General features: G+C 43.0%; 2 protein-coding genes across 14 annotated transcripts in view; one reads left to right on the plus strand and one right to left on the minus strand.

Moving 5' to 3' along the window:
* Nucleotides 1-16758: 16758 nt before the first annotated feature.
* EMSY (EMSY transcriptional repressor, BRCA2 interacting) lies at nucleotides 16759-55673 on the minus strand. 13 transcript variants are annotated; one of them, XM_080612197.1, is made up of 22 exons: nucleotides 55535-55673; nucleotides 54409-54517; nucleotides 50801-50900; nucleotides 50131-50205; nucleotides 48053-48228; nucleotides 46720-46872; nucleotides 42870-43129; nucleotides 42481-42621; nucleotides 38110-38398; nucleotides 35807-36097; nucleotides 33549-33698; nucleotides 31900-32073; nucleotides 29565-29701; nucleotides 27929-28102; nucleotides 26857-27055; nucleotides 25435-25599; nucleotides 25028-25183; nucleotides 23027-23086; nucleotides 21577-21731; nucleotides 20292-20855; nucleotides 18880-19392; nucleotides 16759-17403 (listed from the first exon to the last, which is right to left on the minus strand). In XM_080612197.1, the coding sequence occupies exons 2-22, from the start codon at nucleotides 54476-54478 to the stop codon at nucleotides 17209-17211; spliced, it is 4197 nt and encodes a 1398-aa protein (XP_080468323.1). In that variant the 5' UTR covers nucleotides 54479-54517; nucleotides 55535-55673; the 3' UTR covers nucleotides 16759-17208. The 13 variants fall into 13 exon arrangements, with proteins under 13 accessions (XP_080468323.1, XP_080468327.1, XP_080468318.1 ...); XM_080612201.1 differs by having other exon boundaries at nucleotides 18880-19248; nucleotides 25028-25186; XM_080612192.1 differs by having other exon boundaries at nucleotides 25028-25186.
* Nucleotides 55674-66931: 11258 nt separating this feature from the next.
* Nucleotides 66932-72089, plus strand: part of THAP12 (THAP domain containing 12) — a 12807-nt gene continuing 7649 nt past the window's right edge. Inside the window, exon 1 of the mRNA XM_080613208.1 lies at nucleotides 66932-67131. Within this exon, the coding sequence (XP_080469334.1) occupies nucleotides 67043-67131 (89 nt within the window). The 5' untranslated portion in view covers nucleotides 66932-67042. The remainder of the gene's footprint in view (nucleotides 67132-72089) is intronic.

The following is a 72089-nucleotide window of genomic DNA, read 5'->3' on the forward strand; positions in this document are numbered from 1 at the left end:
GAGAGATTAACGCAGATGGGGAGCATGAAGAAGCACTGACAGCAACCAGTGATGGTCATGTCCTGCGAAAGTCATCAATGTTTCTGCAGGCATTGATGATGTAGGTCTATCTGCAGGGGAACATTATAAAGTAGAGAATGGAAAAGCACAGACTTGTGGCTTTGGAAGTTTAATAAATAGGAAATGATAGATGCATCCTGGCAGATTCACTTGGGTAGAATACAGGGATGTTAGACACGCATTGCAACTTAAATCTACAGGGAAAAGCAATCCAGGTTCTGACTCTTTATGGAAGATACAGCAGCTGCTGAGTACTTTCTGCTAATCCATTTGCTGAGGGTGGCTGGGAATGTTTGCAGTGATGTAGTTTTTAGAGCTGGAGCATGCTTCAATGGGGGTCTAATACTATAAAATGCTTTTCCCTCTATTCCCAAATGACCTTCCTACTATGTAGAAGGTCAGGAGGCATCACTTCAGTAACTGTGGCAGAACTGAAGGCCATCCTGGATTCTTCTTACATTTCAAATCTGCTTTTATCTTTTCTCATTCCTTATTGCCAGACTTAAGGAAGTGCACATGTTCCCATTAGCCTGACTTCATGGGCTACAACACTCCCAATAAGCCAAACAGGCTCTGAGCATGGTCCTGTAGTTGTTAAGATCCTACCTGTTAGCACAGTGATTGCTATTAGTGCAAAGCAATGTGAGATGCTTATTCACAAATCTATTCAGAGCAAAGTCCTCCTGGGTAGAAGCAATGAAGCAAACCCAGCTGTTTTCTCAGATGTAGCTGCAAATAACGATTTCATTGTAGTACAAAGCAAAACCTCACTTCAAAATCAATCTCCTCCTATCACATCTGGGTTATTTGAATGGTTAACTTTGGTGCTCTTCATCCTTTTATGGCTGATCATAAACACACTGCAGTGAATTCCATTTATTAGATAACATTCGCAGAGTAGCATACATGTGAAGAGTATTTCACAGATTACAGATAAGACATACTCCCTGTCTGGGAGACTTTGAAATCTGAAGCAGTCAACTTCAACACATGGCAGCACATGAGATAATATTTCATTGCAAGGATTATCTGGGGTTTCCAGTGATTAGGAAAGAGGAGTGCTGCTTGGAGGGCTGAATTTCAAGCAGTGCTTTGAAGAAAAGAGGATGTTTGACAGATGAACACAAGGAAGAGGCAAAGGCACAAGGCCAAGAATGTAAAGAGATAAAAAAGGGAATTAGATGAGAAGATAGAAATAAACCAATGGAAATAATGGTCGAGGTCTGGGTCGTGGCAGGAAAAACTCAAGTTATGAAGGTTGAGGAGCAGTGCAGGTAGAAAAGGAGAGGTCTTAGGATAGCTGTGTTTATAACTTCAAGTGTGTGATTGCGTTGTGTGAGGTCTTGGTCTCCAAGAGGGAAGTGTGGACTTGGGATGAAAGAATAGAGTAAGTGAAAGGACAAAGAGTCAATGACAAGAGCCAGTGACAAACGTGTCCAGAGGAGGCCATGGAGATGCTGCGAGGGCTGAAGCAGCTCTGCTCTGGAGCCAGGCTGAGAGAGCTGGGCTGGGGCAGCCTGGAGAAGAGAAGGCTCCTGAAGGGGAGACCTTAGAGCAGCTCCAGTGCCTAAAGGGGCTGCAGGAAACCTGGAGAGGGGCTTTGGACAAGGGCCTGTAGGGACAGGCCAAGGGGAATGGCTTTAACCTGCCCGAGGGGAGACTGAGATGAGCTCTTAGGCAGAAGCTCTTCCCTGTGAGGGTGCTGAGGCGCTGGCCCAGGGTGCCCAGAGAAGCTGTGGCTGCCCCATCCCTGGCAGTGTTCAAGGCCAGGTTGGACACAGGGGCTTGGAGCAAGCTGCTCCAGTGGAAGGTGTCCCTGCCTGTGGCAGGGGTTGGAACTGCTTAAGGCCCCTCCCAAACCACACCAGTCTGTGATTCTATGATTCCAGCTAATGGCATTGAAAAGTCTTTCCTATAGTGTACACATGTGTACAATAAAAGTAATTTTCTTCTCATTTGAAAAAGAAATCTCAGCATACAACTGATTGGAATCAAGGTGCACAAGCAGGTTTTAACTAGCATAACTCTACTACCATCAGCATGGGCTGATCTATGTACACCCTCTTTGAACCCTGCCAAATCCTCTTAACCAAGCCCTGCAAAGCTCTTTATGTCATATCAGAACTGCAGACACCTTGGACATCACTACATGGTAATAGTTGTAGAGTTGCAGCTATGACTTCCAAGGATTTTTCCAACTAACTCATAATCTTTGCCTGGCAACAAAGATTAGGCAATAAAGATTAGGTAGGTAGACAGGTAGGTAGATAGATGATAGATAGGTAGATAGATAGATGATAGATAGATAGATAGATAGATGATAAATGATAGATAGATAGATAGATAGATAGATGATAAATGATAGATAGATAGATGATAGGTACATGATAGATAGATAGATAGATAGATGATAGATACATGACAGATAGATGATAGATAGATGATAGATAGATAGATAGATAGATAGATGATAAATGATAGATAGATAGATAGATGATAGGTACATGATAGATAGATAGATGATAGATACATGACAGATAGATGATAGATAGATGATAGATAGATAGATAGATAGATAATCTTGAGATACATATAGGTACCATATAACCTAGTAGCAAAATAAGGCTAAAAATAAGTACTGCCCATTATCAACTGTACCGGCTTCCTCTGAGGAGCAGATGGTGAGGGGAAAGCCCTGGAAGAGGACATCAGTCATGGTTTTATTGTTCAGGCATCACCCGGGGATGGCGCAGTGAATGGAGGAATCGTGCTGGAGGAAGAGGATGATTTGCCAATTAAAAGCTTCCAATTAGGGAGAGAAATTGCAGGGCTCCCTGTGGGGAGCTGCTGAGTGAGGACACCAGACAAGCAGCAGCTCAGGATGGCAAATGGGCCTGAGGGAAGACACAGCAGTTGGTTAATTACATGAGGAGGGGCTGGAGAGCGGAGGGATGACTCTAGAAGATGCATTTGTCTATTTATCTATTTTCTGGTTAGCCCTAAGCACACACAGTATCCAAGCAACTCACAATCACAAGTGGATTTTATCCTCGCGCTACCCTGTGGAGCAGGGAGATGGCCAAAAGCTCCGGGAGCCAAAGCGAAGAGCAGAGCAAGTGATTTATTTGCCTGGGGTCACAGGGACTGTCTAACCCAGATGATGTGAGCCCTAGCTTGGCGGCTTCACCACAAAGGCATGCTTTTCCCAAAGGAGGGAAGCTGGTCAGCAACCTGATGGTATTTATTTGAGGAGAAAGGCCTGAGGATAAGAAAAATGGTAACAGAGGAGAGAAATTTCATACATATCACAGGAAAAAGCCCCCAAATCACCTTCTTAGTATAAAAGTCTTCCAGTGGACAAAAATACATTATTATATAATAGAATAGGAGCACTGTTGGGTTAGCTCATGGAAAGGGCAGTGGGATGGGTCCTAATGAGAGGCAAGACATTGGTTCACTATGGCTACCCATGGTTTTTCCCACAGGCTGCATGAAGAGGAGGTCTGCATCCTTCCTGACCTGGAAGCCACAGGTTTCCCAGACGTGGTTCCCACCATCTGAATGGATTAGTGAGGGTAATGCATTGTCATCAATACAGAAGCAGTCCCTTGTGGGTTTTAGACTGGCTGCTTAGCACCAATACAAAGTCAACAAAGTCAATCCTAATGGATGGATGATGTCCTGCTCACTTGGATCCAGTCTGGTCTTCCTTGCTTCAGCAAAAGGCTTTCATGCTTACAAGCTCTCTTATGAAAGTCCAGCTGAAAAGGCAGAGTACGGGAGATGCTGCAGCGATAGGACAAGGGGTAACGGGTTAAACTTAAACAGGGGAAGTTTAGGTTGGATATAAGGAAGAAGTTCTTTACTGTGAGCATGCTGAGGCACTGGAATGGGTTGCCCAGGGAGGTTGTGAATGCTCCATCCCTGGCAGTGTTCAAGGCCAGGTTGGACAGAGCCTTGGGTGCCATGGTTTAGTGTGAGGTGTCCCTGCCCATGGCAGGGGGTTGGAACTGGATGATCTTAAGGTCCTTTCCAACCCAAACCATTCTATGATTCTATGCAACATCTATGCAAGAGCCAAAATTCATCTGCTATGGGTGCTCATTGCCACTTCTCCTGAAAGACAAGCTTTTCATCCTCTTTTACATCACCTTCTGAAATGTAAGCTGGATGGCAACCTTAGACACATTATAGACACCAGGGCACTAACAGTGGCATCTGCATAACTCACAGCAAGTTTGTGCTTGGTTCCTTACAGGACACCCCATGGTTTTGCTCTGCCCAGGAGTCTTCCTTATGCTTTCCACCACCTGCCCTTAGAGACAATTAGAATATAACAGAAAGTGCATTGGGCTAAGTAACAAGAAACATTATCTTTGCTCAGTTCCATCTCTCACAAAATCCCTATGATGCTCATCAGGGGAGATGCTATCCAAAACAAAGGTAACTGCATGCATACAGGCAAGAAATAAATCATGATTTCCCTGCTCACATTCCCTCCAATACTGATTTCTTTCATCCCCACTCTCTTCAGTGGTTAACGTAAGTGCTTTATTCCGTAACAGGAAACTACCATCCTTCCTCCTTCTCATATGGAGAAATAACAGGATTTTCCACAAATATTTTAAGCAGGGAACTCAATTCCATTGACTTTGGAAAACCGTCTATTCAAGATGCTTCTGAAAAGAGTAAGAACAGGTTTTCTATCCCTATGCATATCACTTACAAAATGTCACGCTTTCAGAGCTGCAAAACAAAACCCAAATGTATGAAGAACTGAACTGGACTTTCACTAGAAGCTGGCTTTGTTCACTCTTGGTCATCACTTCAACTGGCAAAGCATGAACAGAATAAGAAACTAAATGCAGATTGGCAAGGAGCATCATTTTCTCTCCTCAAGTTGAGTCTGGCAAATCACAGAATGGTTTGGGCTGGAAGGGACCTCAAAGCTCCTCCAGTTCCAACCCCTGCCACAGGCAGGGACCCCTTCCACTGGAGCAGCTTGCTCCAAGCCCCTGTGTCCAACCTGGCCTTGAACACTGCCAGGGATGGGGCAGCCACAGCTTCTCTGGGCACCCTGGGCCAGCGCCTCAGCACCCTCACAGGGAAGAAGAAAGTGAAGAACCCAGGTTGACAACGTCATGGTTCATGGCGTGACCAGATTAAAGAATTTGGGTTTTTTTCTGGTAGCAATATGATGTTTTCCAGCTATTTCCTTTGTCACGGAGGAGACCAACCCGCCACCAACCTCAAACCACGACATAAAAGAGTGATTAAGTATTACTGTTCTTCACAGGAAGCTGTGTTTCCAGTGGGATGCAGTTTGTGCTTTTCCGATTTGGGATTGCTCTGAAACATCTGCATAGGGCTGTTTATGCTCCTCCAAATCCAGAGCAAGCCTTCAGCACGGCTGCAGCAGCCTGGCTTCATTCCTAGAGAGCTTCTTGCAGGTGGCATCCGATAAAGACACCTGACCCTTTGCTTTGCCCTTTATGTCAATAAGTACAGGGCTTTGAGGAAGGAAAGGGGAAACCATGGGTTTAAATCAAAGCTCATGTTTGTTTTCTGCAGCTCAGTCCTTCGTCAGCCATAAAGGAAAAGCACAAACATACAACATCATGGGCTCGTGTTGCAGAAATGAAGCATTAAACAGCCTTTCCTGAATATTACAATCATTTATATTATATACATAATTATATTCTAATCAAGTTCTATTATTTTGACAAAATATATATATTTTCTTAATGAAACAATAAATCCTCAGTAACTGAACCTAAAAGCAAACAGAACTTGAAGCTGTGACAGAAATCAATTCAAATCCAAAGTAACGGTGGCCTTTAGTTTCTTGGTTTAACCCATTCATGCTGCATGTGGCCATGAGCTCTTCATTGTCTTTAGTGCATTAGAAATCTCAGGGCTTTTCCATCGCCACAAAAAAGCAGCAACGCACATAGTTCAGAAGAGACTGGGACCACCTAAATAGGAATGGAAAACTCAAACTGTGCGCTAGTACAAGACTGTAGGGAAGAGGAGCAGCAGGAGTGAGTCCAGGGGTTTTTTCCCCAAGCAGCCTCCACGGTGACTTCTCTCCGGTCAAAAGCGGATGGATTAGCACAAGGCATTAGCATTAAAAGGAAGCATCTCAAACCCAGATGGTTTATGGAAGAACAGGATGAATCTGAGCACACCACAACAGCAAAATGGGAACGTCACTGTCACAGGCTCGGAGGAACAAGACCGTAGCCAAGACACTGCTCAGCACGGAGCGTGTTGTGTCAACACACAGCGAGGCTGGGCCCCTGCCAAGCCAACCAGAAGGTATCTACATTAAGCTCTCTTGGGTTGGATTATTTATGTTTTGGTATTGAAATCTGACAAATAAACTTCACAATATTTATGGCGAGACTCCAAGAGCGGCAATAGCGAGCGTTACATTAACGTCAGTTGCTGTTTACTACACTGCAGCACGCAACACATCAGGGCAAGGGAAGCAGAAGACAAGGCTGCTGGACAAGTGACACCAGGCAGCATGAGTTGCAGAGAAGCGAGACTGCTCTGTTTCGTTGAGGTTCTCTTAGTGGTTTGGTGGCAACGAGAGATGGATATGCTACATAAAGAGTGTGGGGAACACAGACAAGGAATATGGGTGGAATACAATAAACAGAGGGCTCAAATCAAAAGCATTGGAATTTTGATAAATCAGGAAAACATTAGGAACAGAACATAGGAATTTTAAGTCTGGAGGAAAAACGATCACCATTTTCTACGGGAACAAAAGGAGGATGGAGCCAGGAGGGGCTGGGCTCTGCTCCCAAGGAACAAGGGATGGGACAAGAGGAACCGGCCTCAAGCTGCACCAGGGCAGGTTTAGATGGAGCTGAGGAACAATTCCTGCCCCAAAGGGTGCTCAGGCATTGGAACAGGCTGCCCAGGGCAGGGCTGCAGGCACCGTCCCTGCAAGTGTTCACACAGCGTGGAGACGAGGCCTCAGTGCCACGGGTTAGTGGTGGCCTTGGCAGTGCTGGGAATGGTTGGACTGGATGAGCTTAAAGGGCTTTTCCAACCTGGCTGATTCCATGATTCTATGAAATCCAAGCTATCCAGGTGCATCCTGGCATTCCCACTGCCTGTTATCTTCCAGGAATAACAAGTGAGCTCAGAAACCTGTGCAGGAGTTGTCATTACTTTAAGGGACATTGCCATAGGGTGCTGTAGCAAATGGGGTGTCCAGGAAGAGGAAATATTTTGCAGTGCGGACTCACTTAGTTGCAGAGAACAGAATAGTATCACCAAAGAGCACACAGACAGAACACAAGGAGAAGGATGAAGGCACACCAGATTCCTTTCAGGAAACTCTATGGCTTTGGGAGGTTATCACCATTTCACTCATCACTATCATAACGCAAAACTTCATCATATCCAGGACTCTTTGCACACCCCATGGGACAACGGTAGTGATCGCATGGTTAATGTCATCACACCTCTTGTTGGTATGATTGACAACCTGAAGTTTCCTGTGCCAATTGACCTGTAGAGCCCACCAGTCCTAGGCTATAGAAGAGGTCCTCTTCCTTCCTTCCTGCTTCTCAATGGCCCTATGGGCTTCATCTGCCTGTGAGGTAGCTCACGTGTCTCCAAAGACAACAGACATATGCAATACAACATCATCATCTTGCTTCATGCCATGTAGACAGCACACCACAAACACTCCCAAACATCCCTTTCCCACCTCTCTTCTTTGCGGTGGTCTTCAAGACATGGGAATCCAGATCTTGTAGATCCATGGTGAGGGAATGGCCTGATGCTTTTCCAAGGCTGCCCTAACAAACCAAGGAATTTCATGGTGATTTCCAAGGGGAACTTAGATTTGACCTGAAAACCTCCATTCATCACATTACAGCCATCCCACTGATCTCTATGCTGTGGAGATCATTGCAGCATGACCACAAAGCCCAGGAGGACAAGGATAGAGAAAGGAAAGGAAAACCATGAAGTCCTTTGGCATCCACACAAAGGACACCCCTTCTGCCAGAAGCAAGAGCAAGGGTGTGATTTGTGATGAAAACAAAGCTCACTCCCATAAGAAAGTTGTCAGACAGGAAAAGTGGGTTTCAGTAACTAAGAATGAAGTTGGGGAATTCACCTTCTAGGGATGGAAGGTGAGGAGGGAGGAGGTAATGGGGTGCTGGCTCCACCTCAGCAACTTATTAACTCTGGTTTACCCAGAGAGCCTTTGTAAGCTTTGCAAACAAGTGTGACACCACCAGATCAAACACCTGGGTGCAAAGCAGGGCTAACCCTGTCTCACAGGAACAGGAGCTGCAGCTCTCAGTAGGGGAGTCCTGTAGCTCCCCCCTCCAGTTGATCTGCTGGATCTGAAATGATGAATGCCCCATCCCTGGCAGTGTTCAAGGCCAGGTTGGACACAGGGGCTTGGAGCAAGCTGCTCCAGTGGAAGGGGTCCCTGCCCGTGGCAGGGGTTGGAACTGGATGAGCTTTAAGGTCCCTTCCAACCCAAACCATTCTGTGATTCTATGGCTTTCCACGTCTCACTCACCATCCATAGATACCATGCACATCCAAGTCAAGCAACTTCTCAGATCAATACCTCTCTCAACTCTTGCAAGGGCACTAAAGCTCCAGGGCCAGAGTTGTCCTTGTGTCTTCCTGCACCTCAATTGAGAGAATTCAATTGATCCTGGTTACATTTACATAGAATCATAGGATAGTTTGGGTTGGAAAGGACCTTCAGACCAACCAGTTCCAACCCCCCTGCCATGGGCAGGGACACCTCACACTAAACCATGGCACCCAAGGCTCTGTCCAACCTGGCCTTGAACACTGCCAGGGATGGAACATTCACAACTTCCCTGGGCAACCCATTCCAGTGCCTCAGCACCCTCACAGTAAAGAATTTCTTCCTTAGATCCAATCTAAACTTCCCCTGTTTCAGTTTGAACCCGTTACCCCTTGTCCTATCACTACAGTCTCTGATGAATAGTCCCTCCCCAGCATCCTTGTAGGCCCCTTCAGACACTGGAAGCTGCTCTGAGGTCTCCACACAGCTTCTCTTCTCCAGGCTCAACAGCCCCAACTTTCTCAGCCTGGCTCCATACAGGAGCTGCTCCAGCCCCTGATCATCCTCGTGGCCTCCTCTGGACTTGTTCCAACAGCTCCATGTCCTTTTTATGTTGAGGACACCAGAACTGCACACAATGCTCCAAGTGAGGTCTCCCGAGAGCAGAGCAGAGGGGCAGGATCACCTCCTTCGACCTGCTGGTCACGCTCCTCTTGATGCAGCCCAGGATATGGTTGGATTTGTGGGCTGCGAGCGCACACTGCAGCCGGCTCATGTTCAGTTTGTCATCGAACCCTCAAATTCTAAGTTTTCAACCCCTCCTTCCCAACCCATTTCTTTCAACTTGAGATTCCTATTTTATTTCCAAACACAGCCACAACAGTCTTTCATGAAGTACCTATGCTGATCAGCACAGTAACTAACCCAACAGTAACTCCAAGCCCCATGGTACTCTCACAGTGGCTGACCAGACCAGGCAATCACTCACCGAGTCCATGTACTAATATCAGCCTAACTTCATAACAACTATTTGCAATACAGCCCTATCCTATGCCCTCTGTACTCAGCCAGCTCTGGGTTGCAGCATCTTCCTGGGTCCTTTACCTTCAGATGCTTTAACAGATCTTCACTATTACTTTGGCCTCCTCAATCCCATCTATTGCACAACTCATCCATCCCTCAGGACAAATTCAGAGGGAGGCACTGAAGCAGTATCAGCAGCCAAATGAGTTTGTGTGTCCTCAAGGCAAAGTGAGCTGGGCTCCATCCTGGCTGAAATCACTGCTTGACAGGGAAGGCAGCCCTCCAGTCCTCAAGTTAGCCCTTCTGGGCTGGCATATTGCACATTTACACCATAGGTGTGAGCAGAAGCCATAAATCAGAGCTAAAGCCACGCTGTGGTCATCTACGGATCAATATTCCATGTTTTCATGCATAAAAAGGAGTTTGCACAGCGGTCACTGACAGCTTTTGCATCCAACCATAGATTGGTGCAGCAGAAAACAGATTTCTGAGCACCCACATCCTTCTCCAGACGCTTCCAGCATTGAGAAACACTAGAAAGTGGGAGGTCACTGCAGTGCTTTGTTCGTGCCTTGCGTCATCCCAGTCCAAATGTGGCTGCAGGGAGAACGTAAGAAAGAAAATCCGGAGAGGAAAACAAATATTCCTATTTCTGGGAACACCGCAGCTACAAGACCTTTGTTCCCACTTGTGCTGCTTCCTACTTCTTGTGGTTTGTTCTCATGCTGTTTTTAACCTCTTCTCAGACCGATATAGTATTTGTGTGTCACATCCAAAACAAACCAAGGAAGAAACAGAAAACACAGCATCAACTAGAAGAAAAGAACATGCAGGTGGTCAAGCACTGGAGCAGGTTGTTAAGTTTCCATCATAGACTTCCAAAACCCAGCTGGGCACGGTCCTGAGCAGCCTGCCCCAAGTTGACCCTGCTTTGAGCAAGAGGATGAGATGATCTCCAGAGGTTCCTGCCAACCTCATTGACCACATCAGTGCATGAAGAACCCTTTGCTCTATTCAGGTCTTGGGCACTAAGAAGGTTCTTGCAAGGAAGGGATGCAAGCATTCCCATCCTCTCCATGGAAATCATGGAAGTTAGCTTTATCTTCTTGCAAGAAGAATGAGAGAAAGATTACAAGTTGGAACCAGATTTAGGGGGAGAGCATCTTCCTAGGAACAGAGAATTAGGAAAGCAAAGACCTGAAGCAGACGCCAAACAAAAGGTACCCTACACATTGACTTGCTTTGCTTTTAAATGAAAGGCTGAAATATCAAAGATTAACTTGGTAGTTAAGCCTGAAGGAAAAGCCTGGATTGACCAGACATCCAGCTCTAAGGGTTTACACCTATGGAGAGTCAATGGTGAGGGTGATGGCAACAGTGACAGGCTCACTATCATAGAATCATAGAATGGTTTGGGTTGGAAAGGACCTTAAGATCATCCAGTTCCAACTCCCTGCCATGGGCAGGGACACCCCACACTAAACCATGGCACCCAAGGCCTCATCCAACCTGGCCTTGAACACTGCCAGGGATGGAGCATTCACAACCTCCCTGGGCAACCCATTCCAGTGCCTCAGCACCCTCACAGTAAAGAATTTCTTCCTTAGATCCAATCTAAACTTCCCCTGTTTCAGTTTGAACCCGTTACCCCTTGTCCTGTCACTACAGTCCCTGATGAAGAGTCCCTCCCCAGCATCCTTGTAGGCCCCTTCAGACACTGGAAGCTGCTCTGAGGTCTCCACGCAGCTTCTCTTCTCCAGGCTCAACAGCCCCAACTTTCTCAGCCTGGCTCCATACAGGAGCTGCTCCAGCCCCTGATCATCCTCGTGGCCTCCTCTGGACTTGTTCCAACAGTTCCATGTCTTTTTTATGTTGAGGACACCATCATCTCTAGAGACAACCAGCCTGTTACATGCTCCTTATATATATGCACACATATATATATGTATATATATATAAATGCAGCATCTTTAACAGCAATAGAAGCATGTGCGAAGTGACTTCCAGAGTGGTTAGTGGGCCTCTAGTAAAGACTGATGTGAAGAAAGTGCAAAAGTCCTGGAGTCCTACAAGCCTACAACCTGTGAAAAGATGGATTTGTTACCATAAACCCCATCAATTCCTGAACAGCATTTGCTCTAATAAATTAGACATGCTCTCACACTAACAGCTTTCAACATTTCAGCTATAGCTCCATCATGCTTCATGCTGGGTAGTGTAGGCATTCAAACAACCTAATTAGATGATCTTTAAAGGTCTCTTCCAACCCAAACCATTCTATGGAGTCTAAATCCCATACATAGCCCATGAAAGACCAGCTGATGTGCCCACCACCCTATGAAGGGTTAAGGGATAAACCAATGGCCCTAAATACCCATTCCATTAGGTGATACAAGGATCTTTATGGTAAAATCCAGTTAATAAAGGCAGCTCCAGAAAACAGGATCCCAGAAAATCATAGAACTTACTGAGAGATGGAAAGCTGAGAAAAACATCAAGATATCAGCACAAAACATTCTGGTTTTCAAAAGCAGCCAAAAACTGTGCAAAACCACCATCATATGACGTTTTGAATAGGGCCTGAGCTGGAGTAGGATCTCTTGGACAGTTCTAACAGCCCTGGACTCCAAAAATGATTCAGGGCCAGGGCCATGCTGTAACACTTCAGTCCTCAATGCTTAAGAACCTCTTAATATCTTTCCTGCCCAAAGAATTCAAAGACCCTTTTCTCTAGAAATGAAGTTCCCAGGTACTCTTTATCCTATTTACACCACTTCAACTTTTCACCTAAATACAGTGAAAAACGAACAACCGCAACCCCAAAATCATCAATCACCTCCACTTGCCAGTCACAGCTCTACCTGCCTCAAGGTACCAGCATTTACTCTATTTTCCTATCTTTCTACAGCTTAAAGCCTTAGCTTAACAATGCAATCTTTTAAGTGCAACTATATGAGATACGAGGTCACTCAATGAGCTTTTGTGCCCACTGGAGAGAAAAGACTCCAAATGACAGAAAACACAAAATTCCTTGATAATCCTATTTAATTATCCTCAATCTTTCTATGTGAATTTGTTAAGTTTCCACTTCAATGCCTCTATACCAGACTAAAATGCCCCTAAAGATGATTTCTTCTTGCATCGGCACCCACAAATAACATCTTAAGGTACTTTTCCCCCTAACTTCCTCTTTGATAAGCTATGTGAAGCTCTGAATTTATCATTGGGTATGTGTTGTGTTTCCACTGGAAGAAACCAGTTTCACAGATTTTCAGGACAGGTTTTGGGTAGAGAAGAAACTCAAAGCCCCATCAGCAGGGAAGGAAACTCTGCACCAGCTGATGTAGGTACAGGATTGATGTAAATGTGAAGCAAAATCTGCACATTTACATCAAACCCAGGGAAAGGAGCAAATCCTGACCCAACAGAGACACACAGGCACTAAACACACTACTTTCCAATACAGGTTACCCTTGAATCAGTACGATTTTTCGAGTTCATTATCTTAAATCATGATCAGACTTCTCTGATTGCCAAGATGAAATCATCTGCCTTTGCAGTATACCTATGGGGTAAAACCCTTAGACTTGAGGAACAATTTATATGCTAGAGACAAAAGCATTTAAGCTAAAGTTTCCCTGGCTTTTGATGTTTTTAAAGGTCTTAGGTGGCTTGTTTCTTTTTAAATCCCATCTATTTAGTCATGCACTCTATTCAAATGGCCTTCCGTATGCAAGATGACACAACTGGAAGTAGTTTCTGCTTATCTATTTAACCCTGAAATCTCAACAACTCATTTAGTCAGTGGAAGACTGAGACTGAGACTACCTTTATCCCTTGTTTCAGTCATTCCTCTAACTTCAGTTCACTACTTCAGCATCCCAATTTGAAAACCCATGGATGTACTATCGCAATACCAGAGCACATCTGTTACAACACTGAATTCGAGCTGACTCTTTAATGGTGTTTTACTTACTCTGCAATTCATCCACAGCTTACTGCTAAGTTACAAGCCTAGTACCTATTAATTCCCAGTACCAAAGATCATTATCGTCACCATGGTTCACCTTTCTTCTATTCCAAGGAGGGTCTTCAAATTAACTTCAGGAAGGAAGATGCAGCTCATTAGGGAGAAGGAATATGCAAATCTCATCTTACACACTAATGTTTTATTTTTAGCAGCTCAGTGATATTTATAAGGCTGTGAGGAGTGGATACACGGCTGCAGTGAGATAAAGTAAGCATCCCAGGGGTAGCACAGGGAACAGGCAGTGCTGCCTGGAAAAGGGGGGAGAGGGGCAAATGCTCCGAGTGTGTTCTTACAGTTGTTCTCAAAAATCAAGCAATTAGGGGTAAAAATAACGTCTTCACCCTAAGTTTGAGCTTATCATGTGTATTTCTTACTGCTAAAGGTACTTATATGGTGAAGTGCTGGAACAGACAAATTAAATCAAGAGAATCTGCAAAAAAACAGCACCATTTGGGATAGCAACAAGAAGAGTTTCACGAATGCATTGATTATAGAAGTCCTTTCTCCAAATTCCTTATATGACCCCTAAATATCCCCACCATGTGCTACAGTTTTGCCAATCTGAAAACAATTACATCTCACAGCAACAGAGAAAGCTTTCACCTTTTTAAAGGAGATTTGTTGCCTTCAAGGAACTGTCAAACAGTTCACCGTAGATTTTCACACCTTTGCTGTACTGTCATCACTAAAGATGCAAACAAGTGTCTTATGTCATCCCTGGCGGTGACATGGTTTAGGGTGAGGTGTCCCTATTCATGGCAGGGGGGCTGGAACTGGATGATCTTAAGGTCCTTTCTAACCCAAACCATTCTATGATTCTATATAAAGCATCAGAATAAACTGGAACAGAATTCAACAATGTACATCATGCATCAGGAGTGTCAAATTCACCTTATGCCATTTTTTAGTATCCCCTTTTGGCTGGAGAATGTATACATTCACCTAATCCTGAACCTGTAACTTAAGGCAAAGTTCTTGGGCAAAAGAGCTTAAGGAAGATCTTGCTCTACCTTATATCCTCATGGCTTTCCAGACATGTCAGACACACTCAAAACCATAGAATCATAGAATTGTTTGTGTTGGAAGGGACCTCAAAGCTCATCCAGCTCCAACCCCTGCCATGGGCAGGGACACCTTCCACTAGAGCAGCTTGCTCCAAGCCCCTGTGTCCAACCTGGCCTTGAACACTGCCAGGGATGGGGCAGCCACAGCTTCTCTGGGCACCCTGGGCCAGCGCCTCAGCACCCTCACAGGGAAGAGCTTCTGCCTAAGACCTCATCTCAATCACGTTGCACATTTGCAAAGCAGGATTCTCTTCTCCAGGCTGAACAACCCCATATAGTTGTTCATACACAGCAGGACCCCAGATGACAATGAAAGTTTGATATAAGCCAGAAGAACTGTGTGTCATCTGTTCTGGGCTTCTCACAACTGTGTATGGAAAACTACAGCTGATGCCGTACACTGGCATCTGCGAAGCACAACACTACCCAACCCTCCTGGCAGTAACATCTGAATTCAACTGCTTTTTGACATTCTGCAGCAGTGTGGAACTTTCAGGACTTTGATCAGAATTTGATCACCATTACTGGATTTAAACAAGAGTAAGAGCTTCAAAACAACTACCAAAACCTAAACTGGCACACTGATAGGGTTATTCCTTTTTTACTAAAGAGATATGCTAAGCTTCATTTCATATATTCTCTTCTACCCACAGCACTAAGTACAGCAGAAACCAAACCAATACCTATTCCACCATAAAGGTAACACAAAAGTAATTAGGACTGTAACCCACTATTCTGGCATTTGCACGTTACCAGGATGCTTCTCCATTATAATAAACCATATTAATGAGGAACTAATGCTGATGGAAAAGAAAACAGAAGGGGGGGAAAAAAGTGTATGAAAGTCATAGGGACTTCATTTAGAAACGACTGAAGTTAGATGAAAAAACAGCACCATCTAGGGGGTACTGCATGTTCTTACACAGCGGATACTCAGGACAAGTAAGATAAGTTGGTTTTGAGGTGTTGTATTTCTTAGTTTTGAGTTATTCTAGTTGGAATTTAATCTTAGCTACAATATCAACAGTAAAATCACAGCTTAAAAAAACGACTGACGCAAAAAGCTGTATTAGACTTTGGATGAAATCTACTTACAGTAGTACTTCAGCACCAAAAAGTGGGCAGTTAGGCTTATAGATGTATATACAATTAAATGATATGTTAAAAGTCTTAAAATGCTTAGTTATTTATAATGAAATCTATACAAAACAGGTAAAAACGTGGTTTTTATATACATTTGGAGGAAAAAAAAAGTATTGTCTTCATTAGCAGAATGTATTAAAACTGGTTCTCTCCTCCCACCTGAACCCAAACCTTTCTCTGTGGCTTGTAACTATCACAAAAACCCAATGTATTGCTTCGACAAGCCGAGTCATAAGGCTAAATTCTGAAACCTAACACTGTATATCGCTTTAAGCTTTTCAACTGCCAAAAAATGGTCACTTTAAAAACAGCATGTAAGAGTAAAATACAGATTTTTTACAAGCCTTGAAGCACATTTCACAGGTTCAACTTGGAAAGATGCTGAACCACATATCCCCGATTTTGAAAAACTGATTTGTAGCAAAATACATCCCCCCTCAACACACACACACCATGGTTTGTATTAGAATTAACAGACCTGCCTGTTTCACAGGGACTTCTTAAACACCTTGGCCTCACTTTAGATTTCACATTTCAATAAATAATCCAAAGATTAACTAGAGCAGATGGAACATTTCGTGTGCTTACGGCACGAAGAAACGCCCCGCACACCGTCGTCACTCTCCTTGTTGTAAAGCACTAGCAAATCCGCTTTGCTACCTGTTAGTGATTTTGCTTGCTTCCAAACATTCAGCAATGAGAATTTAAATCAATATAAAACTCTATTTTTCAGCTAATGAAAAGAAAAAACCAACCCAAAATCTTAAACTCTAAGTGAGCACAAGTGCAAGAAAGCGAACCAATTCCAAAATTCTTGGGGCTTTTCCAGCACTGTCAGAGACACTTTTTCTCTCACATGCTACTTAAAAATACAAATATTTATTAAACATTCTTTTTTCCTCTTCTGATGGTGCTTTGCTCAACAGCTAACCAAAAAAAAAAAAGCCACAGCAAAGTAACAAATCCCTTTTTACTGAAGGCTGTTTCAGTATCTGGGGCTTCAATAGCACGAGCTGTAGAATTCGCTGCAGATCTGCTTTTTAACAGCAGTACATTCCACTGTCACAGGTTTACTGAATCTCAGTGACTACATCATGGTTTTTCTTCCTTCTTTTTTGTTCTTTTCCTTTTTGGAAACCATTTGTAAGATGCAGCTTTTGCAATACCGTCTTGTTAAAACACACTGATGCTTCAAGGGTCCAATGAACAACTCTAATAGGCAAAGTGCTCTAAGACATCACAATACAAGGGCATCTTGGGCACTCAAAAATCCCAAGATATTATAAAGTGCACTCCAGTGTCCCAATTCCTTAGGATTGTTCAGCAGAACTTCGAGAGGGGCTGGGCTCAGTGCCGTCCTCAGTGCTACTGTCCACATCTTGCTCCATCGCTGTCTCCTCATCATCGAGGCGCTGACTGGTGAAGTTGTTGAGCTCCAGGAGCCCGCTGGGTTCCACTACCACATTGGAGCTGGAGTGACAAGGGATGGAATAGTGAGGAATGGCCTGAAAGAAAGAGAAGATTTCAGCTTTAACACGTGGTTTTTGGCAGGTAAAGACAGCTATGCAAGCGCTGGTGCTCATGGAAAAGGGATATTTGGTTTCCAGGAGCAGTTTTCTCTAGCTAAGGCCCACTACACGTTACATTACCTAACGCTTCAAAGCACCCTTTCACCAGATTAGGTTGTAAAAGATAAGATTTGAATAATCTTACTCTTAGGGCATTGATCCTGGCTTTAGAGCTTCACTAAAGCTCTGCAACAGCATAACCAACAGCTAAACCAATGCCCACCATCCATCATTCCTCAAATGCTAAGCACAGATAATACTTTCCTCGGCCTTATCTTGTTCAGACAAGACATTCAAATATAAGTACTAGCTATGTTTTTTGTATACAACACAAGCTCTGGCCCTGCTGACAGCTGCAGCAACACAGATGCTGAGGAAGCACAACACATCTAAGCTATTTATTTCTACTTTGACTTTCATGGGGTGGAAAAACTAAATCTACAACTCTGTACAACTAAAAATCCTGAGCAGCATTTCACTGTAGAAACAGCTCGTAGCATGCCACAATGCTAAATAATACAGATTCTCAAAATACACAGATTTGAAGTAAGACAGAAATCTACCTTTGTCTAGTTAGGGAAATGAGGACTAAAAATGAGTATGAAAGTGATGATTTCTACAAAAGCGAAGTTCACTGCAATGAAGATTTTACAAAGTAGCATGAAAACTTTGAAAGCTCTGCACACAAATTTCCCACATTAGAAACATTTCCACTGTAACACAAATATGAGACAGAATAAAACCATTTCAATCCACGCTGTCATCTGCGTAAACATCCAACTTGTCTATGACGATTCACGTTATACCTCTACGAGCCCTCGGATGACTTAAATACTTGCTTGGTTGACATTCAGACCACATATTCCATCATAAAACATCATATTTAAGACAGCAGAATCAATGAAAATACCAATCATTAGTTAGGCAATGACTCAAAGCATTTAGGCTGAAGATCAATACTCATTTTATCTCAGAAGTGGCAAGAATGGCTCTACGTTAACAAGCTTGCTTCTGAAGCCAGATCTTATTTGCTGAACCTTCCAGGTAAGTAGAACCTCACTATATTTTTAGTGCTAACATTAATAGACGCTATAAAAACCTCTAGATCCATAACAAGTATTGAAGGTCACATTTTTAAGCATTTCAAATGAAAGTACTTTGTAAAATGAGATGAGCTTGGGTTGTTTTCCTAATAGAAAGACACTGAAGACACAGTGAACACCACAGTGATTGAGAAACCTGAGCTCTATTTCAGAATTACACACTGAAGTAGTAACTATTACAAGAATTAAGAATAGAAAAAGAACCCAAAACCGCAGAAGGAGAACAAAAATACACCAGCATCTTTCAGTTGTTATCATCACATTAGATACGAGTTTGCTCTGCTCAACCTTTGCTCTGGTCCTCTCTTACCTGGATAACGATTTCTGATGAACTCTCTTCAGCTTTCTTTTGTGATATATTCTGAATGTGTATAAACTCGTTTGTTGGAGGCATTCCTTGTGCATCGAGTTTCCTCTCTGTTACAGTAGGACCAACAGCAGGAGGACTTGAACTGGATTCTGTACGTGTCTGTTGCTCGGGGATGGAAGTTGCCGTCATCCCCACTGCAGTCACCCTCGGCCCCTGGGTACAAGGTGACGACTCTCCTTCGCTAGCGAGTTTACTAGTGGACATGGCCTTGTTTGGGGGATCCACTACCGTCTGTTCTATGTCTGTATCAATCTGAGCTTCCACCATAGACACTCTCACAATATCTGTTACTGCTGTCTTCTCGGATGCCTGCATGGGAAATAGGTTGGTAACCGGCAACGCCAGTTTGGGCACAGAACTGCCACCTGCTACCTTTGAAACAGAAGGAGGCTGATGCCCCTCAAAAGTTATCTTTGGAACAGTGGATCCTTGCGTTATAATTGGATGCTGCACCTGAAAATCAAATTTTGGTTGTGCATGTTACAGCTAATTTAGATTTTTAAGTATTATCATCGAAAATAATCTAATCAATATTTCCAAGGACAGTATGGCACAAACAACATTCTTGCTATTAGGAAGACAGTTGAAACTCAGTGTTTTAACAAAGGAATTAGCAATGATATGGTAACAGTTAATTGAAGCCTGGGGGGAAAAAAGCAGCTTTTTAGGCTGCTAGGTAAGGACTGTAGCAGTATAATACCACAGCAGCTTTGTTTTCCTTTGGGATTTACATCCCCATGTGTTTGTTAACCCTCACAATGTATTCCTGAAAGGGCCAAGAAAAAAAAAAAGTAACTACTTTTCTGGAGTTAAAATATATAATTTTTTCCTCTCCTTTTCTCAGTCTTTACATTTTCCCTTCCCAAAGAAAAACCAAATTACTCCTGTAAATGAAAGCCACTTCACGTCACTTCAGGAAGATGTAAACTACAAAGGAAGACGTACAATGGAGAGCCTTTGGAGACTGCAGTGTGTCCACCTTTATTTCCAGAGAAATAAAAAGTGCTATGGGAATGGAAATTTAACGTGTCAAGATCTTAAAAATTCAAAGGAAATAACTTAGGGACAAATTCCATGCACCAAGGGTGGCAGAAATCCATCAAAACTGTCCAACAAAACACGTTTTTTTTGTGAGCTCTATGGATTTTTTTTGGTTTCCCCTAGAACATGTGCTTCTCTTTCCTAGTGTCAACCTTCTGATGGGGTCATTCACACCAGCGGAATGAGGAGGTCTCTCTCTTTGCCAGGACAAAAACACTGCTACAGCGACAGGGTTGGTGTTTTGTGGTGGGTTTTTTTTTTTTGCCTTGAACAGTGACGTGTATTTTTGCATGCTATCAATATTCCGTTACCTGGCTTGCTGGCTGTTTCTCTGAAGAGGCAGGTAGCTGCATTTGACTCTGGGGGGGCTGGGGTTGCACGTAGATTTTTTGTGCCGTTGGTGCCTGTTGCAGTTTGGGCAGCTGCTGCGTGGTTTTTACTGCAAGCACCTGTACTACAGTTTGCTGTGGCTGGGCCACTAAGGTAGGGAGTTGCCTTTCTTTGGCCACCATGTGGTGGGGGGGGTGCTGTGCATCTGGTTTGGTCTGTGCTTGCTCTTGCTGCAGGGGGGTTAGCTTTTGATGCCTTATAGAAAGCTGGGGCATTTGTGGGAGTTTGTGCTGGATTGGATCGGCCTGCAGGTGGATTGTCTGCTTCTGCTTAGTCTGGAAACACTGCAGGGTTTTCACTTGCAGTTGAGTCTGTTCCAGCTGCGGCTGACTCAGTTTTTGCTGCTTTTGTGTCTGCGATTGTGTCAGGGCAGATCTGTAAAACAGGCCAGTCTGAGGATCTAAGGTGTCCATCTCTTCCACTTCTCCTTCCTCAGTTCCAAGTTGTTCGCTGTGTTTGGTAAATGCAGTGTGACTGCTTAAGGCCTGAAGAAGAAGTTAGGAGCAAGTTAGTAAAGAGAAATATAAATTATAAGAATACACCATTTAAAAATCATTTTTAATGTTTCAACTGGACTACTTGACCTTATTTTATCATTAGACTCCCAATTAATGTATAAAAAGACACCCTTACATGGAGATTCCACAATTCATAAGCAATTGATAGCCATTTTTATCATGTTAAAGTGTGGTATGTCTCTATGTGACATCATTAATTGCACAACTAATCCTCAGTGGAGATTATGAAGCCCTCACACATGTCAGACTAAGGCTCAAAGCCCCTAATATTGCATGCAGTTGGATATGAAACAAGAGAAACCTAAATCTCCCCTGTTTAAGTTTGATTCCATTGCCCCTTGTACTGTCACTACAGTCCCTGATGAAGAGTCCATCCTCAGCATCCCTGTAGCCCCCTTCAGACACTGGAAGCTGCTCTGAGCTCTCCATGCAGCTTCTCTTCTCTAGGCTCAACAGCCCCAGTGTTCTCAGCCTGTTGACTTAATGGTCTCAATCTCATTAACTGCTTCACTTTTACCCCACTATCCTCACATCAAAACAGCCAATAGTAGAACCAAGTTATTAATTCACCCTTCCACTTAGGATTTGCAGTGGCAGCAAGACACATTCATTCAGAACAAGCCCAGATCTATATCATTCACACAACCTACTGCTGTTCATAGAGTGTTGGGAAAAGGAAGGGTACAACCTGCTGCATGATATGGGTAATTGCGCCTGTGGAAGATGCAGGGATAGATTTCACCACAACAGAAGTCTGCGTTGCTGTCTGCGACTGAGCCACATGCTGCAGGAGAGTCCTCTGGGGCTGAGATGACTGCTGGTGGGGCTGGGATCGATGGCTGACTGAAAGTAAAGAGGTCAGTGGCACTTCTCCAGAGCTAACTGCTGCAACTTCAATGATTTGCTTTGCATTTAAGCTTCAACTGAAAGCATACATGTGAAATAAGGATCTGAGTATGAAAACTATCTTCTGCTGTATGCTAGCTTCAACCTTCAAGCGTAGATCTATTCTGAGAAGCATCGTAAAGCAGCAACTCCAAGGTTTTGCTTTTGGCTTTGTTTCCTAAGGGCCCACACTTGATCCAAACCTTTGGCCTCCCCCTCCCAACACACTGACTTTGCAAGCAGAGCTTGATTTTTCAGTTGGGTTCTTTATACAGCACCAGCATAACTGTGGAGAGCACAAGTTATTCTGTGGTTTGTATGCTGTTAAAAGCACCTGCGCAATTGACTGCAATAAAGAACAGCAAGCCTTGCTCACTGGATTTCTACCACTGATAAACTGCGAGAACGACTCTCCAGAGCACAGGCTGAATTAGAATGATTAGCAATTAGAAAACATTTGGGTATTATGAAAGTAAGTGAGGCTTATCACAAATCACTGACCAAAAAATGGAGACCTTGTCATGGGTCTAAGGCACTTTTTAGAACAGATCATAGAACAGTTTGAGTTGGAAAGGACCTTAAGATCATTCAGTTCCAACCCCTGCCATGGGCAGGGACACCTCACACTAAACCATGGCACCCAAGGCTCTGTCCAACCTGGCCTTGAACACCACCAGGGATGGAGCTTTCACAACCTCCCTGGGCAACCCATTCCAGTGCCTCAGCACCCTCACAGTAAAGAACTTCTTCCTTATATCTAAGCTGAACCTCCCCTGTTTAAGTTTGAACCCAGCATGAGTTATGGAGCTGTGGTGATGGCTCTGTAATTAAATAGTGGATTGACAGAGAAGTGATCTTCTGCTGGGGAAAAAAACAACCCAACACCACAATATTGATACCGATAATCGATATTACAGTCACTGACAAGACATGAATCCAGATACTTGACGCCTGTCCATACTAGTATGGAGATATTTGCTTCAAGTTTTTAGTGACAAAATTGTAACTGCAAGAGAACAAGCGAAGTTTAAATTCAATTGTAACATCACTTAAAGTTAAAAAGCTTCCAGTGACCTTCCTGGAAGTTAAAAGAAAGGTCATATTTTGAATTAAGATGGTAATTTTACTATGCCACTCGCTAAAGGAGGTGGATTAGATCAGCACCAGCCTGCATGCTGTGCCAGATCAGTCACAGATATCCCCCACCAGCTCCTGCACAATTAAAACCTTCATTTAAAAGTAAAGTTTCTAACCTATATGGTTGTGTAGATACTCTTCCGAATGTGAACCAATACAGTGTTGTCTTCCTGAGTCTGTAGACAGAAAACGGTGACACTAAGATGTGTGAAGTGCTCCCTTCATCTCCCAAGGAAGCACATGCTGAATCCCAGCTCCCATAGAGATTAAAGGGTGCCTAATCCTTCAGTTGAGGTGCATGCAGGAGATTTCATGACAGATTACAGACTGTTTGCTATCTCAGTACTCAACCTTAAGCAGAAAATACAGCTACATGGATTACTGAATCCTTAGAAGCACGAATTAAAGCAAAGAGAAACACTGAGTTACCTGCAGTGTGCACAGAAACTGGGGGAAGAGACAAAATTAAGAGCAAACCAACCAGTTTTGTGCTGTAGAAGGAACTGCTGCAAGTCAAACCACAGCAGCCTGAGTTTCTTTAGTAGAATCCTGTAGATCAAGTCAAGGTTTATAAAAGTCCCAGTACTGCAAGGAGTAATCACAGCTCAAGGCAATTCTCAACTTCTGTACTTTGTACAGCTTCTAAGCTGCAGAGAAGGACTTAAGTCTACACAGACACCAAATGTCATTTCCCATCCTCCCTGCAAAGGGCCCTATTTTACACCAGCAGCAAAAACTGGAACCTTGAACAGCAGCTCAGTGCACAGTATCTGTGTCACGGAAGATAACTGGAGATTGCTTTAACACTCTTTATTGTCCTTTTCAGTTTGTTTTAAATGAGATCCAAGGGAGCACAACCCAAACATTCAAAATTGAAGATACGGTGTTATTTAAAAGAATAACAATAACATCCTCTCAAGCTCCAATTTCACACAAATTTAGACCATACAAGGGATGGGAGCAACAGGAGGAGGTACAAAGAAGGCAAACAAAGAGTGTAAATATCAGACTAGACATTTACCACAAAACCTCTGGAATTACAGATCTGTACTTATGCAATTTAATGCTATCAAGTTTTATTGCTCTCTGCCAGTGTGCATATTCGACACGCTTTTGCTTTCATTCTCCAAATGAAGAAGGGTGACCAATAACATGGACTTAAGAAATGAAAACGGAAAACAGGAAATTTAATCCTCTCATCTAAGCATGGGAAGTGGCTCACCCCATGTTTTGGGGTAGCAGGGAGCAACAGAGACAAGAGTCAACTAAGAGCTGAATCTCAACTGTAATTTCAACTCCAATAATTACTTGCTGAAAGACTGAAAATTTATCAGTTCAAAGTCTTCCGGCAAATCATGGAATCCGAGACTAGTTCGGGTTGGAAGGGACCTTAAAGCTCATCCAGTTCCAACCCCTGCCACGGGCAGGGACACCTTCCACTGGAGCAGCTTGCTCCAAGCCCCTGTGTCCAACCTGGCCTTGAACACTGCCAGGGATGGGGCAGCCACAGCTTCTCTGGGCACCCTGGGCCAGCGCCTCAGCACCCCCAACAGGGAAGAGCTTCTGCCTTACATCCTGCCTAAATCTCACCTGTTTCAGTTTGAACCCACTCCCCTTGTCCTATCACTACATGTCCCTATAAAATGAAGAAACCGGGGACTACATTAACATGCTAAATGCACACTTGTCTTAAAAACTCACTTAGTCTTGGTAAGCAAGTAATGATTTGCAAGTATGGATTAAACTAACTCAAAGCCTGACTCCTCTTGATATATACAGAAAACAGCATACAGTTCCTGTAACTGCATTTTCTTTTACCTTACCAGACATTTTCCTTAAGGACAAGTGGGACAGCCTGTCCCCTCCATCAGATCATGAGACACAAATCTGTTCAACTGGGATATCCTGAACTGAAACAACCTTCTGTTTTAGTTAGAAGCATTCTCAACTATACCCCTGAGCAGACACAAGCTCAGTCCCCTGCACAGGGTCTCAAAAAGTGGAAAACTCATTTCCTCTACAGCAAATTACAGCAAAAATGAAACTCATTGTAAGAAAACTCCCAAATTAAGTCCCTACACTTCAACTGCAAACCCACCACCACCTTTGTCACTTACCAGTTGTGATGTATTCAGCAACTAATTCCGACTCTACTACAGCAATTGAAGGGCTTTCTGGAGAATGTCTCTTTTCTTGGGACATCTGGATTGGGACAGCCATTTGGCTCAAGTCAATGGTAGGTTGCCTTGGCTTCGATTCTATCTTTTCCTTCACTGCTTTGGAACAAAACATATAATAAACCTCTAATATATAAACCCCCATAAATAAACCTCCAATGTAAATGTCAGATCTCAATTAAATAGATGGTGAACATTACACTAGATTCAAACTGCTACAGGATAAGAAGAAAGGAATCAAGCTATTCAAGATAGGTGCTTCTCAATTAAAAAACCTATTACAAACTGCTGCTTAAACAACTAATAAGCTTTGGAGTCATCCTAAACAACCACATGGGTTCTCACACCTGTGGTCTGCTGAAGTTCCAGCAATGCTTTTATTGTGGAAGTAGCTGACTGAGATTCACTGGATACATCCTGGTAGATTATTGTAGGGCTTGTGTCCACAGCAATTTCATGTTCCGACCAATCTTGACTTCTTGAAGCGATCACATGGACAACAGGCTGAGAATCTGTTTGCAAAAGAACAAAGGCATGTCAAGTCATCACAGAATCATTTTAGGTTGGAGGTCTCCCGTCCAACTTCTTGATTTGAAGTAGGGCTATAGGTCAAAATTAGACCAAGGTACTCATTATCCATAGGGGTTTGAACACTGCCAAGGATGCATACTCTCATTATGCAACACTTTAGCTTATTACAATTGACTTGAAGTGAAATACTGCTCATGTTATGAACAAAAAAGAAAAGAGATCCTATATCCTTATTGTTTGCAAAAGCTTTGGTTTGAACAACCAAAGTTCAGCAGGTTTCTTTGTACGCTGAATTTGCCTTGGATTGAACTCTTATACAGACTGCTTTAACATTCAGGTGATGGACAAGTATTCAGTATTCTGAATTAACAGCTCCTCAATTTTGATAAGTTTGTTCCACCTTCAATTTTTCTCTTTAATTTACTTAAAATAGCAGTATAGATCAACAGTTACAGAATTATACAGAAAAGGTGACTGAAAGGCATGTAAGTACACATTTCACAGAGACATTTGCTTTTAGCTGATGCAGTGATACACTCTGTGGTCACTCCTGACCAAAGGCTGGGTGTTATTTATGTCCTATTATTTATGCTTCTCTACCACACAAAGAGCTACATCTGTATTACAGCTTGCACCTACAGCAGCATCCCCATCAGGATTGCATGTCTGACACACGTCATGATGCACATACATGTGCCTATAAAAGGACCACAGTTTATGTTGGTTCACATGACAGCTTTCAGTCATGAAGTGGAGAGCTGCTTCTATACACTTAGGAAAGAGATGGCTGCCAAAACCAACCCAAACCATAACCTCTACACTGCCTACTTCTGGCAGACTCCCCAAAAAGAGGGTACAGGCTGCAGGCCACAAGCATTGTAACAGCCCTGCAAGACACCACTATCTCCACTTTTCACATACGAAAGGGAGGCATTTAGTAAGTAGCTCATAAGAGATAAATAAAGCCATAAGGAAAATGACACCCACTGCTAACAGACTGGGTGAAAACCTACGTTAAAAGGAGACAGGGTGAGGAACTACCTTAGATTTCCACCTTCATTTAAAGGTTAAATATGGATGTTTAAATTCCACCTAGTCTAGTGGAAGGTGTCCTTGCCTATAGCAAGGGGGTGGAACTAAGGTCTTTAAGGTCCCTTCCAACCCAAACCACTCTATGATTCTATATGAAAGTAGCTAGGATGCTTGGAAGACAGTCCATTAGTGACACTAATACACACCTTGGGAGCTCTGGGAGGACTCTGTAGAGGAAGAGCTGCTCTCGGTGTAGGTTTGTGGTTCTTCTTTTACTTCTGGGAGAGATGAGTTTCCTGTCTCTGCCACTCTTGATGCCTGTTGTAACGTTTCTGTCACCAACTGCCTAGTTTGTTCGCTCACAACTGTTGCTTGAAACGTCACGGGCTTTGGTTTTATGAGAACCTAATCAGAAAGACAAGTTTTGTGTTTAGCAACAGCACTCAAGAAAACAGATCTGAACAGAGTATGTATAAAACCTACATAATATTACCTAATTTACTGAAAAAGTCTACCTGTAAATTCAGCAGCTCTGATTATTAAGCCACAAAGCCCAAGTAAATGGCAATGCACAAGAACTTACTTCTCATTCAGTATTTCAGAGTACTTAACACAATAAACCACCAAGCAGGGTGGATACAACTATGGTGTGGCAGGAGAAAGCTATACAAGTGAGCTGGAACATGCATTGCACTAGTAAGGACAAGCACCTCTTCTGCAGCCCACAGTAAAGAGAGTCTTGACCAATCAAGACACACAAAGTATTATAACTGATAAAAGTTTAGTTCTTTTAAATACTAAGTGTAACCAGAGAACAAGCTGAAACTGAAAGCATCCAGAAATAAGACAGATTCCCTATATACAGCCCCAGCAACTACACAGGGTTGCAGGGTAAACCTGAACATACATTAAATAGAAAGTAACTTCAATAAAACCTCAGCTTTTATGGATGATCTATGTCCAGATTCTGTGTCTTTATTTCTCACCATCTAGCCATTAGCTGTAAGTGTTAAACAGGCACCTAGAGCCATGACCTGACAATTTCAGCTATGTAAAAGGCTTAGTGTATCCTTCTGGCTTGCTCTAGGCCTCCAGAAAAAGCTAACAAATGCAAACACTATGCTCAAGTATCAAGGCCACCTCATTACACCCCTAAATCTCATTCCCCATAGACATATGTTAATCCTGCAACATTATGTGGCAACACATTGACAAATTATTTACTTCCCATTAAATTTTAGGGGTATATTTCAAGACAGAAATGGGTCCTCACTGTACCTGCGTTTTCCCTTGCTGACCATAAACAATTTTAGTTGGGATGATTTTGGTGGCTGGCTGGACCGTGGACCCTATTCCTTTTGGCTGTGTAACAATCATTTTTGTGATGGGTCTTGTGGCAGTGATGATAGCAGGTTTTGCTCCTGCTGGCACTGCCTGAATAGTTTTTTCCCCCTGTAGAGAAGTCAAAGTTTACAGGTTAACTTAGTGAAATTCTTCAGAGAGACCCACTGCTCTAAGAAATACAGTTATAGGTGAGTGTGTGTACCATGACATCAACCTGCTGCTGCTGATATAAATAACCTTAGAGCTGTGAATGGAAAAAGCTACCAAAATCCCCTTTTCCATTACTTTACCTTTTGAGCAGCTCTGAAGGGGTGAACAAAAAGTAGTGACTAAAAGACACTGGCAAGTGTTTTGAAGTTGGTTCAAAGAATTCACATAAGCTGGAACTTCCCTCAAACCCTTGTCAAATAAACCTCTTATTTCTGTTAACACTAACTTTGTTAAGACATCTACAAAACTTGAATTGAGATTCTAAAAAGAAGTTCTTTAAATATAGATCTTTGTCTTATTGTCATGGACTTTATTTTCCAACTAAAAAGTTCATTTAAAAGATGCAGATTTACAGCCGTTTCACAGGAAACATCTGGCTTTAGAATACTGCTGACATATGAGTAGACTCCTGATAGCTTAAGAGCAGCAAAGACATCGAGCACGCTTGTTTTTAGCTCTGGACAGTAACAAACCAGATGAGGAACAACATTAGTTGCCAGTTCTCCCACTATTCCTACAAATTCCCATCAGGTAGCTGGAAATGCCAAGAACCATACTTGTTTCAGCAATACCGGCACATTGTGGCGGCTCTTACTGTGTAACATCACAACATTTCTACTTGTGTGAAAACACAGCTCTAAGTTTTGCAAACAGGGAAGTTTAAAATCTTCTCAAAGAATCCCAAAAGGTTTAGAAGAACCCTCTCCATTCAGCTCTGCTACAAGGAGACTAAAAAATTGCATGATTAATGCATTAAGGCTCACAGTTCTATCTAGGAGCATAAAGCATGTTCATCATCTTTATTTACTAACATAGGTAAACCCAGTTGAAGCTGGAAACTTGATTTTGTTCTTAGTATACACCAAGTTATCAAAAATACCATTTAACAGTACATAATACTCAGGTACAGAGTGTCAAACACCACGTAAATTGAAAGGTGGTACCTTTACTGTGAAGGGACAGTTTATTTCTGCTCTTTACATCCCAAATATACATGATTGGAGATGCAAGTTTATAACACAGAGGACCATGGTTCTCACTAGAGCACAAACAGGGTAAGATTCTAGTGATTTTCTTCTACTTAATCCTTTCAGCATTACAAAACCTTTTAACCATGGAAAAAGGGCAAACTCAAGAAAGTTGTTTTCCTTTAGGAACATTTCCAGTTTGCTTTAAGCATCTTTCATATCCTGCAAAACATATTTGCTTTCCAAACATCCCTGACATCAAGGCATGCTGTATCTGGTAAGGAGCTCATGCATAGTTTGCTTTTAATAAGGACTTTAGCAGAATGAATGCAGCAGCCACCACACAGCCTGTCACTTAGCTATCATTCTGAGACTTGAAACTCTTAACTTACCCCAGCATTCAATAGCGTTGTGACAACATTTTTGCCTGGAAGCCCTTGAATCGTAGTTCCTTTGCCAGTAGTCTTTTGCACAACAATCACATTGGGTTTGGATGTCATTGGAATTGTAGTGATTTTGGTTGTAGTTCCTAAAGTTTTGTAGGGATAAAAACCGACATGCAATTTATTACATATACATTTCCTTCCACTGTAGGGGTTGATGAGTTACACAGGAATCATTGTATTTAAATCTGACAGCACAACAAAAAAAGGGCATCATCTGAAAGGGGAATTTGTGTCACCCAGCTCCATATATATAGATGAGATACCCACTCTACAAATCTTTCACCTACAGTAAAAACAGGCATGCCCAGAACAGAGTAATTCATTCTGCCCCTTCTCACAAATTACAGAGCAAACTAACATGGTCTAACTTCTCAAAGGCTAGAGCTAGGGGGGGAATAAGGACACCACTAATACTCAACTCAAGGTCCTATTTGCACAGACAAATATTCTTCTACAGATAACCTCCACAGAAGAATCTACGTACCAAGAATGTATCTTGTAGTCAAGAGAGATACCAGCTCTTTCTGGCACTGAACTGCTGTAATACAAGTGATAAGTAGTGGATTGAAAGAAGGAAAAAGAAGACAAATATGCTATTGGTTTACAATCAGTTCTTAGAAGTTGAATTTAGATGCGTGGGGATTTTGTTTTTGAAGAGCTGTGTTGGCTATTTCTGTGCCTCTCCCAGTATTTCATTAGTTCCGTTCCCTGAATCAGGTTTTTATTTACTTGCAGTGACAGGTAATCTGGTCAGCTCTCCTACAAGAGTACCTACACTGATACGTAAGTCATTGGTGTTATCAAACTGCCATTTCAATACCTATTCAAACAGCTTCTCATCTACACCTTCCACTTCCTCATTGAAGAAAGTACCACTCAGTTACAGCACCGCTGCAAACCCAATGTCTCCCCTCACTATCTCCTACCCATTAGTCATGCCTGTAGGTACTTCACTACATACTTCAGATTAATAATGCTACTAATTCTTGGAAGACATGCTGAGATGAGATTATGATTTACTTCATTCTAGTGACTTCAGGGGTATCTAAAACCTGCTCCTTTAGCAAAAAATAACTCCAAAGCAAAAGAAAGATAAAAAAACCCCAACACCCCCTCAAAACCAACCACAAAACAACAACAAAAAGCAGGCATCCTTTTAAAACTGGTATTGGTTTAGAACAATCATTATTATCCTTATCAGGACCCATTAAGGGTTTCCCTGCATTAGCTGCTGATTAGGAGAATACTACTTGCATTTGTGTTTAAACTCACTAGTAGATCTAGAAATCTACTTAGCAACTCATCACAGCCTCAACAAGCTAAAGAAGTTACTTGTTCCCACAGAAGCTACTGCATCAGCCCTAAATATCATTGTACAGAAATCAGGACCTGAAAAACTGAGGTTCCTTTACCAGGCTACACCTTGTAGTCAGTTTACTGGACACCTTCCAGTCAGAACTGACTGAACTTGACAGAAGCTGGCTGGTGTCAGGTCTTTGCTAAGCACCAACAATAGGACCTCTGAGTAATTTAAAGATACTACTAAACAGGATGAATGGACACAGATCTTCCTGTACATGTGCACCTTGCTAGGAAACACAGCAGACCTCCTCTGCATTAGCACTGTTGAAATCCAAGACAGATACTAAAAAATTGTGACTGCTGTGAGTGTGCTTAGTCCTGGTCCTAAAGATACCCTATGTTTAGAGGTTATACTCACAAAGAGCATCAAGGCTGACCATCAAACTAAACAAAGATAAGCAGCAGGGTCTGAATGAGGCTGGGAGTTAAAACTAAAGTTAGAACAGGCTGACACTGAGAGAAGATCAAGGTGAGGTGAAGACTGCACAGCCAAATTTAACATATACAGATCACTTTTATTCTGGCTCTTTGGATGTGCAGTGGAGTAGAAAAGGGCAGGATCCAGACTGTAAAATGCTTCAAATTGGGGCAAGCATGCTTTTCTGATCTTTCTGCCTAATAACAGAAGGCAATATAATAGTTCTCCTTCCCCACATTTACCTTTTCCTCCAAGGCTTCCCTCACATTAGATGTTTACTTCTTAAACACAAAAAATACTGCAATCTTTAGGAACACTTCACCTCTGTAACTTCTACCCATCACCATCTTCATCCTCAGCTATTTGTCTTCTGAACTAACTTCTTCTCCAATAAAGGTCCTAATAATTACTTAAGCAAATAACTCACAGAAAAGCCCTGAACAATCAGAGCAAGTCTAAAGTTACTTTTGAAATAAGTCTTAATATCAAAGTATGACCTACCAGAAACAATATTACTGCTGATAATCTTCCCTCCCAGTGTAGCCAGTGATTTTGGCACTACAGTAATGATGCTACCACTTGTAGTTTTCACATAAGTAGCAGCCCCTGGAGTTCCAGCCATCCGAGCCCCTATCGATGGGCTAACTGCTGGCCGTGTATATGTTGCTTGAGTTCCTGTTTTGAAGAGAGAACAAGGAAGATCATTGTTAGAACATGATGATGATAGAACATGATCTACTAGTATTTGTGGGAAAATAAGTTAGTTTGTGGCAAAGTAAATTAGTTGAGACAAAAAAGCATCAGATTTTATTCAAAGAAACCCCACACTGCAATTCATAACTAGTCTTTACAGCTCTAGTATTTTTAAAACCTATTTTTTCCCCAAACGTTCCAAGACTGCCATATTTTAATTCACATCCTTGTGCCTAAGATTTCAGCTTGCAGTAGGCATTTAGATTCTGCCTGTATGTTTGCCACTTGCTCCCTTAGATACTCAAGAGTTTGGTATCTGATGACACTACCAGAACTGATCTCTCTCTCTCTTTTCAAAGACACCTATAGTCTCACTTCTCCTATATGACAAATTCATTATAAAGAACACCAGCAGTAACTGGTCTAAATAACACTCTAGAAGAAACGTATTATTTACAGTGATAATGCCGTTATATAGATTTAGCCTTTAGCAGTACAAAAGAAACCTCCTGACATGGTATAAATGCTGGGTTTTCAGACCTACTCCTTCTCAGAACGAAAACAGAAATGGGTTTATATAGAAAACTTGCTCAGAATAATACAAGTCAACAACTACACGAAGACTAATTCCATTCTGCTTGTACTACTGCAGGTAGTGCACTATAGACCTTGATTGCTAAAGTTCACAGAGCAAACCAGTTTGTTACAATAAGAAAGCCATCTGCTCGAATGGAACGGAGCACAATACCAGTTTTACCAATGAAATGAACTGCAAAGCTGCTGAGTTTTTCATACACTTCATGTTTTTGTGAAGTTCTTCGAAAGTTTAAATGGAAAAGCATTAGTTACGCTGATATTCCCAACCCATGCTAAAAGATCAGGAAGTCAGTTTTCTGAACCTAGGCTAAAGCTGCCTTTCAAGCTGCCCTCATACAAGTCTGCATTACTTGTGATCTTTAATCAGTAAGAAAACACAAATACAATTAGATCCACATTAAAAAAACTGGGAGTTTCAAATTCAATTTACTGGCCTTTTTATAAAGTCACTGCAGGTCTATGAGCAAGTCACCTGTCTGTTAAAGTCCATCTATGTAAAGCAGCAATAATGCTGAGCAATCTGCTTGAAGTACCTAAAAAATGTAAATCAACTATAAAAGTGCTACAGAAGTGCAAAGTATCAGTGTGAGTCGCAAGAAAACTTCCTTTAAAACAAACCCAGTGGGAAAGGAATGATCATGTTTTTGTGTGCTAATTCAAAAGTATCCTGAAAGGAATAAAAGAGCCCTCAGGGCAAAAATCCTACTCTAGAATAAATCCTAACAGGACTGTGAATGTGCTGTTGTGCTCACTGTTTACAACAGAGAAGCGCCTTATCTTTTATTTACTCTAACAAACCACGTCTGATGACCTGTATGCCTGGGTTAACCCTCCCTTCCCTTCTCAGAGCCATAACTTACCAGTGGGAGTAGTGACCAGTTTAGTTGTCATGACAGTCCCATTACTGCTAACCACCATAATAGGTGAATTGCTACTGCTGGGCAAGGTCGCTGTAACTGGTTTGGGAAGGATTTTACTGGGCTGCACCTGCTGAGTGATTATTTTAACACCTAGGAAAGGAGAAAGGTCACTGTTAAAATACAGGCACGAAAAGTTACTTTCTGAAATGCTTTCTCAGACCAAGCCCGAGTGGGCAAGAAGCCCCACAAGGCTTTTATTCTGAGCCCATGTATTCTTGATGCTGAAAAAAAAAATACTTCTTTTGTTTGGGTTGGGGCTTTTTTTGCTTAGTTTTTGCTTTGCAAATAAAAAATCATCTTTATCTTTCAATCTTTCAGGTGCCTGTTTCAATTCCTACCTACTCCCACTGAAGCGCAGGATTCCATTCCATCAATGATATGTTGTAACGATTTTTAACCTTTTCTGATCCATGATGCAATACACAGAATGTTTCCCAGGAAACAACAGGTTACAACCAATATCGAATTGGTTCATATACAATGAACCATCTAAAAGTGGAATGATTCTTCATCAATTTAGTCTAAATTCTAATGCTTCTTAAGGAGCTTAGTTCAATTTCATCCCTTTGGCTAAACTAATAAAAGCTTTCTGCACAGAGTATTAGTGGGTGTAAGGAAGCAACTGTGACACTGGCTAGGGAAGACTGCTTTAAGTAAACTGCTCTCTCTCTCTCCTCTTGATCTACCTGTAATCTTGAAGCCACAAGGGAATTGGGCTGAAACAAGCTCTGAGTAGATTCAGCAAGAACAAAGGATGAGGATACTTTAATACAGCAAGGATCCTCCTCCCTCTCTTTCCATTTGTGCAGTGTGCAATGGGACCTCTGCAACATCCACTTCTCAGTTGCAAACCAGGAGACTCACATCATCTGTTCAAAAGTATATCTGAGGATACTTGCAACTTACATTCTGTTCAATGATAAGGGAAAAATTATTGCATTGTGTTGGTCAAATGCCATGAAACACCCAGCCTGAATTGATCCCATCTAAATGTAGGCATTACATTAGTGCACAAGTATTTCTAGGTGAGTAATTTTGTCCACTCAGGATGTGAAACATCCTCCTGAGATGTTTTCCTCTTTCTACATTGACTATAAAAGCGAGATGGAGCAAGTTAGCTCCAAACTTAAATAATGAAGTTAGGAAAGAGAAATTGAAGCCTTTGTGGCATCATCCAGACACAAAACTGGATAAAAAGTAAAGTCTCTGTGAAAACTGATTCACACCTTCCAGAAAGAATAGTATCCAATAATATTTCTGAAGAAACTGAAAAAGCACCCTGAACCTAAACCTATGGTAGAAGGCAAGGAATGAAGCTGCTATCGATCAAATACTGTTCAGTCACTGAAGGTCTCTTATCTGTCTTCATTAGTAGGTATTTTTCCTTAGGCAAAAGTCCTAGGACCATTCCAAAAGGAAGTTTATCAAAGGACAAGAGCAGGGCTGCTTATATCTCATTCTGTGGTGTATTTTAATTTTCTGATCTAAATAGTATGAATATAAAGTAATAATTTAACTGACATGAATAAGATTAATATAAAATATGGACATAAAAATACTTTGCACTTTTATAGCACTTCTTCCTTTAGAATTAGGTAACTTTGCAAGCATTACTTCTTACTGCATCTTATGGAGATAAGAACTGTATCCTACAGCAGAGACAGAAAGACACAAAGACACAACTTGCCCAAAGTCAACTGAATGAATCAATACTACAAAAAGAATCCAGTCCAACTTCCAGTCTCAGATCTAATTGTGTTTTGACAAGTACCTCAAAAGTAGGTTTTGATTTCTGGATCCCAAAAAAAAAAAAGAGTTAAAACATGGATTAACTTATTTTTCCAGTTGATACAGTTGAGCTCTTGGATCTTCACAAAACTAGCATCTTCCAGGTTGCTATCGTGTTAGTTTTGAAGATATTTACATATGTTTTGACCTCTAAAGATAAAACATTTATTCCTAAAACATGGTCTGTAATACCTGTACCAAACAAGGACAGAACCAAATCCTTCAATGCATGTTAGCTGACAACATTAAGACAACCATCACTATCTACTTATATCCAGGTTTAATGCCAAATCCTGTACTCAAGTAATCACAGCTCCCCATGCACATTTTGCAACAGAATTCTGCCCTCTCTCGAGCTGTGGTTAAGAGCTCATCAATCAGTGATATGACCCAAGATTAACTCCAACTACCTGATTCCTGTTTGATCTGAATGGTGGGCTTGATGCCAGGTGGCAACTGAGATTGCTGTGGCTGCTGCTGAGCTGCAGAGGACTGCACCAGTTGTTGCTGCTGCTGTTGTTGCTGCTGCTGCTGCTGTTGTTGTTGTTGTTGCTGGGCCTGTTGTATTTGTTGCAGCTGCTGTTTAGGGGACTGCTGATGCTGTTTGGGAAACTGTGCTAAGATCTGTGTTGGGTTCCCAACCAAACCTTTTGGGGAAGGTAGCCTGGTAGAGGCAACTTTAATTGCTGATGTAGACACACCTGTGAAAGAGTAAATGGTTTAAGACTGGATAGTGCAACACAAAAACATTACAATTCTAAAATCATTTTACATTTCAACTACCTTTCCTAGTGAAAAACGCATATAGATACACAAGGGAATAAAGTTCCCACATAGCAGAAGTTCTCTAATCCGAGACAACAAATCTTTACACAAATTTGCAATGTGGCAGCAGAATAGCAGCTAATGGAATGACCACAATCCCAGTTTACTTCCTGCACCTTTTCTAGTGCAAATAATTCACAAACATTTTCAGAGTCTGATCTTTTAGGTTTCAAGAAATCAAAGTATTTATAGTGAAAATCATGACTACAAAAAGTGAGGGATATGAGCATGTCAAACATCAAACCCATCAACATTAGAAGGGAGTATCTCCTACTGAATACAATATCAGTTTAAAAGAACAAAGTACTTTTCTGTAATTTAGAAAACTATGGAACACATTTTTGTGCTGATAGGTTAGGTGATCTTACAAGTAAAAAAGTGATTAAAACAAGTTTGCAGTAAGATGGAAAGATGAAGTTCCCAAATAAACCTTAATACCTCTTTCTGTCATTCCCTTATGTAGCTGTCACAGCATTTCCAGCAAAATTTGGTTTCACCTATAACTCTAAATTGCACATCCATAAGTACCAGAAAACACAAAGTCTATGTCTTATAAAAGCAGTTTCAAACCAAGTCCCAGTTGTACTGGAACATACAAAGAAAATCTCTCATTCATGAATAGAACTTCCTTCACATTTGGATTACTACTTTATGCCACAGAACGTTTCACTAGCATCTTCTGCAATGACACTGATAGTCTTGAGAAACAAGTAACTGTTAAAGAGATATTGCATCTCCTGTATTTTAGAAGTAAAATCTCTCCCATGATCAAACCTAACTAAAAATCCACAGTTCAAATGATATGAAATTCTGCTGTAAGCCCTTGTGCTCTGTAGGTTACTATCTTGAGTGTGATTGTAGTGATAGGACAAGAGGCAACTGGTTCAAACTGATACAGGGGAAGTTCAGGTTAGATATAAGGAAGTTGTTCTTTACTGCAAGGGTGGTGAGGCCCTGGCACAGGGTGCCCAGAGAAGTGGTAAATGCCCCATCCCTGGCAGTGCTCAAGGCCAGGTTGGGCAGAGCCTTGGGCAACATGGTCTAGTGTGAGGTGTCCCTGCCCATGGCAGGGGTGCTGGAACTGGATGATCTTAAAGTCCTTTCCAACCCAAACCATTCCATGATCTTCAGGATTTGATTAACTGCAGCAATACGAAAGGCAAAAAACCTCCTCAGCCTTGATTTGGTCGCCCAATATTTTGTGGAATGAAACAAGAATGGAAAATAGAGACAAGGAAAAATTGCAATGTGACACTTCTCATTGTCAGGCACAGTTATCTGTCAAGGGCTGCTCACTAAGGCACTTTCATTCACCCAGAGCTTGTCTTCCAAATGTTACCTAGTGGCTGTAGAGCTGAAACAGTCACGCTAACACATACTTGGAGCTGGAAATCAGAAACCTAGGAATTTTAATCCAGGCCCACTCAGGTCTTAAACTGAAGGACGTGAAAACCGACATGCTGATAAAATACACAGATAAAAAGGTGTAAACACCTCTCTACCTTTCAGAATTGTCATTGAGATTAATTACCACAAGAAATATTGTAAAGACTGAGCACGTCAAGCATAAGTTCTATTTATCTGATGTTAACTTTGCATGCTTTTGTAAATCAGGCTTTAAGAGAACCAACCATCTTTAAATATCGGGAACATCCATATTCCATGCATCAAATAAGAGTTTTGAAAGCCAGGCATTTTGAGGCTATAGCGTTCTACTGCTGCAAGTGAAATCTTTCCAAAACCAAAAGCTATGATTTCTTTCACATCTCCTGTGCTTTACTCATCATATGTAAACACCAAGTGCATCTCCCCTATGTTATTCTCAAAACAAAGAGTCCAGTTCACCACTGAAAGAGCATCTTTTATAAGCATAATGTTATTGGCATACCTTGTGCTACTGTTGACATAACCACTGACGGTGTTGATGATACTACAGCAGTCACAGCAATGGTATTTGCAGCACAGGAAGGAGTGGAACAGCTGCTGCTGGTGCTGCTGCTGGTGCTGCTGCTACTGACCAAAGAGGACTGAGAAGCAGTTATGACCACTGGCTGCTTCTGCGTAGTTGAGGCAATGACTGACGTTGGGACAAGTTTCGTGACTGCTGCATAGTTGTGGGACTTTGAAAGGATGTTGGGTACAAAAGTTGAGCTTGGAGAGGTGGTTACTATGATCACCTGGAAGAAGAAAAAGAACAACAAGAAATTCATTTGTTCTTTGCTTTTATCTAAAAGCATAAAATTGCAGTAATGCATCTGTCTGCGTATTTAGTTTTAGGGATACATGCTTATTGAGACCGTTTAAGACTCATAATCTCATTTGCTGGCAACAAAACCACTCAATTAGTTTGAGGAAGTGGTGATAATCATTTCCTTGAAATTAGAAAGGTCTGGGTCTGAGAAAAACAATTACTACCTAATTAAAGCAGAATTATCTCATGTCTGAAGGCAAACAGACAGGAATAAACTGCTTGGCTTCATAAACTGGGCCAGGAAGCCTGAAAATCATTTTAAATGGAACTAAAGGCCTTCCCAACAAGTTTGAAACACCATTCTCCCAAACCTTGCGCATACATCAGGAAATGACAGTGAGAAAATAGATGACTCCTTTTTTCTCTTCAGCAATGCACAAGCAGTTGCCGAGTCAGTAATGGGAAATATTTTTGATGCACAAAGCTGTAAACACTATTTCTTCAGTGCAAAAGACATGATTTAGGTTTGAAACAATTTCTGCTTTAATTTGTGCTCTCAGTAACAAGAAATGCTTTCTTATCTGTCTGAAAGCCACTTCTCTAAAGAGAATAAACATTACCCCTGGTGCAAGTTACAATTACACCACCATTAATCTGATCTGACACAGGGAAAATACAGAATTCATTACAACATTGGAAGAGGTCTGTTCTTATGCAACTGACCTAGAAAGCTAGCATTTCTGATGTGTTGAACATGGGGACTATTAATGTAAGGAGATTCCTTTTATTCTGCTTCTATGTACCTCGTTTTACTTACACACAGTTAAAACCAAAACACACAGCACAGAAATACAATGTATTTTCACTTTACCATGCAAGAATATTGAGTTGTTTTAATTATGCAATTGTCCAAATAATCTCATTTATTAAAACCTTGAAAATTCAAACTTATTAATGTACCAAAAGCAGATAGAAAAAAGTATAGAAAGAGCAAAGAAAACCTGGGTTAGCTCAAACCAAAAGTCTTACACTACTATCCAAGGAATAGTGAAACCTTGCCTGATACATGAAAGAAATAGCATGATAATGGCATCAGAAACAGACTTAAGTGACAGATCAAGCAGTAAGAGATTAAGAGTTTATAAAACAAAATAAAATTAACCACATAGATGGAATAAAAGCAGCAAATTTCACCCCCCCATGCTGTCTTTGCCCCGGTGCTTGGTTTTCATCATCCCCGCTACTTAGCTAAGCCTTTAATATCTTGATCTGAGGAAAACCAAAGACTTACTACATGAGGTTGTCCACACCTGACCAATGCCTGAAGTACATCTGCTGATCTAACACTTTATTGCATTCCCCAGGAAAGAACATTTTCTCTGTCACACTCTGAGTTTTCCCCTCTACCTAACCTTGACTCAATCAAAACACCCTCCTGAAATTGCTCTGAGGCTACAACCATGAAGATAGAATCACAGAATAGTTAGGGTTGGAAAGGACCTTAAGATCATCTAGTTCCAACAAGGAACTAGATGCACTGACTATGACACGGCTTGATTCTGGTAGGAGGTGAAAAGATCCTACAATGTGCCTCTAGAGTTTTATCCTGTTGCTTAAGTCAGTTAACACTAGAAATACTTCCCAAGTGTTTGAATTTTATAGCCAGCTCCATTCCACTCATTTAGGAATACAGTCAAAGGACAACCTGCAGCTAAAAAAGGCAGATTATTCACATTAAACTTCCCATATAATCCATAGTGCAACAGGGTAAGTTCAGCATCTTAACTAAGTACAGATCTGTAGGATGAATCTCAGCATAATCACAACTCCTGAAGACTGTTGCTCTTCATTCAAAGGCAGAGATTAAACCATCAGTCCAAGATTATCACTTAACAGTACTTTAATCATCCAAGGAAATAAAGCTTGTAAAGAATTATAGTTCAACAATGATCGCTGTCCTGTGACTAAGCAGGTTTGGGGCTTTTTATTCTATTTCTTCTCTCAAGATTAACAGAGCAGAACAAAGTTTAGTGATCTTCATGTATGAACTATATCCAGAAAACAGGATTTTCAGGTAAAAGCTTAGAAGGATTAAAGCTCAAATCACAATCATATTTGTTGAGATGCTATTTTTCTCATGTATGTTGAAATCAAAGTAACCTCATCCTGGGTACCAAAACTGCATGATGTATTTTACAGCAGAAAGACTGCTTGATTCAAAATCTAAAATAAAAGCAAATTGCTCTTTTTTTCTTATTATGGTAAAAAATAATTCCTAATCTATATTAAAATTAGTCCTATCAGCTCTATTTTGAGAGACATCAAACCTTGTTCCTGAAGAATCAAAGGCATTAACTGCCAAAAGCTTCACTAGCTTGATTCCTTCTGTGTCCTGGGCAGAGGACTTTTATAGTAAGAGAATCCACAAATTGCAGCTGTGACATTATTAGTCCTTAAATATAATCTTCCTCCAACCTACTAAAATGTCAAAGCAATTCAGAAAGCTGGCATGCAGGAATGAAGAATCTCATTCATATCCAACGACTTCAGCCATCTCTATCAGAACTTGTTTAAAACAGTACACTTCCCATTTAAGTGTAACAAGTCTGGCATTTAATGTCAAAACTTCTAAAAGGGATCTCTCTTACCAAAATGATCCACAGCTATGTATTTTGTCATATCTAAACCCAACAAAAGAGGGCAGTGCAACAAGTTCAGATACAAACGCTACCATGGCTCCCTAATGAAATAAGCGATGCCTTTCCTATCACTGTAGATTAGAAAGAGAGTCAAATAATGCCATGCAAAGCAAAACCTAAAGTTTCGATGTCAAAACAAGCAGAAGCACAACTGCAGCAAAAACCTTACCAACAGTCTATTCTCTTCCTTTTGGAGATTTAATACACTCCATCTTTAACTACCACCATATGTAACACTCAATACAAGACTACAGATGTTTAAGGCAGAAAAATTCTTCCTGCTGTAAAGATGAGCCTAACAAGAGCAACAGGATGGGTAGGTTAAGCCCTATACTGGCTGTGAAGTTGCTGCATTGAATGCAGGACATTTTATTTTATGGTTTATGCTCAGTTACAACTTTCTACTCCTGTATTCAGAGACTAAATTCGATTTAGGAGACTTAAAGAACAGTGAATCAAATGAAAGCATCAAAGAGCTCTGAAGTGGGAAAAGGCCAGAAAGCAAGATCTTTATTGCACATTGCTTCAGTTAATCTTCCTTTGTTTCCAAAAGAGTCAGGACATGGGAACTCTGCTAATCCAACCAGAGTCGTAAAACAATTAAGACGACGAACAGAACAAATACCCTGTGAGGGTCTGAACTCAAGTCAAACTCCCACAGTTGGAACAAAAAATGCTTGTTAGTGACCAGCCTCCCACCAATCTGTTGGTATCAGGGCCAAATTAATTCCACAGGCACCCCCCCAACTCCTAAGTCTGCCTTAATAAATAACCATGCCAAGAATGAGCTTGGTCCGAGGCATTAATCTTTTCTTACATCTTAAGAACAAAACAGTAGACACATCCGAAATGCTTCCTAAGGCCATGAGAAAACAGTCATGCCACAGATGTGGCACGTTAAGAGTCTGAGTCCAATACAAAACTTCAACACAGAAAACTTTTTCCACACACTGCATTCTGGTGATAGCTGGGCACACTCAGCTGAAATAATGCAACTGATTTTGACCACTAGAACACTGTTAATGTAGAATGAGAAATAGCACACTAGTACTGAAAGGAAAATAAAGCCCCCCCCCCCAGTCTTTGATCAGCTCCAAGGATAAGCTTTGTAGACCCCATAAAACCTAGTCTCTAGACAAAAGGCTTGGCAAGGGAAAGCCCATGCCACCTCTGCTGGAATTCTACTACTGCAAAGAATAATCATCAATAAGGAAAATAGAAATAAGAAAGATTACCTTTGACCAATAGTTGTTACCATCTGAAGGCTGTTCAGTGGCCTATGTGATCCAGTTCTCAGTGGACTAGTGTCCATATCACAAAACCCAACACCACAAATGGTACTAACTGGCAACCTTGTTGGCAGTCTCACCAGAGAGGCCAAGAATTGAATGAGCATGGAGACTGAATCCCCTCTCATCCCTAGAAGTGGTCCCTTCAGGTCAGGGTTGAGGCACATTGGTGGGGCAGTCTGGGGGAAGCTTGCACTCCCGCTGCCTGTGCTGTACCTGTTCTGTGGATAAAAAGAGGGCTTCAGTCTCCACGGCTGTCAATCCAGGTCCTTTCACACACAGGTGAACTAAATTCATACAAGAGTTTGGTTTTTTTTCTCTTTGTTCGTTTTAAAGAGGGATTACCTTACCCCAAGTGCAATCCTTAAGAAAACAGCCAGACAGTTCACAGCAAGGAAGAGTCAAACATCACATCTTACTCATTGATAAAACCAGAATAAAGTAACATTTGGCAGCTTCCCCCACATACCTTCTGCGTTGTCGTGTTTGTTGTCTGTGTTGAGGGCTTAGTGAAGGTTATTTTCACAGGCGACATGTGTGGTGGTAAGGAGTTGGCAATGCTCTGCATTATATTACTCATCTTGGGGCTGCCACTTACAGGCACTGTGATAGTTTTAGTGACAGGAGTCACTGCCTTCGGGACTTCTTTCAGGAGAACAGGGGAAGAACTTGAGGAATTCGTTCGCCGTCTTTTGCGGGGCTTTTCATCATCATCTGAGCAGCTGACACCTGCAAAAGAAGTACTTTATCTCAGTTATACTTTCCCCTATCTGCAGCTCTAAGTGCTTTCTAAAACACTACAAACTTGCTGAGCCTTGTATGCACTTTTGAATAAGGTAACAAGAACTAGAGTATACATTACATCTTGCGGCACAACCAACCTGTATCACACTGCAGAGTCCTTGATACAGACCACCATAAAGCAAAGAAACAAACCCCACAACCTACTCACTTACTGGGTTACTTCACTCAGTTTAAGAGATTTAAGGAACCTAAGAGCCTGTAGAGGGATTTCATTCTGTCTCAAGAAGCTTGAATAATGAGATTACACACACAAGGCAGTTGGGATAACATCATGCACATTTCAGTTTAAAACTTTACATTACACTGTTCTTGTTGCTGGTTTTGCTTACACCACCTGGACTACTTCAGTTTATCCTCCTGTAGTCTTCTCTGATTTCATAGAACCACAGATTGGTTTGGATTGGAAGGGAGCTTAAAGCTCATCCAGTTCCAAGCCCCCTGCCATAGGCAGGGACACCTTCCACTAGTCCACGTTGCTCAGGGCCCTGTCCTGTACCTCCAGGGATGAGGCATCCACAGCTTTCTTGGGCAGCCTGTCAGTGTCTCACCACTCTCACAATAACGAATTTCTTCCTTATATCTAACCTAAATCTCCCCTGTTTAAGTTTCAACCTCTGTACCTACTATGCCATGCTTATCATCACAGCAACCCTTCTTCCCATCACCTCAGCACGGCATCTTGAGATCCTTTATTTAATGACATACTTTAAGTACAAAGGTCAAACCTCACTTTACCAGCTTCTGCCTTGTCTGGTGCATTTTGTGCAACACATATAAAGTAGCACCAAACTGCAATCATGAACAACGAAAGTCTGGCTTCAAAGAATTTCACCCTTCCTCACAATCCTCTACTGCACACATAGAGCAAAGATCTGCAATATTCAGCTGAGCAAAGGCTAACAGTGTGATTTGATGCATCTTAAATCCATGTGAAACTTTCCAAAGTAGGCAGTAAGTTCATAAATTGGTATACATTGCAGAAAGATGTGGTTTAATAACCTTGAAAATCTCTTACAGCTAATGGGTGGCATTTATGTTTATCAAATTAGCCAGTGTTAAGCAAACCAGAGATAAGCCAAAAAGACACAATCCGCCCTATGCAGAACAAGGCTGAAGATCTTGTTCCATATGCCTGGGGCTTAAAGACAAAGAACACTGTCACGGCACAATGCAGCCTTGCCAGTAAGGCAAGCAGACTTGGTTGGCAGCCTATCTCTAATTAGGGTCAAGAGCTAATTACAATGTCCAATTAAAATAACTAAGTATTCTGGCACTCGAAAAGTGAAGATGTAGGAATTAACATGGACAAGAAAGTGCCCTGTAGCACAGCAAGTGTTTTCTGGAACATGGGATTCTCTCTTCATACGAGTCCCAGCTCATTCGCAGGTGCACTTCAGACAGTTTTACCCACACAAAGATGTGGAAATCCACTTCTGTGGAAGCTGAACCAGCGAAGAGAAGCAAAGGGTTTATTTTAAGTTTGCTTCAAAAAATACACTTTAGCTGGCTGTAGCTGTACAGATGAAGCATGCATCTACAAGTAGATTTCAAAGCTCTAATCAATACTTTACAGCCCTGAACAAGCCTGGAGGTGATCTCCGTCTATAAAGCAGGGATTCGGTTACATGACTTTAAATTCTATTATGAACAGGGGTTTTAAGTATTAATGTGAGTGCACAATGCAAACTTAGAGCTGTGAGGATGTTAATTGCACTGAAAATGTGCTGGAATTCCAGAATTCATTTGAATCAAAACTCCCTATGCAGCTAGGATGTCAGGACAGTGCTGTTTCCTTGGTGGGTCACCAAGGAATACTTCAGAGAAAGCTATTTGTAGTCCTTATCCATCAACAAAACCCCCATAAAGAACAATACAAAAATAAGAAAGTAAGAGTAAACTAATAGAATGTTATTTTTTGGTAAGTAGAGCTCATTTCATCTCCTGTTTTCACTGCTGGGGGTCTGCAAGGACGTTGTTTCTATGATTTCATGTTAGAAACTGCATTTGCACAAAGTCTTCCCCCAGCATTTAGCTAAAAGGTAATACAGCTCGAGTGTAACTCACAGTTGACAAGCAAGGAAGCAGAGGCAGGGAGAGGTTAATGGCTCAATCAGACTGTGACTCGGATGAGCTCACACTATGGATCAGTGGCAAAGTCACCACTATAACTCAGGCCTCCTGAGCTTGCTTTTCAGCAGGTTTGTTAAAACTAAGGTGACTGATATAACACAGACTGAAAGACACACAATTCCCTAAAAAAAGGGAACGAAATGAAGCATGCAAAGTGGGGGGAGGCGAAAGTGCAATCTAGGAATGGACAGAATAAAAATGAGAACGTTTCATTCCTCTACTGTGTGTCTAGACTGGTTTTACACTCATTATCATGTAATAATTCATGTATTACCATGTAATAATTCATTAGAGGGCTAAATTAAATTTTTAAGAGGTTAAGAACATTTTTCCCCTGAATCTTTAAACTAAAGCAGAGTGATTAGTGCACTAAATCAGAGAAATGAAAAATCTTCATGTAATGGGTTCTGTGGGTTGATTCAGCCCTTGAAGACAGCGGTTTGCAGGTAACATTACGTACAATGTGGCATTTCTGACTAGCTGGAAGTTTATACAAACATCCACATATTGCATAAAGATTAAGATGATCTTTAAGATATGAAAGGTATCCACAGCAAGCATAAAAATAGCACTTATCCACTTCACTGTTAATCTTTGTCACCTGCATTTTGATATAGACACCAAATAACGACAGAAGGAAATAGCTTTTATTAGTTAAATAAAGCTACCTTTGATGAGCTGGCTGTATGTATAAGGACATATTCTGCTTTTAAAACTAGCTGATCTATTAGCCAAAGAAAGAAGTGAGAGGGGTTAGAAAAAGAGACTGATTGTGGATGTTATATCCTGGGTATTTCCAAGTTTAAACGCATGAAGATGGGTATCTGGTGGGATTTCATTTGGAGTTTTCACAGTTGCCAAATAATGCAAGCCTCACTGAGATTCACTTCCAAATAAATGACAAAATGACCAGACACAGATAACATGAGCATGTAAATGCTTGCCAGGCTACTGTGCACAATGAAAGTGGTAAGGAGGGACCTTTTCTAACTCAATGGAGTGACTATGACGCATTACTTCAGCAGAAGGAAGAGGGAAGTCCTCTGCGGAAGCAACCAGCTGAACCACCTTAAAGAGAAGTTCTGACCAAGTTGGATTAGAAAACCACTGACATACAGCAATTCCTAGGTTTAATTTTGAAACTACTTTTCATTCTTTTTTGTCCTTGTCATTACTGCTCCCTGCAGCATTTTACAGCGAGTGGATTTATCCTGAACATGATTTCTCTGAAAAGGGGAAGCAATAAATCCATCCTTAAGCCTAAATGAAGGCATAAAGGCATTAAATGACTTGCCCAAGGTCAAAGTGTTTAACTCAGTCCATGCTTCAGCCACAAGACTGTCCCTTTCTTTCCCTTTTGTTAACCAGTTGCTAGTATCACTTACTTTTGACGTAAACAGTACTTCCACTTGGCAAGACGACTACATTGGAGGCTGGACTGGCGGGTCTGGGGGACTTCACTGTTGCTACACTGCCACTTGGAACAGGGGTAGATGTTGGGGTTGAAGTGGTACTTGTGTAGGAATAGCAAACCACCACTGAAGAGGAGAAAAGACACCTTCCATATAACTGAAGTGCAGAATCCCATTATTCTATCACTATTTTAACAATTGAAATGGAAGCCAAAGACTTATTGGGTCATTATCCGTATCTTTGCCTCTGCAATCCTGTTGATTACTCCCCAGTTTGACCTAAGTATGGCCATTGAATTAATGGCTTTCAAAGACAACAGAGAAATCTAACCTCCCCTCCTCCCACCTCCAGAAATCTGTGCTGTTCATTCTAGATTTATTTGTATTAAACCTGATGGGTTACTTTACAACTTATTATTTTTAATTTTAGCATTAATTTGGTATTTTGATCTTTTTGCTTTACTGTGACCATCTCCAGACTGATAACTAATGGAACATAGCTAGTGTCTCTCCTCAACAGTACACCAGTTGAAGAAACCAAAATAATCCTTCAGTAATGAACAACTGATTTTGCTAATCAGTTTTTTTCAACTCTTTCTTGTAAATAATAGCACAATGATCCAGCATTTCTCACACAACCAGAATAAACCAGCTTGTTTCAAGAAGTGTTACACATTCTCCAGTTGCATGAAGCACAATTCGAGCCTATTCAGCTAAGCTAGATGGAATGCACACCAGCATTATTTAAAAGGCACAAGGAAAGCAGAAAGCAATTTTTAACTTGTTAACGTGGTCTGTTTAATCTCAAGTGGGGGGAAAACAATAAACCCAACAAAACTTTCTTCACTTTCACCAAAACCTACTTACATTCTTAAAGTGTTCTGAAACATCAAATCACAGAATGATCTAGGTCGGAACAGACCCTAAACATCTTTCATCACTTACAGAACTTGACAAAAGCTTAAGCCATTGGTCCAAGTTTTGAGAGTTTACAGAGCTTAACAAGTTAACCAGTAAATTTCCCCCTTGTTTCCTGGCAATTTTTGTGTCCTTAATTTCACATGCTAGTGTGCTCACTAACACCAAGTATCAGATTCACATTGCAGGTGCTGCAAAGGCATCTAAATAAATAAGTAATATCATGTTTCTAGGAATATTGTGCAATAAGAAAGATACAGATAATAATAATAATGATAATAATAATAATAATAATAATAATCTACCACTTAAAATCTAAGAGAACAATTTCTCCCGTGACATTACTTCTATATTCCCATAGACTGAAGTAGTTAGGGCTTTCTCTCACCTTCTTTGTTTCCAGTTTCTGCAGGAACTGGAAGAGATGCGTTGTGCTGAACCGCTGCATTGGCAACAGCATTAGCAGTAACAGTAAAAGCTGTTTGCGGAACAAGCCGTGGCATCAGCGGCACCAGCCGACGACCTTCTATAGACCATTCGGAAGAGCTGTTTGGTCCAGACATACTAAACAGAAATGCACATCCTTGTAAGTATATTGCAGAGTTTCCAAACTACCCAGTACTCTTATTTAAGAGGCTTTTTCAACAGTGAAAGTCTAAAAGGCAGTTTCTAAAGACATACTACAGCAATAACCTTCAACTGTCTTCATTTCATGAAAGCCCTTACATTTTTCCCACCTGATGGAGAAATCCTCCCACAGAAATCTTAAAGAGTTCCTGCTTCTTTACCTGTTTTGTTTTGAAGAGCCCTTAAGGGGACAGATGTGTGTGGATGTCACGTTCAAAACCCCCATATGAGATTAGCTACTATTCAGGTACAGTGGGTACACTCTCTACATCTGGATGACAATACCTCCATATCCCATAGATGTGTAAATTGGATGTGTAGGTATTTGTATATCCAATAAAAGATCACTGGAATTTTTACATCTACTACTACATCACAGGGAAAAACTCAGCTTCCAATGCAGATCGTGTTTTACGTGAGCAAAAGAGTTTTTCAGACTTATTGAAGTAGTTCCAAACAAAGTAATAGAACATGAAATTATTTAAATACAGCCCAAGCACCTTCCTCAACAGGAACCAGCCTGCTGCTCCAGTTTTCCCTTAACCTTAGTACTTACAAACTGGAATGCTTTCAAGAAATGCTGTTCTTATCGAGATGGGAGAAGTGTTTCTGTTGATGACTTATTACACGAGTCATTTGTCAAATCAGCAAAACCAAAATGGCAAATTATTTTTCAATGCTGTTATGTTCTTCAGCAAATCAACCCATTTTAATGTATTCATGTATTCTGAAAACACAACTTCTCACGTGAACTATTGCAAGTGAGTTGCAGCAAAAGCTACCACAAATTAGTCTGTAAAATGCAGAGGATCTGCTCTGTTGTTAAATCCTGATACACTTCAGTGTTCTTCATATACATATTCATATAGTGTAAGCAGAACTACATCAGCCGAGGTAAAAATACATCCTTCCAGGAGAAATTAAGACTACAAATGTTGCACATAGCAAAGCTAGGAAAGTCTGTTTCCTTAATGAATTAGAGATAATTATTTAAGTCAAATACTGTACTACCAACCATCACTTACAAAGAATTACCACGGGGAAAAACAAAGAGATGCAGCACTTCACAACCGCACCTTGTCTGGATTATAATATCGCATCCGTCTGAAGTTCAGTACCTCAGGACAAACTTTATGCTCATTCCGTAAAATGCTAAAAACAGAACTACTACTTAAAAAGGAAACTTGATTCAAGGCAAGAAACCTGATTTGATAACTAAACGCTTATTCTTCAGTATTTTTTTCCCCTTTCTTTAAAGGAGCGTAAGGAAGTTGGTGGGTTTTGTTGGCTGCACACTTCTAACTCTTTAAACTTGACCATTGAAACACTAAAATGTTAAAAGTCCTTCTGCAGCACTAAAACAGTCTGCTGATTTTGGCAAGTCTTGGATCTATTGTATAACTGCTAACTCAAACTGGCCTGCTATTTGTACCATTTCCTTTTTTCTCCCCATGACACCTAATCTACAATAGTCAAAAATCAATGGCTGTAACAGTAAAAGAAGAAAAATACAGGCACTTCCAATCCCGCTCTGTTTAAAGACAGTTCTTCCTGTAAGACAGCTAAGTAACTATCAAAGATATGAAAGCACTTGCCCTCTTGCTCCTCTCCACCTCTCAAAATCATGTGGAGCTTGTGAAAGCAAACGCAAGGAGGAACCAGCCCAGTGGATGCCAGCACAGCAGCTGCATCAGGCAGGAAGGGTGGACACTGATGTCATCACTTAACTTGCTGCAGTTTTTTTTAACTCAATCTTCAGAGTTCTACCTTTCAGTTAAGGCATGATGGATTTTCCAAAGGGTACCTTTGATATCACACAGAAAATGACCTGTAGCTTACTTGTGTGCAATAGTCGTTAGTCGTTCATCATTTACTGCCCTCCGAACTTCAGCACGATGTCTCTCCGTTGAAATACTATTAAAAACAGCAATATATTTTAGTCAAAGGGAGACAGGAACATTTATCTAAACCTCCTAGCCTGAAATTAAACTTATGAATAATCTACTCAAGAGACGAAAAGGAACAGGCATTTACATTTAAGAGATTGTCACTTAACTTTTGATATCACAGGGAGAAAGAATGAATGTATTGTTGCTCAAAAATATTACTGAAGGATAAAAAGAACATTGCTGTTCATAGCAAACAGCGAGAACCCAACCTCCTAATGAGAGCAATAAATTTAAAGCATGTGGCAGTAAAATTTGCTCAGAACACACAGCATTCTTTCTTGAAGATGACCTTGAAGTTCTATCTTGATGAAGCCAGCACACACTCATGAGCTACCCGTAAGCTTTTAACACTGTATCTCACAGAGCACCAAAACAGCAAAGCTTCAACCACAGAGGCAGGGTTGTTTTCCTTGTTAAAAACTCAAAGCAGAAGAGGAATTAAACCTCCACAAGATGGAGAATTTCTTCTCTGAATTAAGATTTGCTTTGTGACCCTAGTGCAGGCAATACCTTAAAAGAAAACAAGTCATTGGTTCTCATTTTAAAGAGGTCAGGGTTACCTAAGCACTTTAGAGAGTTCTCCAAGAAGATCCTTCTTCTCTTTCGTAAGGTCTCCCTGTGCACGTAAGGCACTGATGACACCTGCATATGCTTCCAGTTCTGAAGAATTAGAACAAATAGGATTTTATTTAATGCTCACAGCAAAGACGGAAAAAAAAATGTTTCTGACAGTATTCTATTAATTTGCCCAATCATTAAGAGGAACATGTCTTTCAATTGTTTAGTGCTTCTCAAAAGAGACTGATGATTTAGAACTCTCGCAGTTAATTACTCTGCAGCGTACAGCTTTTCTATGAAACAATTCTATCACAGAGGATTATCTAGTTTATAAACCCAACCGACTATGTCAAGCTCTGAGCTGACAGTTCAACCAGAAAGCTTGAAGGAACAGTCCCCAAATTTGAGAGTAGCTCAGAAGTCTTTAGAAGCAGAAGAACATCTTTTAACATATACCCTTGTTAAAAGTTCCACAGAAAAGCTTGACTTGAAAAAGAACTGCACTATCAAAAGAGCAACTGATTTTTCCATAATGCCTTTCCTTAATGAGTGTGGAGAACATCAGCTCTGGTCTGTTGAGCAGGATCATCACAACCTTTTATGCCCATTTACTTGATATGTACAACTACTCGAATCTGAAAAGGACACAACACACTGGATTACATCTGCTCAACACAAAAGAAACAATGCGGCTACTCTTCAATGTAGAGCTACTCTTAACTGTAGAACTATCGCAACGATTAACTCACCAACATACAACTCTCATTTAAGGTGAATTTATAATTCCAGGTGACCTATCTAAATGTCATGCCATGAGCGTTTCAATAAAAATCAAACAGTTAAAGGCTACTGAAATGTCTGAATTGTGTCCTCTGAAGCAGGGTGAAAATACACCTAACGAAATAATGGAGTCTGCTGATTTGCCAAAGAATGACTCGCTGTTCTAAGCTTACCACAGTGTACGGAAAGATCACTGCAACTCCTGCTTTAAACCAGAAACACAAATTCTTTTGATGCTTCCATAATTGACTTTGACACCCTCATTTCAGTGGCCAACCCAAACCAACCCCACAACATATCCCGGTAAACCAAAATAAAAGGGGTATGCTAAAACCTAACACCTCTGATGCTCCCTGCAAAAGACTGCCGCTCATCTGAAAAGCTTTCAGTTTAGGATTCCAAAGAGCTAATTTACAAATCAAATCAAGGAATTGTGCTGAAAAGAAGTCCTGCTCTCCTGTCCTGATTAAGCAGACAAAACACAAAGCAGAGTCGTTTTGGTTAACCATGCAGCCTTGCACAGGGATGCGAAGCACTTACAGCTTCAGTTATAAAACATTTGCTAATTAATGCAATGGTTATTACTAATATCAGCATTTATTTAGACAAACATGTTACAATATTTAACATACTAATTATTTTCCTCTGTTAACAACAAGAAGTAATTCTCAGATACAAACTGTATCATTATTAGATTTTTGTTTCTTTCTGCATTTTTGATAGAGATCCTTTACACCAGGGCTTCAAAAATGCACATTCTGGCCTTTTGGAAGATAGTAAAGATTTCAGAACAGTTGTAAGTAGGTTCCTCACCCTTATTTAGGCCAGGTTGGATGCGGCTTTGAGCAATCTGGTCTAGTGGAAGGTGTCCCTGCCCGTGGCAGAGGGTTGGAACTAGATGAGCTCTAAGGTCCCTTCCAACCCAAACCATTCTATGACTGTGTGTCTATGTAGCAATCACTAAATGGTGTGCTCTCTTTCCAACAGAAAACACATCAAACGGCTTCACAAAACAGGTTTCACAAACAACTATCATTATTTCAAGTGTAATGTGCTACCATCATGCCTTTATTCAGTTCTAAACCACAAATGCTGCAGAACTATGCTAGCTATTGCACACCTCAGGATGCATTTCAGCCTCACCTACACCACCGCACTTCAATCGGGATGGAGCACGAAGGATGTTGGGCTGAGAGCTGGAAAAGCAGGACCCTCTAAAGCAGATGAATATCGCTGGATATAACCCTTAGACAGCTATTGACTCCCATTGCCCGTGCTCCTTCACCCTCCAGCTCTGCAGTTACACGGATTTAAACTCAGAGCTTCTCTTCTCTAGCAAACACAGGGCTCCTACGGGCTCTCACCCTCTGTTACACACGCAGGGCCCCCTTGTGGGGACACAGCTCATGCCAGGAGAAAAAAAAAACAGGGAAAGGAAAAAAAACCAGAAAGAGGGTTTTATTATTTATTTCTTTTCCTGTCAGCCTAGGTTATGTCACTGAAGGAGGTGTAGCTGCAGCTCTGTTTGGCTCAGCTGCACCAGCAAGGCTCTGCCAGCAGCTGGGGGGGAAGTTTTCTTTCCATGCTCCCAGCCAGCAGAGCTACGTTAACAAAATTCAGCAGCACGAATCCGGTCCAAATCTTTTGGCATCCTGCACTTTCTCTTAGTTTTTGTACTTCTTAAGGCCTAGGGTACTCACCTTCATGGGTGTACAGCTTAGTTGGAATGCTGTGTGCAACATCGCTGTTTCAACTGAATGCAACTCCCCCCATTCCCAAGAAATTAAATAAACAGGGAAAATACATTCTCAGCTCTCAGAAGATAAAGGGGATGGCTTCACCACGTACAAGAGCCTTGGCGCAGTTAAGAAGCAAAACACATCATCTTTTAACCTCCAAGTAAAATGAGAACGAGAAAAGCTGTGACAGGCACAGGAAGTTAGAGGGAGTCTCAACCTTCTTCCTGACATCATCTCCTACATTATGCTCCTCAGAACAAAGTCTGACAAGAAACCTACGGGGTTTTCCTTCTCTTCTCATATTACGCATCGTTTAAGTGGCAAAAAACCCTTTAACTAATTAAATTAATATCTAAGAACCCAGAAATGACTGCACAAGATCAGATCAATGGTCAAACAAAGGACTGTCTCCTGCAGTAGCCCAAAATGTGTGAGGAAAGAGCAAATATTGCTATTACCTGCCAAAATACAAAAGCATGTCTCACACATTTACAAGGACAAAGCACCAAAAAGCCTCCCAGTATATATCTCTATCAGGCAGGGGTCTCAGATACTGAACAATGCAAAAAGCTCCTGTTCTTACGACAGTCGAGAACACATTGATTTCACACTTCCCTGCTAATCCATGTAACTGCAGATCACAAACCACCACAGATTCATTTCCTACCTTTATTACTTGAACTCAACCCCACAGTCCAGGTTAAACCAGGGTTTCCTGTGGGATTTTTGGTACCAAAAGGTGCCTAACACAGAACTGAAAATCAAACAAGGATCCTCCTTTCACAGAGTACCCAGTGCATGTTAACAGGCATGAAAAGCACAGCAATGCACCATCGAGGCAGAGATGGACTAGCACATCCATGAGAAACTCGCCCAAACCAACACAATTCTGCTCTATTCATTTCGCTCTGGCGAACAGCATCTGCCAAACATCATCTGAAGCCAGGGCTGTCAAACCAATGACACACACAGAATGCAGGAAATGACTTTGTAAGTTGCCTGTAGACACATTAAAGTATTCCATGGAAGCAGCAGGCAAGCAAATCTTAAAAGGGCAAACATACAGACCCACAAATTGCATCTTACTGTACCCAGTTTGCGAAGGATCCTCTTGCATTCATCTCTGCTGAGATCCAATAGGGTTGGCCACACCACTGGCATCTTGCCCTCCTGTTTGCGCTCCCAGAGAGCTCAGCCTCGCTGGAAAAGGGAACATGAATACAGTAAGAGCGAGTCTGTCACGTATTGATTTCCCAAACCGATGGATGCAAACTCTCCTGAGCCTGCTCACAACTCCACCGACACATTCCCTCCCATCCCCACTCTCCAACCTTTGTAATGGCACGCTTTGCCACGCACGAATCCGGCGCTTTCACAAGGGCACGGACTTCCTATATCCTCTAGCTCAGCTCCATCACCCGAGCCTTTTTACCGAGTTCCCCACCTTCTTCTCAAGCCCTTTTTCACGCCGAAACGCTCTCCGAATTGATGCTCCTGTCTCCTCCCTCTCTTTATGCACAGAGCACCTATTATAAGAACTCTTCCACAGCTAACCGCACGCTCCCCCTTCCCCCGGGGGACGCATTTAGCACCAGCCCATTATATGACAGAACGGCGAAAAAAACCACCGTGAAAATTCGCTTTCCAGCATTAAACCACCCCCCCCCCCCCAAACCAACCCCAAACCAAAACACGGGAACACCCCCTCGCCCCATCGCATCGCGGCGACATCCCGGGGGTGGCGGGGGAAGAAGCCGCATCTCCCCGTCGCAACGAAGATAATAAAGGGAGAAAGAGAAGCCGGAGGCGAGCGCGGCGAGCCGGCTGGGGCAGGGAACGGCACAGCGGGGGGGTGGGCACCAGGAACAAAAGCCCCGGCGCCAGCGCGGGGTTAGACGGAGGGAGGATGATCTCTGTACAAGGAGGTAGACGGCGCCTGGAGGCTCCCCGCCCGCCCTTCCCCGGTGCCCCCCATGGCCCTTGGCAGCGGCGCTGGATCCCCACCGCGCTCGGAAGCCGGGAAGGAGCGAGCGAGCGGGCGGGCGGGCGGCGGCCGAGGAGGAGCAGCGCCAGCGGCCTGCAGGCGGGGGCCGAGGCGCGGGCCCGGGAGGGGGGCAGCGGGTCCCCGCCGTCGGGGGAAGCGGAGCTGCCCGTCTCCGCTGCCGGGGAGCGCCCCCGGGACACAGCGAGGAGGCGCTGCCGGGGAGCGGGACCCACCTGCCCGGCCGTGCCCGGCACATCGAAAGACACCTCGGCGACAAGACCCCTCCTCCCCTCCCGGTGCCGCGCTCCGGTTTGTTTAGTGGCGGCGGCGGCGGCGGCAGCGCGTCCCCGGGCCAAGATGGCGGCGGGACGCACGGCGCATGCGTGGGAGCCGCGGAGCACGCCGGGAGTTGTAGTCCCAGCGCCGCCCGCGAGCCAGGAGATGGATGAAACGATTTGGCAAGATGGCGCGGGGAGTGCGCGGAGCGCGCGCGCGCGGCGTCGAGGAGCATGCTGGGAGTCGTAGTCATCGGGGAGGAAAGAGGGGGAGGGTGTCCCGCCGTGGCCCCGCCGCGGGTACGGACGCCGGGACTGGACAAATGGCCTCCAGCGCATTCCGCCGCGGTGTGGTCTAATGGCATCTCACCCCCTGCACCTAAAATGAAGGAATTAAGGGCTTGGCGCCGCTTTTGCGAAGGAATGTGCGGGGTTGACATCAGCCCTGACGTGATTGGGCTGTTTCCAGCTTTACGGGTTAAGAGCGGCTGTGGCTGCGTGCGGGCTGTTGTCAAACGCGGTGCGGGCACGCAATATGGTTGTAAAACGCCCTAAAGCCACGCTCACACCCGCTCGGGGCTGGGGTCCTTCCCGTTGTGATCTTGTCATCATCCAGCTTGAGCAACCGAAAGTCCTGGGCCTGGCGGCTCCTTTGTGTCTAACTGCGGTGATAACTTTTTACCGTCAGATTTTCCGAGATAAGCAGTAAATTGCATCTCTTTAAAAGTGCTTCGATCAGATTAGAAACAGAAATCACAGCATCTCTGGGGTGCGATGATGAGAAGCAAAGGGACTGATAGGACAAGGGAGGATGGGTTTAAACTGAAACAGGGGAGACTGAGATGAGCTCTTAGGCAGAAGCTCTTCCCTGTGAGGGTGCTGAGGCGCTGGCCCAGGGTGCCCAGAGAAGCTGTGGCTGCCCCATCCCTGGCAGTGTTCAAGGCCAGGTTGGACACAGGGGCTTGGAGCAAGCTGCTCCAGTGGAAGGGGTCCCTGCCCGTGGCAGGGGTTGGAGCTGGAGGAGCTTTAAGGTCCCCTAAATAGGGTGGTGCATCCATATTGCTTGATCTAGCAAGCCTGTTCTCTGCAAGTGCAAAATGAATGCATAAACTAAATTAATATAATATGATATATAATAATATAATATAATATAATATAATATAATATAATATAATATAATATAGAATCATAGAACAGTGTGGGTTGGAAAGGACCTTAAGATCATCCAGTTCCAACCCCCTGCCATGGGCAGGGACACCTCACACTAAACCATGGCACCCAAGGCTCTGTCCAACCTGGCCTTGAACACCGCCAGGGATGGAGCATTCACAACCTCCCTGGGCAACCCATTCCAGTGCCTCAGCACCCTCACAGTAAAGAATTTCTTCCTTAGATCCAATCTAAACTTCCCCTGTTTCAGTTTGAACCCGTTACCCCTTGTCCTGTCACTACAGTCCCTGATGAAGAGTCCATCCCCAGCATCCTTGTAGCCCCCTTCAGACACTGGAAGCTGCTCTGAGGTCTCCACGCAGCTTCTCTTCTCCAGGCTCAACAGCCCCAATGTTCTCAGCCTGTCTGTAATATAATATAATGTAATGTAATATAATATAATGTAATAATGCTAGTACAAACCTTGATCTCATTACACAAAGTTGGGGAAAGGTCTTCTCATTAAATATATATTGTTCAAGCCATCTTTGAATCCTTTCCTTGTTGAGCCTGTTGAGACTGAGATTCCTATTTTGATTCTGCAAAGCAAACAGACACTCTGGGCCAGAGAGTTTGATGAAGAGGAGGGAAAGGCTCCTCCTTATTCCAGTCTGTCCCAGAAAACCCCATTATAGTTTGCTTTCATAACGCCAGAACCAGCTGGACATTGGCTGAGGTGAAGCCAAGGCGGATGGATGGGGTGCATGGAATCACAAGACCTATTCCCGGATCTGTGAGTGCTGCTATTTCCACCCAACTATAGATAGAAATATTCCTTCAATGCGATCACTGATGGACACATTCTCACTTGCAGTTTCCCATTGTTCTTCACAGCGGTGTATATAACTCAAGCGCTTCAAAACAATGATGCTGCGGGAGAGCTACAACGATTTTCCTTCCTATTTTAATGCCTTCCTAAACAAGAACCAGCTGAAGGCAAATAGCATCATCTCTGCATTGTTTTATTCATATGTGTGCTAAGCTTTGCACAAACCTGAGGATGATGCAGACCAGGTTAGGACCACGAGCTGAAGTCTTCCTTTGCAGATCAGGGATTCCACTGCAAACCCATCTGAAGTGTGTCTGTTGGATTGCTCTGATCAATAGGCACAGGCAGGACAGACCCTGCTGCTCACCATAATAAAATAGCCTTGTTGAGCTTTATTCATAGGTTGTAACTGATGCTCCAGCAGAGCATCGAGTTTATTGCCTCTGATGGGCTTAACAGCTGGCCCTTATATTTGTAGAATAAATCATTCCACAAGCAACAAAATACCCAACCCTCTATTATTAAGTAAATTTATCCACTAAGGTGTAGATTTTAGCTGAGTATTTCAACTCGGTTTGTTTATTAATGCACCCTGTTCTCATACACGCTCCCCGGTGAAATCTCTGCTAACAACACAGCTCAGAGAGAACACAAATACATTATCTCAGCCTGCTCAGAGCTATATTCATTAAACTTCGTTACATCAATTTGGTCTCTTTTCTTTAGATCTTTAATTTTTTATTCCAAACGTGGATGGAATTCACCAACAGGATCAAAAGTTATTATGGGCAGAGTGAGATGACACACATACATACATATGTATGTACTCAAGGAAATAGTGTCCGCTTAATTTCCTTCGGCGTGCAGAACACAAGAGAGATGTAAAAACCAAGCCAATTATGTATGAAGTGTCTGAAGCTGTGATTGCTGTGTTTCTAAAGATGATTTACATGAATACTTCTTGGTTTTATTAAAAAGAAGACCTAGATTTGGGAATATGCAGTAAGTCTAGAAAGTCCGAAAGCCAAATTGTGCTTGTAGTTACAGCAGCAACATCGCAATTTATCTCAGACTAAGCTACATTCAATTCTCCGTTACCCATAAATACGGGAGGGCTGGGATACCGTGGGCAAAGGAAAAAAACCCACCCAAAACACATAAATAGCCAGTTCTGTAAAGCTTAAGTAACCTGAAGCAAGGCCAGAGCTCTGCAGTAGTCGATCCACTTGGATGGATCCACCAACGTTGCCTCTTGCAGAGCAGCAGATGCTGAGATTTGGATTTAGATTTGGATTTAGATCAAGATTTGGATTTAGATTTAAATTTAGATTTAGATTTACATTTAGATTGAGATGAACTCTTAGGCAGAAGCTCTTCCCTGTGAGGGTGCTGAGGCGCTGGCCCAGGGTGCCCAGAGAAGCTGTGGCTGCCCCATCCCTGGCAGTGTTCGAGGCCAGGTTGGACACAGGGGCTTGGAGCAAGCTGCTCCAGTGGAAGGTGTCCCTGAGTCAAGTCCCTCTGTGCCATAAAAATCACTGCTCTGTTTGATGTACAGCACTAACAAGTCCCAGGAGAAGCATTGATCTTTCCATAAGACTAAATTAAGGTTATCTGGACTCAGAATGACTTCACGCAGCCTGCTGGGATCATCTAGGCTAATCAAGGGAGGTCACCTGAAGGAGACTGAGACTTAACAGCATTTATTTATGTGTGAGGAACAAAATGTCAAGAGTGTTCCAATTATTGGCTAAAACCTCATGAAAATAAAGCCAATATGGTTTGGTCTTATTTCTTTACTACAGAAATACGGCTGAATTTCCCACATATTCTCAGTAAATTCTATAAAATGAAGGAATTCAGTGTGGATAAAGGAAGAAAAAGCAGAATATGAAAATGCCAGCACTTTTTCTAGCCTTAGTTGCCTTCTAGGTGCTAATCACTTTCTTAGTGCTCATTACCTGCATCCTCAGTCTCTGAGTCATCATTTAATGAGGCCCAAAATTACAGAGCACTTTCTGACTGTTCACAAAGCAAACCAGGAGACAAACTTACCAAGGGCTGCAGTGGTTCATGGTCTTTCCTAAGGAGGCAATGCTCAACAGTGTAAAACTCCCATAGGGTCAAAGGAGTTTGTAATGATCTGTTTTCTCTGGTGGTTGAGGGGAGCTAAGAAGTCAAATAATTAAAACCGAAATCACTGATTTTCTGTACCTTGGTCATATTAGGCTAATACTTTAGATGTAAATGTGTTAACAGCAGCTCACTATTACCATTCCTATCACAGCCAGCAGACATGAAACTGGGACTCATCAGGACACAAAGTACTCTTCGTCTGATGGTGGCTTTGGGGAGCAATACTGCATGAGTTGTCTCACCTCTCCAGGCCTCCATTTTCCACTTGTATAAAGCATTTAAAACCTAATGACGGTGATATACAGAAGCCACACATTGTTATTTATAACAGCATACGGCTGGGTATTCTTCTTAGGGATCATAGAATTCGACACTGTCCCACACGACATCCTTGTCTCTAAATTGGAGAGACATCAATTTGATGGGTGGACCACTCGGTGGATAAAGAACTGGCTGGATGGCCGCACGCAAATTGTTGTGGTCAATGGCTCCATGTCCGGCTGGAGACCGGTAACGAGTGGTGTCCCTCAGGGATCGGTGTTGGGACCGGTCTTGTTCAACATCTTTGTCGGTAACATGGACAGTGGGATTGAGTGCGCCCTCAGCAAGTTTGCCGATGACACCGAGCTGTGTGGTTCGGTTGATACGCGGGAGGGAAGGGATGCCATCCAGAGGGACCTCGACACGCTTGTGAGGTGGGCTGATGCCAACCTGATGAAGTTTAACCATGCCAAGTGCAAGGTCCTACACCTGGGTCGGAGCAATCCCAGGCACAGCTACAGGTTGGGCAGAGAAGAGATTCAGAGCAGCCCTGCAGAGAAGGACTTGGGGGTGTTGGTCAATGAGCAAATGAACATGAGCCGGCTGCAGTGTGCGCTCGCAGCCCAGAAAGCAACCGTATCCTGGGCTGCATCAAGAGGAGCGTGACCAGCAGATCGAAGGAGGTGATCCTGCCCCTCTGCTCTGCTCTCGGGAGACCTCACTTGGAGCATTGTGTGCAGTTCTGGTGTCCTCAACATAAAAAGGACATGGAACTGTTGGAACAAGTCCAGAGGAGCCCACGAGGATGAGCAGGGGCTGGAGCAGCTCCTGTATGGAGCCAGGCTGAGAAAGTTGGGGCTGTTGAGCCTGGAGAAGAGAAGCTGCGTGGAGACCTCAGAGCAGCTTCCAGTGTCTGAAGGGGGCTACAAAGATGCTGGGGAGGGACTCTTCATCAGGGACTGTAGTGATAGGACAAGGGGTAATGGGTTCAAACTGAAACAGGGGAAGTTTAGATTGGATCTAAGGAAGAAATTCTTTACTGTGAGGGTGCTGAGGCACTGGAATGGGTTGCCCAGAGAAGCTGTGAATGCTCCATCCCTGGCAGTGTTCAAGGCCAGGTTGGACAGAGCCTTGGGTGCCATGGTTTAGTGTGAGGTGTCCCTGCCCATGGCAGGGGGGTTGGAACTGGATGATCTTAAGGTCCCTTCTAGCCCTAACTATTCTATGGTTCTATGAATCCCAGGTTGGAAGGGACCTAAAGGATCGTCTGGTTTCTAGGCAAAGCATGACCTAGACTGGATGTCCCAGCACCCTGTCTAGCCCGATCGTAACAGTGTCCAACATTGGGGAATCCAAAATTTGGTCAAATACATGCATTTAAGCAAAATTTCTTCCTCCTTCCAGTAAAGAAGTGCAGTGACCATCAAGCACTGCTGCTCTCCTTTATGTTCTCTACAACCTGGCATCCTCAGATCCCCCATTAGCTTAAATAATAGGATTCTCATCAATTACAGAGACTGCTCTAATTAATTAAACTTCCTGGGCACTAACAGAATAATGTGTCTCACCACGCTTCCTTCTATCCCTGAAGACAACAGAAGGGGGAAGACAATGAGCTCGGAAGCATGAGATGGCCCAAGGGAGGAGCAGGGAGGTGATTTGTATGCAGCCCAGGTCACCAGGACAAAGCTGCGCCTGTCAGCTCTTCAGGGGCTCACAGGAAATGAGCACAGCGGCCTTGCTGTGGGTTATTAACTGTGTCTCCACTCACATTGCTACAACCTAATTGATACAGACTCTGAAATAATCCTTCCTTTTCACAGCAGCCCTTCCCAGGTAGGGCAGAGGCGCATCACCGAGGTACTATGCGCATGGGAACAGTGCGCAGCTACTCCTTGTCTGCTGTGAACGGTGAATTTTCAGCATCCAAGAGTCTTATTTCTGAAGGAAAATGGGAAAATCGAGGAAAAAACCCTATTACTTGGCTCAGCCTATAAGCAATTGAGGAAAGAAGCAAGAAACCCACTATACTTCTATAGTCTGATGAATGCAGCGTTATAGGTGATTTAAAATTGGAGGGAATTTACAGATGGTTTAAAGTATTTTCTGTCTTGCATAAGAGGGAAATAGCCTCAATTCTAACGGAAGTTAAAGAAATTATTTGTCTTTTTCTTGGGTTCTGATTTAAAGGCCTAACCAATGGGGTTTCCGCTTAAGAGGTTATTCAGTCCCTCGATACGTTTTCCTCACATAAGCAACTCTATTTTAATCTCATTCCATTGCCCTCAGACCGCTGCTAAACTCACTCGCCCTCCTTAAACACTTTCCAATCCCATTTTTAATCCTGGCTAAGGTGAGAGCAAAGCCTTCAGCAACATTCAGGTGCCAGTGGCTTGCCAGAGGAGCCTTTTACACACAGCCTTGTCAGATACAGGCACTGTCACCCAGAACTATTGGTATTTAAATCCAAAGCTATTTCAATTGCTTTCACTGCAGATAGGTTTGTGTTGCAAGTTAACAAGAGATTTTTTTTCCCCCTATTATAAGTAATACACATTATATTCAACATACGCCGTTATTTTACAAATCGTAAGAGCTTCCCTGCTTAAAGTACCTAAAATCAGCAAGGCTTAAATCCATCGCTTCACTACACCGAGGCAATAACTTGATTGAATAACCTCAGATCACGACAAAAACCCCTTCACTGTGTCATTTTGTGCCATGTCAAAAGGTGAATTAAAGCTGGTACCCTGTGCAATGCAGGGAGGCTGATGCAAACCTCCAGTCTCGCTGCAGTGTGGTGTATTGGTGAAGAACGTGTAAAGTTGCTGGGAAGAAAGCAAAGCCACTTCTCAGAATAGAAAGGGTGGGAATAAGGCGAAGTATTACAGTTACCGCTCCACTGCATGACTTGTGTCCTTACCTGTGCTCACATACATGTATTAAAAATCACTGTTAATTCCAGCTCACTTCTGCCATTCGAAGAACACATCCCAGATTGGCATTTTGCAGAATTTAGCCATGCTGGGATGTGATTTGTGTTCTCTTTTAGGGATGCTTGTGTGTTCTCCCTTGAGTTGCGCTTTTAACCTGTCAACAGACCATGCATTACTTTTCAGTTCACATCAGCTCAATAGTGAATGACTTGCTCCTGATTTTGACTAAATATTTTTAGGTTAGATGTGCTATAAATGCTGGGGAAGCAAGTGAGTCTATCAACTGTAAAGGATGTATTTGATTACTCTGCAGAGACTGGATAACAAAGGCAGCTCCACAGATAACAGGATGATAGAATCACAGAAACAGAATGGTTTGTGTTGCAAGGGACCTTAAAGCTCATCCAGTTCCAACCCCTGCCACAGGCAGGGACACCTTCCACTGGAGCAGCTTGCTCCAAGCCCCTGTGTCCAACCTGGCCTTGAACACTGCCAGGGATGGGGCAGCCACAGCTTCTCTGGGCACCCTGTGCCAGCGCCTCAGCACCCTCACAGGGAAGAGCTTCTGCCTAAGAGCTCATCTCAGTCTCCCCTCTGGCAGGTTCAAGCCATTCCCCTTGGCCTGTCCCTACAGGCCCTTGTCCCAAGCCCCTCTCCAGGTTTCCTGCAGCCCCTTTAGGCACTGGAGCTGCTCTAAGGTCTCCCCTTCAGGAGCCTTCTCTTCTCCGGGCTGACCCAGCCCAGCTCTCTCAGCCTGGCTCCAGAGCAGAGCTGCTCCAGCCCTCGCAGCATCTCCATGGCCTCCTCTGGCCTCGCTCCAACAGCTCCACGTTCCTCTTGTGCTGCTGCCCCAGAGCTGGATCAGGGCTGCAGGGGGGGTCTCCCCAGAGCACAGCAGAGGGGCAGGATCCCCTCCCTGAGCTGCTGCTCACGCTCTGGGGGTGCACCCAGCACACGGGGGGGTTCTGGGCTCAAGCGCTCACTGAAGCCGGGTTATTGGGGAGCTTCTCCTCACCCAAAACCCCAAGTCCTTCTCCTCAGGCTGCTCCATCCGGTCTCCCCCAGCCTGTGTTTGAGCTCGGACTGCCCAACCCAGGGGCAGGACCTTGCCCTTGTTAAACTCCATGAGATTCATACAGTCCCACCTCTCCTACCTGGTCAGGTCCCTGTGGATCCCATCCCTTCCCTCCACTGTCAATGAAGAGTTAGTTCTACAGAACTGTTGGCAAACCCTGGATAGAAGCATCTTGTTTTTCATCCTGTCATTGTGAATTTCAGCAAGTCTGGATACATATTTACTAAAACACCTCCACAGGATTAACCTTGTGTCTATTGAGCTCTTACACACAGGTTAACCCAACAAAACAGGGCTTTATGACTTGCAAGAGAATGTAAGAGTAATGTAGTTAAGAGTCATGAAAGCATGTCAGACTTCAAATATGCTCTTGCAAATACATTTTTAATAGCAGGAAACCTGCAGGACTACACAATCATACTTTAACAGTACAATCAAGCTCCACTGACTTCCACTCTGGGAGAGACGTGCAGCTCAATTCCAGACGTACATTAAAGAAGTCACTTTGCAACCACTATTATATGATAGGGGATCCTGGATTTAAGATACAGCTGACCATAAGAGATAGCGAGGGGTGAAAAGGCAATTAAAAATCCATGTGAACAGACAAAATTAAGTTTATCCAGAGAATACAGATTATATGTACAAACACAATATGCAATCCCCATGCAAAGACACACTTGGAAATATGCTGTGAGCAATACTTTAGTCTTATCTAAGACACAAAATTACCAGCATACAGATTACACATGTGCACTTCAAAGGCTATTCTGCAGGGAAAAGTAGGGTTTTGGCGATTTCTGTACTGTACAACAGAAGCTAATAATTTCCAACTAAGTAGTAAACTAATTTTCGTTATAGGTAATGGGCTTGCAGTAATATTGTTGAAAAGAATTAAGCTCATTTTCTTTCCCTTATGCAGCAATCACTTGAAAATTAGTCTCCTCATAAGAATCATCATCCGGCAGACTTCAGGATGCTTTAATTTCATTAGGAAAGTTCATATACAGATATATACACATTTAGAATATAAGAGCCTTAAACATTCTTGTAGAGAAGGGGCTTTAGCACACACGTGCTTTTGTTTGGCAATCAATTTGGAGGAGAAAATGCCCTTCAATCTTGGGCAGAAGATGCTCCCAATTTTCATATTATATAAGGCTAAAGAAGTAGTTTTTTCTACTGAAACAGGTTTTAAAAGTCACATAACATTACAGAGCCATGCTTCTGAACTATTACTGCAATTTAAAATGATCCTGCTTTCTTGTCTTGATTGTGAACATTTATGCATCTGCTCAGCAAATCACACAGCATTTACCTGAACTAAACCTAACCTAAAGGTAAATGAGTGTGTTTAAAAAAGAGTTAGTTTCTGATTAACTCCCTTGCACAGTCCACTACATATGAACACTGGCAACTGCCCAGTAAAGTGAAAGCAGGCAGGTGCAGCAAAACTTACCTTTAACATTGGCTGAAATGACTGCTTCAAACTACTTATAAGGAATTAACTCAGCTCCATGCCCAAGTTAGGATCATGGCAAATAATTAACACCAAATAATGTTATGGAAATTACTCCAATGATATATATTTTGTGACTCCTTGTTTGAAAGGCACTTGATAGCAATGCTTTCTCCTATAAAAGACGGCTTTTGTTATACAAAACAGCTTACAAGTCTTGAAGCCACGCAAAAGGAATCAAGTAAGTAACTTCTTTGGTTTATTTCCCCTTATGCACTTTTTTAAACAACAAAGACTTTGGCTACTTCCCATGTTTACATTCTGCTTCCCAAAGCCCAACAAATCTCCATGTCAGGATGCTTTTTTATGTGATTTTGAAAATATATAGAAGACATATCACAGCTGAATTCTCACACTGCAGCACTACCATACCTGAAACAATTATCATTTGCCATCAGCATTTATAGATTTTATAGCTACTTCACCTACTTTTGCACAATCTGATCTAGTTGAAGATGTCCCTGCTCATTGCAGGGGGCTGGAACTGGAGGAGATTTAAGGTCCCTTCCAACCCGAACCATTCTGACTCCATGATTCCTCAAACTACTAGGAAGCCGTATTTGGTGAATGACTCTTTTTCCTCTTCCAACCATCCAGTTTTCCATCTCCTGTTTCGTTTTCTTAAGCTTGCTTTCACCTCTGACACACCTGACCAAGTCTTCACATCAGGCATACTCCCTGTTTGATTACCTTATTGCTTAACATATTCCTTGTTCGTAGAATGGTTTGGATTGGAAAGGACCTTAAGATCATCCAGTTCCAACCCCCTGCCATGGACAGGGACACCTCACACTTGACCATGTCGCCCAAGCCCTGTCCACCCTGGCCTTGAACACTGCCAGGGATGAAGCATTTACCACTTCTCTGGGCAACCCATTCCAGTGCCTCAGCACCCTCACAGTAAAAAACTTCTTCCTTATCTCCAACCTGAACTTCCCCTGTTTCAGTTTGAACCCATTACCCCTTGTCTTATCACTACAGTCCCTGATGAAGAGTCCCTCTCCAACATCCTTATAGCTCCCTTCACACACTGGAAGCTGCTCTGAGGTCTCCATGCAGCTTCTCTTCTCCAGTCTTCTCCCATTACCCATCCAGGCTTCAGAGTAACACCTTCCTAAGAAGCAGAACATAAGAAAACATACATTAGAAAACCAGAATACGTTGTATTCCAAATCCCAACTCCATTTTTAAGGTAAATACACCCAAGGCAGCCCGTACACTGCTCCCTGCCACCAAAGGACGCAAGCCCGAACCTCCGTTAGGGGGCGCGCATGCGCACCGCTCATCCGGGCGCCGCCGTCGCAGCGCGGCGCATGGGCACTGCCCGGCGGGTCGCCGGTCGCGGTGCACTGTGGGAAGGAGGCGGCCCTTGTCCCGGCGGAGGGTGGCGGTGAATCCTCCCGGCCGCTCACAGCAGTGTAGAGCCGCTTCTCCCCACACCCCGTCCCCGTCCTTCCTTCCTGCCTCCCTCCCTCCCCCCCGTCCTCCTCCTCCCCACATACACCCCCCCTTCCCTCCCCTCCCTCCGGCATTTAAAGGGGCAGCGGCGCCAACCCGCGGGACCATGCCGAACTTCTGCGCGGCTCCCAACTGCACCCGCAAGAGCACCCAGTCCGACCTCGCCTTCTTCCGCTTCCCCCGGGACCCCGTCAGGTGAGGCCGCACCCGGGCACTGCCGCCGCCTCAGGAAGGCAGCCCGCGATGCAGCGCGTTGAGAGTGCTCGCTTCTCCCCTCAGGCCGCTCTCCCTGAGCACACCCCGCGGCGGGGAGGTGCCTCCCTCCTTCCTTCCCTCTTTTCGCGCCTCCTCACCTCAGCTTGGAGCTCCCCACTCACAGCTGCCGCCTTCTCCCGGCAAAGGCCGCTGCTCGCTGTGGTGCCGGCGGGGCGGGACCCTACGGGCCGCGGCGGGGAGGCGGGCGGGCGCTGCGCATGCGCTGCCGGGGCCTCCGCTTTGCCCACCCCCGGGTGGGGAGGCCCTGTGGGGTTTGTGGGAGTGATGGTGGGTGACTGGCCCTGAGGGGAGTGAGGGGTCCGATGGGCCATGGAGGGAGCTGGGGGGCTGCCCGGCCTTGAGGGGAGCGGGGGGCTGAGGGGCTGCCTGGTTGTGCAGGGGAGTTGAGGGGTTGCCTGGCTATGAAGGAGTGTCAGGCTATGGGGGCTGCCTGGCTGTGAGGGGTGTGGGAGGGTGTATGGGGTTGCATGTCTGTTAGGTCTGTGGGGCAGCAATGGGATGGATGTATGGCTGTTGGAGGTGTGGGGCAGCTGGAGGGGTGTGGGAGCAATAGGTTGAGGCTGGGGAGCCTGTGCTTGTGGGGAGCCCAGCGCTGGCACAGGGGTGGAAATCTGTCAGTGTGTATTGAAGTGATGTGGTGCTGGACAATGAGATATGTGCGTAACAACAGGACACCAGTGTGACAGGCAGCTGTCACAGGATTACAAGGATGATGGCTAGTGGTAAAGCATCATGAGCAACAGCAGAAGTGATGGGGTATTCAAGCTCCCAGTGAGTGAAAAGAAGGGATGGTGCACTGATAGGGCAAGAAGTGTGTGAGTGAGAGGCCACAGAAAATAAATCATGCACTTAGACACAGAAACCATTATGAGAAGTTCATCTTTAAATCTAGATAATGCTCCTAAAATCATTTGACATGCTTGTCACAGTTTTGGAAGATGCATAAGTGCTAGAGCAATACCACTTATCTCTTTCCTAACAGCAGGTAATAAGGGCTGAAATTACTTGATGTTTTATATATACCTATTTATATATGTATTATAGAATCATAGAATAGGGTTGGAAAGGACCTTAAGATCATCCAGTTCCAACCCCCCTGCCATGGGCAGGGACACCTCACACTAAACCATGGCACCCAAGGCTCTGCCCAACCTGGCCTTGAACACCGCCAGGGATGGAGCATTCACAACCTCCCTGGGCAACCCATTCCAGTGCCTCAGCACCCTCTCAGTAAAGAATTTCTTCCTTAGATCCAATCTAAACTTCCCCTGTTTCAGTTCTAACCTGTTACCCCTTGTTCTATCACTACAGTCCCTAGTGCAGAGTCCCTCTCCAGCATCCTTATAGGCCTCCTTCAGACACTGGAAGCTGCTCTGAGGTCTCCACGCAGCTTCTCTTCTCCAGGCTCAACAGCCCCAACTTTCTCAGCCTGGCTCCATACAGGAGGTGCTCCAGCCCCTGCTCATCCTCGTGGCCTCCTCTGGACTTGTTCCAACAGCTCCATGTCCTTTTTATGTTGAGGACACCAGAACTGCACACAATGCTCCAAGTGAGGTCTCCCGAGAGCAGAGCAGAGGGGCAGGATCACCTCCTTCGACCTGCTGGTCACGCTCCTCTTGATGCAGCCCAGGATACGGTTGCTTTCTGGGCTGCGAGCGCACACTGCAGCCGGCTCATGTTCATTTTCTCATCGACCAACACCCCCAAGTCCTTCTCTGCAGGACTGCTCTGAATCTCTTCTCTGCCCAGTCCGTAGCTGTGCCTAGGATTGCTCTGACCTAGGTATAGAATGTATATATATACACACACATACCATATATATATTGCTTCCTTGAAGCTGCTTGACCTGGTTTCCAGAAAATTGCAAAACCCATGGGAATGGTGGGTATATAGTTTTTTCTAAGAAAAAAGTTCCCTGTAACTGATTTTGAATGAAGATATAGAAGCTTGTGTTAAGTAGTAGCTGCTGCTTAAAGCTGTGTTTTCTGATGTGTCATCAGGCTCTCCTGAGTGAACGTGATGCCTGTGTTAAAGCTGGAGTAACCAGACAGCTTTCTGATGCCCAGACGTGCTAGGTTTTACAGTACAAACCCTATTATATATGTTTATGCTTTTAATGAAAACAGAAATAAAAATAGTTGATTACCCACTCTTAATCTTTGATAGAATCCCAGACTGGTTGTGTTGGAAGGGACCTTAAAGCTCATCCAATTCCAACCCCTGCCACGGGCAGGGACCCCTTCCACTAGAGCAGCTTGCTCCAAGCCCCTGTGTCCAACCTGGCCTTGAACACTGCCAGGGATGGGGCAGCCACAGCTCCTTTGGGCACTCTGTGCCAGCGCCTCAGCACTCTCACAGGGAAGAACTTCTGCCTAATGTCTAATCTGAACCTACCCTCTCAGTTTAAAACCATTTCCCGTGTCCTGTCACTCTCTATATGTATGTCCTGCTTCATTTGTATTATTTGCTCCCAGAATTGTCTCATTGCACTTTCCATCCTGTGAGTTGGAGGAACAATTGCAATTTGTGTGAAATGGAAGAGCTTTGGTGCTGTCTGAACTTAGTCTGATTTGTAAGGAGTCCATGCTGTAATATCTGAGTCCTGTCTAGTTGGTCAATATATGAAAATCCATTGTTTAAAGAAAATACCCCTTTCAAATGAAAATTTTTCTGTCGAAAGACATCTTGAGTGAATGTTTCCCATGGTAGCAATACAGTGATTTATTAAAAAGAGTGCAGGTAATTAAACAACACACTAATTGTAGAGGTTGGGGTTTCTTTTGAACAGCATTTCAGAATTAGAATACTACTACTTTTAACCACCACTTGTGTAAGTTTAGAAATAATAATTATTTGGAAGAAAAACCCAATGTATTTTAACTACAGTGAGTTGGAACAACATAGGTTTATGGATGCTTCATCTGCAAGCATTAAAGTGGATCAGAGACATGATTCTAAGTACTGGCTTATATTTCTACAGTGTGTGAGTATGATTTCTTCACTTCATAATCCCCTTAAAGTAGTTTAGGCTAATACAGCTGATGTTGCTGTAACAGAATAATAGAAAATAGAGTTAAAATTGACCCTGAAGGATTATCTAGACCTTTCCACTGTCCAAAGGAAGGATAAGCTACACCTAAACTGTTTCTAGTCTTAGTTCTGCTCTTAAAAGACACGAAATGACAAAGGTGATACTCTTAAGTTCTCTACAAGTACCCACCCATATCTTACACCTTTCTCATTTAAACCTATGTTAAAATATCCAAAGTTGATTATATAGTCTATTTTAACAATAGCATTTAAATATTGATAAATGCAGCTCTCTGGCTTTGTGGACTGGAGAATGTTAGTGATTTATTCTCCAGTTTGAACTGCAGCAGTTATCTGCAGTTGTAAATGACGATGTGTTGCATGTGCTTCTCCCAGTCGTAGAAACCTTTCACTGTTACAGGTCAAACTGGTCGTGAGCAAAGTACTTTATGCCAAAAACGTGTTGTTTGCACTCATTAACTTCCAGTGAGAAAGTCGAGAATAATCATAGAATCATAGAATAGTTAGGGTTGGAAAGGACCTTAAGATCATCTACTAAATCAGTAGTTGTGTCCATGTGAAGGTTTTTACTCATCTGTATTGTATGTTATCAACTGTTTACTTACAGCTGTTGTAAAGTGGTGGCTCTGTGATACCATGAGGTGTAAGGAAGTGCATTATTTTTGCAGGCTTATAGGAACCTCAGGGATCATCTGGTCCAACCTTTCCAGGCACAGCATGACCTAGACTAGATGGCCCAGCACCCTGTCCAGCCCAGTTTTAACAGTGCCCAATGCTGGGGAGTCACCACTTCCCTGGGGAGATTATTCCAGTGACTGGTTGTTCTCACTCGGAGAAATTTCTTTCTTGTGTCCAGTGGGAATCTCCCCAGGAGTAACTTGTGCCCATCACCCCTTGTCTTTTCCATGGGACTCCTTGTAAAAAGGGAGTCTCCATCATCTTTGTAGCCACCCTTTAAATATTGGCACATGGGGATAAGGTCTCCCCTGAGCCTTCTTTTCTCCAGCTGAACAGTCCCAGCTCTCTCAGCCTTTCTTCAAACGCTGGCCAGGCCTTGGATCATCTTTGTGGCCCCTTCTCTGGACCCTCTCCAGCCCATCCACATCTTTTTTGTGCAGCAGGACCAAAACAGAAAACAGTATTCCAGGGGTGGCCTGACAAGCACTGAGTAAAGTGGGACAGGGACATCTTTATCTCTGCTGGTGATGTCCTTGTTGATGTTCCCAAGCAGCCTGTTGGGTTTCTTTGCTGCAGCTGCTCACTGTTCACTCCTATTGAGGAAGGAAATGACTTTTTCTTTTCAACTTCTGAATAGAGATATTGGTAGCTGCTGGAGTCTTGTGCAGTGAATATATAAATGAACAAATAAAATAGCAGATAAGTTTTGCTGGAGTAGCTGTGCATAATCAGTCTTGTGTGGTGTTGCGCAAAAATCCATAGCAAGAAAGTGATTGTATAGATCCTGTTGAGGAAAATAAGAGCTGACTAATGCATTTGCATCAGTTACTGCAAGTGGTTTGCTCACCAGAGGAAACAGTATTTTTCATATCTAAAAAGAGCCCCTGTTAGAGAAAATGTTTAATTAGCTTTGTGTTATATCTCAGAGAACTTATCCAAAGCAAAAGTAAATGTAAAAATATGCATCTAAGGAAAACTACGGGCATGTGAGCACTGTCTGTAGAATCATAGAATGGTTTTGGTTGTAAAGGACCTGAAGATCATCCAGTTCCAACCCCCTGCCATGAGCAGGGACACCTCACACTAAACCATGGCACCCAAGGCTCTGTCCAGCCTGGCCTTGAACACTGCCAGGGATGGAGCATTTA

The sequence above is a fragment of the Psittacula echo genome (assembly GCF_963264785.1).
Source record: "Psittacula echo genome assembly, chromosome: 3".
Taxonomy (NCBI): domain Eukaryota; kingdom Metazoa; phylum Chordata; class Aves; order Psittaciformes; family Psittacidae; genus Psittacula; species Psittacula echo.

Bases quoted from the DNA above. Each gene is read 5' to 3' on its own strand.
- EMSY (XM_080612192.1), bottom strand. From the start codon at position 54,478: ATGCCAGTGGTGTGGCCAACCCTATTGGATCTCAGCAGAGATGAATGC. The intron at 48,229-50,130 runs GTAAGCTACAGG...ATTTCTGTTTAG, and splicing joins CTAACGACTATTGCACACAA to TATGTCTGGACCAAACAGCT. The intron at 36,098-38,109 runs GTATGCCAATAA...ACTCTTTCACAG, and splicing joins TATGTCAACAGTAGCACAAG to GTGTGTCTACATCAGCAATT.